Source organism: Perca flavescens, chromosome 17 (assembly GCF_004354835.1).
Source record: "Perca flavescens isolate YP-PL-M2 chromosome 17, PFLA_1.0, whole genome shotgun sequence".
Taxonomy (NCBI): domain Eukaryota; kingdom Metazoa; phylum Chordata; class Actinopteri; order Perciformes; family Percidae; genus Perca; species Perca flavescens.
In genome coordinates this window covers 12,882,650-12,954,738 of record NC_041347.1, presented here as the reverse complement: position 1 = coordinate 12,954,738, position 72,089 = coordinate 12,882,650, and the positions used below count along the sequence as shown (strand labels likewise).

The 72,089-nt window shown below is 41.6% G+C and overlaps 2 protein-coding genes and 1 long non-coding RNA gene across 5 annotated transcripts in view; 1 reads left to right on the top strand and 2 right to left on the bottom strand.

The window, feature by feature from the left end:
* The window catches only part of ism1 (isthmin 1), an 11,645-nt gene extending 3,151 nt beyond the window's left edge, over positions 1–8,494 (bottom strand). The window contains exons 1-3 of one of the 2 annotated variants that reach the window (XM_028603649.1): positions 7,589–8,494; positions 1,365–1,583; positions 199–466 (exon numbers count right to left, since the gene is read on the bottom strand). In XM_028603649.1, the coding sequence (XP_028459450.1) occupies positions 199–466; positions 1,365–1,583; positions 7,589–7,726 (625 nt within the window). In that variant the 5' untranslated portion in view covers positions 7,727–8,494. The remainder of the gene's footprint in view (positions 1–198; positions 467–1,364; positions 1,584–7,588) is intronic. The other variant, XM_028603650.1, reaches the window with a different exon arrangement.
* Positions 8,495–11,944: 3,450 nt separating this feature from the next.
* Positions 11,945–35,930, bottom strand: sptlc3 (serine palmitoyltransferase, long chain base subunit 3). 2 transcript variants are annotated; one of them, XM_028603754.1, is made up of 12 exons: positions 35,638–35,930; positions 32,992–33,183; positions 31,548–31,702; positions 30,451–30,599; positions 25,745–25,869; positions 23,394–23,487; positions 21,212–21,317; positions 19,264–19,483; positions 16,744–16,870; positions 14,773–14,908; positions 12,787–12,916; positions 11,945–12,661 (listed from the first exon to the last, which is right to left on the bottom strand). In XM_028603754.1, exons 1-12 carry the CDS (start codon positions 35,731–35,733, stop codon positions 12,548–12,550), a joined length of 1,644 nt encoding a protein of 547 aa, XP_028459555.1. In that variant the 5' UTR covers positions 35,734–35,930; the 3' UTR covers positions 11,945–12,547. The 2 variants fall into 2 exon arrangements, with proteins under 2 accessions (XP_028459555.1, XP_028459556.1); XM_028603755.1 differs by lacking the exon at positions 35,638–35,930 and adding an exon at positions 34,421–34,830.
* On the top strand, positions 34,010–65,887 carry LOC114572237 (uncharacterized). Its single transcript, XR_003694744.1, has 5 exons — positions 34,010–34,744; positions 36,595–36,734; positions 45,460–45,616; positions 58,798–58,959; positions 65,799–65,887. It is a non-coding gene; the product is annotated as an uncharacterized LOC114572237 (long non-coding RNA).
* Positions 65,888–72,089: the final 6,202 nt, after the last annotated feature.

Genomic DNA, 72,089 nt, shown 5'->3' with positions numbered 1-72,089 from the left:
GCCTGGGATGAGTGCACTTATTATGGTGACAGCTTAAATCAGCAAAATCTGCAAATTACAGATTCCACATCAGGCCATGGCCATCTGTGGAAACCCTGGAGACCAGTGCTCAAAAGAGACCATGGACCCGGCTAAATATTCTGCCATGTGCATTTGTGCACTCATTTCCTTGCAAACACACCCTCTTGTCATTCTCACCATATTCGGTTTGAGCTTTGCTTCCTCCCCCGGTGCCTCCTCTTCTGTCCCAGTCTGCCGGCGGCCTGAGGAAGTTGCTGTCCTTGCTGTTGCTCCCGTAGGTGCGATCGTGCTCCTCGGTCTGATGAGTGGTGGAAGACGAGGAAGGTGAAGAAGATTGAGGCCACCAGTTTCTCCAGTTAGGAGAAGCCCAGCTGGGTTTGCTCTCCTTACGGAGGCCTTTTTCGTGCTCGTGACCCTCTAGTCCATCCACCACTTCAATAGTCACCTGTATCAAAGAACAGAAGTCAATGTAAAGTCAGTATTCAACATGAATTCATCAAAGAAGTAAATACTTGTATTTCAATCATTTTGGGGTAGAATGAGTAGATTGGGTGCCGTGAGGTGACAATTTCTGATAGTCCCGTGCACAATATTACCCCCTCCCCCTTTCTGTCCTAACACATGTGCCTCCCAGATGAGGGGGGACCACCACCCCTGCCCCACAGTCACCCTCCCACCTCTTGGGCTCTCTCCACCTAAACACAAAGTTCAAAGGGCTACTCAGCCTCCTCCAGACCATGAAAGCCAGATGAATCCCAAGATCAAAGACACCCCCCCTCCTCCTCCTCCTCCTCCTCCTCCTCCTCCTCCTCCTCCTCCTCCTCCTCCTCCTCCCTGTTCTCCCACAGCCTCACGCCCTTGCTCAATTGGTTGCTCCGCTCTCTTCCCACATCTTGAGATGTTAATACACTTTGTTCGTGCTAGGATTTAGCAGTGATGCTCTCAGAAATGGAAAGACCCCCTCGCCGGATTAGACAGGAGAATGATTTAAACATGGCAGCGGTTACTTGGCCATCTGCACCACTAAGGGACACATTAACATAAGCTGCTGTCTGTCTTCCTGCACATGGGTTAGTAGGAGTGTGAGGCATTGCTGGTTGGTGTCTGCCATTCAGATGTCATGATGATGGACGCGAGACCTCAGTGTCTATCTAAAGCCTGACCACGAGTCAGGAAGTGTGAAAGGGGACAGGGGGAAAAAAAAAAAAGGTGTAGTGATGTGCACCAAACTATTCTCCTCCTTCCTGTTTGCTCTTCCTGTCCTATGTGGTTGAGTAGCCATGTCTTACAAGAGAGTGAAAGCATCAAAGCACACTGGCAGGTGCACAGACACACATGGTCACCTGTATGTTGGGATTCTGTCCATTGATATCGGCTTTGGAGAGGTCGGGGAAGTTGTGCAGATCGAGGAGGAAAGCCCCAGGGCCGTCCCTGTGTGCGTTGCTGCCTTGTGCCCAGGGGAGGGTGGCAGGCCGGTGGGCCAACCGGTGTTCTGGACCAGACCTCCGGTCTTCAGGAGCCAGTTGGGCAGAGGAGCTGCTTTTTGCATTTATATTGTTCTGCTGAGGAGAGAACATAATATTGATTTATTATTGTTTATGCATTAACAACATAAGGTTATTAAAATATTTTTTTTTTAGGAAATTCTTGCCTGTCAGGGCCCTGTCACTTCTGTCACTTCATCTACAAAGTCTGCACACTCAGCAACATTAGATTGATGTTGACAAAGGTTCATGTGGCCATGACGTCTGTCATAAATCCTGTGGCCCAGAAAGAAGGAGCCCCTGAAACAGTGGGGGAAACACTGAGTGCTATACGTCTGTCTACTTCCCCCAAAATATAATGTGTCTAGAGCCTGCATACAGAGCCAATGCTACAGCTACAGACTGTATATTTTCCATTTTTAACTGACAGAGTATGCTGCTGCTTTACAGTATTTATATGATGTGGACATTTTTAGCATGTTCTGGTTCTGGCTGGGAGAAAAGAGCATGTAAGACTGATGGGTTTCCTGTACTGGGACTATACTGAAAGCCAGAAAGAAAACATTGCAAAATAGTTACAGAAAAAACATTTGGTCTCCTGACAGGGGGGTTGTAAAGTCATCCCAAAACGACAGTTGAGGACATATGTCTTCTGTCAGGTATGCACAGAAGGAACAATTATTTCTCAATTGGACAGACAGCCATAAGTAGTCTGCAATCATCCGTTCTGGACTGGCACAAAATAAGATCAAAGAAAACCATCAATCATGTTCCTTGTTTTCTTTTTTCATGTCCCATTTTTTTCCTCCCTAGTGCTTTTGTGGCCAGGCGGAGGCCTGAGAATATGGCAGCAGTGCTGTATTGTTGCGGTGGGCAGTCAGAGACAAAGTGTCAGTTCAGCCACATTGTGGTGGGCATAAAAGCCCCCAGTGGAGCTGTTTGTGTCCAGCCAAGGTGCACTCTGGGACAATAAATAAATGGAGCTGCACAGCAAGGGAGAAAGGATTATAAATGTACATGTAACTTGAATTCAACCGCAGAGGGGGACAGCGGCTGCACAGAAAGATATTCTATTTAGCGTTACTTCACTTGATGGAGAGATTCTAGATTCACAGATGGAGTTAATAGGATGATATGCAGTTCAAAGAATTAAAAAGCGTTCACATCACATACTTAATGTGAGCTACTGCCATAATTACAATGATTATACTATTGCCCATAATTTTGAGGAGGAAGAGTAGATGGTTGTGCATTTTGCCTGTAGCCACCAATTAAAAAGAGATAAGATGACGAGTTTTTATGAGAATTTATGTTCGAAATCATAAAATCTGAAGAAAATGATTCTGAACAAGCAGATTTAAATTAAAGCCACAAATGTCTTGTATCATAACCAAACAATTATGGCTGAGCGCTCAGTACAGAAAAAAGGTCATTTCAACAACATAGTTTGTGCATCTGCTATCAACCCTTTTATGTGAACATCACATGACCCTCTTTGGTTCTATCACAAGTACTTGGGCTTTGAGATGCCCACGTGATAACCCTGTCTTTCAAGTTCCCAGGCTTCAGAAGTCACTGGCTGTAATTGAGCTCCACTCAGGGAGCAGGCCCAACACAGCACTTACAGGTTCAATCCCAATGTAAAAACATACACACAACCGTAAATAAAGTAACGTGTGGTTGATCTCCTCTAGAGGGGGGGGGTCATATTTTTATGGTTAATGCATGCAACTGCAGACCACACAAGTTGCTCTTCAGTCCAGACATTACTGTTTCATAATACTAATACTGCAAACAGTTATTTCCCTGCCGCTGAAAACAAGGCAATTCCCTTTGTTTTCCCATCATAAGACCGTGAGATGCTTTCATTCACAAACGCCAAACAGCATTTAAGGAAATCCATCCAAAAATGCTCTGGCTACCTACTAACACAGAGAAATAACTGTCATTAAATTATAACTCTATTAAAAGAAAGCAGATGCCACCACAAATGGTTCACAATACACAAACTGTTGGGTTGTAAAAACCCAGTCACAGTGTTTGCAGGCAGATTGATCCATTATCCAGTCTAATCCTGGCTGAATCTTCTGTTGTGTCATATTATGGCGTATTACACATGGCAGGCGGATTATCTAATCAAACTTTAAAAGCATTCGGATTAATCCCAGGGCAACACTCAGTATGGGAGGCCATTGAGCGGACGCCTGCTTGTAGTTTGTCAGTTTATACGAAAATATTATTACTATTTTTGTTTAGGCCATAAATTATTTTGCAGATAGTACAGTATTAAGAATGCTCCATATGGGAGAATTACTAATTGGTGTGCTGCAAGTTTGAATGAAACTATTGTTAATAATGTGCTACCAAACTACTACTATAACCACCTAAGATGACCACCCAGTTTCATGTTTAAGTTTTTTTTTTTTAATAAACTGTTTGAATCACATGTCACTGGACTCTGATAGGGAAATATATTTTATGATGTGCTACATTGACAACAGGTTGGTTCATTGTACATGTCTGTTTACCATAGACAGATTTGTAGTATGCTGTAGGGCATGTGTTATCTGTCAGCTGTAAAAAGCCACAACATTTACAAACTGTGACCAAACTAGGCAAGGTAATGTCTATAGACATGCATGAAGGTGTACAAAAACAGACAATGCAATCACCAGCTGTCATTGCGTAATATGCCGTATTGCTTTTCCACCTTTATTTATACAGAAGCTACATCAGAAACACTTAAATATGAGAGCTGCTCAGTATTGAACAGTCAAACCTAGATGCTACTGGAATGTGAACACAGGGTTGACATACAGTTTATTGTCTCGTTCGTTGGTGCCAACAGGACAGATGCTGATTTTCTCAAAATAAATATCAGCCTTAAAGCTATAGTGCGTAGTTTCTGTCGCCCTCATGAGGAATTCTAAGTAATGACAACAACGCTGTTGTTGCATCAACATGATACAAGCCAACCGTAATTTCACACCGCCCCCACCCCTCCTCCACGCAGTTGCTAGTAGCCAAGGAAGACACAGAGGATTAAAAAAACATGATGGACTCTTCAGAAGAGGTAATTATCTTCACCTGAGTTTCTGTGTGCAAAAGTCGCTGAAACGACAACAATTTCTAAACACAGCCATGCTGAGAAATACAGAGAGAGTTTTGTGGAGCTGATAGTCTTAACTATCTTTGTATTAACTCATTTGGCAATGGCTTGAATGTAACGGACGTTCATTAATATTAAAAAAAAAGTTACACTCTAAAGCTTTAACTACAATGCCATTGATTAAAGCCTTGAGCTGAATTGGAAAAGTGTGAGATTGTATTGAAAACAGTCCATCATTTGGACAGAAGCGGAGAAATCTAAAGTGCTTTTCCCCATAAGCTCTGAGATTTCACTAAATCTATATTTCCATCTGGGAGTTCAGCAGTGTGAAGGACAAACCATGAAATTGTATATACGCCCTAATAGATTTTTTTCAGTCTCAATCCGTATTTTAGCAGAATGACTGAGGGGAATTAGTAGAGTTGAAAATAATGGAAAGACTGCCCAACACGGAAATTAGTCATCTGAAAGGAATGGCAGTTGTGTATCAGTTGTGTGTAAAGTCGGTAAATTCCTGATAATGTCGACATAAACACCTCTCTTGGTCTTTTCCAAGTGATTCTCAGTGGAGCTTTTTAACAAACATAATGAGAAAAACATGCTGTTTTCTCATGTTTCTCTAATACAGCCCATGCAGGGTGTAACAGGGCACACAGGACTAACTCATTTAAATGTTAAAAAATCAGCAGTGTTGCCCTTTGGTGGCGGGAAGCTTTACAGTCCCTATCACTCATCTGAGATCTTCCTTAATGAGGAACATGCTTTAATTTGGAGATCAAAAGTGACACCACCATTCCTCAGTTCATCTGGGGCCTCCCAGGATGTCACCCCCCACTCTCAAAAGCTATGAATGAACATTTGCACACACAAGCCACCCCCCCCCCCTCCCCTCCTCACAGTTATCTCCTCTTCTTTTCCCGCTTCCCCCTTTTTCACTTTGTGAGGGCTGCTTAAAGGGGCATGACTCAATTTTCAATTGGGAGCAACTCAGGGGTCCTTCCCCCAGGGAGGCTGGCAGGAAATGAAGGCAGTGCACATTGTGCCAGATGCTTTTCAGCACTACACTTATGTAGGTGGAAGAGGAACTATCCTTCCCCTGTCACATGCCTCATACTGGGCATACGTATGTATTTATTTACAGGATCAAACTGAGTTGCTATTAAGGAGTGAACTGTTTAGGGTTTACTTCTTAAAAAAATTAACATACGGTAATAAGCTCAAGGGTAGAAAACAAAGGGTTGAAAAAAAATTCATGATTTAGTACAGTATTTGTAGCTGTGTGTTCTTAGCTGACAAATACTGTTTTTTAATTATAAAATCAGACACCAGAGTCTTTACACCACCACAGTGGATGAATCTGCCTTCCTGAGTCGGTGACGATAAAGTGCCTTGGACCAAAGCGTTTTCTCTCTCCACTACAGGTGCACGGAGCCACATCCTGTCATTTGTGTTCCTGTGAATGGCATTTTAAATATGACACCTTGGAATCACAATACACCCCCTGGGCCGTGACAAGCCCGGCTGAAAGATGACATCACCGTCTTCAGTGGCGGACCAGTGAAGCATATCCGCACATAGTCGGAGCTTTCATGGGCAAATGAAAAACAACACATTCAGCGCTTTTCTCTACATGAGTGGCAATGTTGGGCTCTTTCATCACAAGCCAGAATCTCTATGTAAATGTGAACTAGTGACAAAAGGGATGTTGGAGTTGGAATGGGTGGCATGTGTTTAGTTTTTTTGCTGCATGTCCTCAGGAGAAACTCCCTCCTGGTCCTCATCCTGTTCGTTCAATCCAACATTTGGCTTTGTGACAAATATTTGATAAATTCCTGGAATATTTCTTCGGCTTTGCATGCCCTAATATCCAACCGAACACAGGCTTGCTCTTGCATATACACAGGCAGGTCTACAGTGATAGTGGAGATAAGAGAAATTACCCTCACCATCCTCTTGTTGAAGTAAAAATTATTTCCATTCATTTCCCCCAAAGCCCTTATAAAGAATTTATGAAGGGACACCATTCCAGTGGGCATAAATATCCATCATATTTCAGCGGCATGCTAAATATACATCAAAAAGCAGCTGAAGGATGCTTAACACTCTCTAAAAAAGCCTGTTGATACCAGACCTGTCTTAACCCTTGAGTCATTACTTGAGGCGCTCCTGGAGTCAGTGTGCTTTATGCCGATGTTAAAATGGCCAGTTAAACTGTAGAACCTGTCTTAAGTGGTGTCATGTTGACAAATGTCTCCCTCTTGAAATGTTGTTGAGGTATGTTCTAAACTGGACCACAACCCAAAAAGGTGTCATTAAAAACTGTATTTTGACCAGACATCAATGTCAAACGATTTCCAAAACTTCTATTATTTTATACGTTTATATTATTCAATTTCTTGTCTTTTCCACAACAAACAACACAACATTCATGTCTGATCTTGGTGTCTATGTGGCCTTGCCTACACATGTGAGTAGGATCAAATAAAGCTAGACTTGATCTGGAGCAGTCTGATGCCAGACTCTTCTCCCAACATTGGGGGGGGGGTCCTTCATGGGTTCAGCTCTGACCCTCTGCCTCATCAACTGAAAGCTTGGATGACAGTGATGAGCCCATGGTGACAGAGAAGTGCCTGCAGCTAGCATTTAACCCCCAACAATAGGGTGGTGCGTCTGGTGCAGGGGGCTGATCTCTGACCCTGCCTCATCTTCCATCCCTCTGCTGGCTCCCTGTCATTCCCGGGGGACACCCTGGGGAGACCCCATCCCGGTGTATGTCAACAACCGCCAAAGACTCACAGAGTTCCTGGGGAATATAGGCTTTATTTTGCCTGGGCCATTGGCTCAAATCAGCATTTTATCAAACCCATCTGTGACCAAATAAGATTAGATATCACCTTGCGCATCAAATTTCCCCCAAGAAATCCCTTTCTCCCTTCTGGAAAGCAACTCCCTACTAATAGATTTCCTAACTCACCTCTGTAAGTGCTCTGTCCTGATCCAGGCTCAGAGTTCCATTGCCCTGGGGCAGCGGGCTGCTCCGTAGTACCGTGATGTGCAAGGTAAGGAGAAGGAGTCCCAGGAGCAGCAGCAGTTCCGCCGCCAGTCGCACCATCCTTTTGACGCGGCCGCTCTTGGGATCCTGCGGTGTGGCCGGAGCTCCGACTCCGCCTCCTCCCGGTGCAGAGCCTCCAACCTCCGGATCCGCCGGGGACGAGGAGCCGCAACACCACTTCGGAGCCACTTCGGGAATCAGAATTGCAAAAATGAAGGGAAAAGGATCGGAGTCGAATAATTTGGAAAAACAAGTGTTGTGAATTGATTTGGATCCAGTGGGGTTTTCGTTGTAAACTGTGTGCTAAATAACGATTGATCCTCTTTTACTGATTGTTCATATCTCCAGATTTTTGAGCAAAGTATGATATGAGTTAATGCGCGGATCTGCCAATTACTACAGTGTATTCAATACTGCAGGACTGATCCAGCGCGCAGCATTAACACTTTCCCCTGTTGTTGCGCCCTCGTCAAATCTCCAAGCTCAGGAAACTTGCAGCCCAGTTGCCCCTTGGTGTCATTCTCAGCCTCACACTTCACTTTTCCTCATTTCCACTTGAGCCCTTTTACGCATTTCTTGTTTTGTCCACATTCTGCACCACCCAACGTTATTCGACGAGATTACCTTTGGAGAAAAGAGTACAGGTAGTTAAAAAATAGATCTTCCTAGAGTTCACGGTGGAGTTCGGTCTTCTTCAAAAACAGTTTTCATCCTTTAGCTATAAAAAAAAAAATGAATACATGGACCGGCGTGCGTCTCTAACGAGTCCTGTTGCAAGAAAACAAGTGAAACCATATCAAACTACGGCTTTAACCAAAACTCACGCTGTTCTTGATGTGCGCTCTTGAGGTGGTTTTATACTATACGCCCATGTGCAGGCTCCCTCCCCCTGGTTAACTCTTTCGTCCCTCCCAACCCTCCCCAAACTGGTGTCCGGCCGGTTGCAGATCACATACATTCTGATGATACAAGTCCTGTATAGTCACAGGGCCAAAATGCAATCGTTAAAACTACAAATTCTTATATTAATAATATTATGGCATATTTCATAAAGTTTCCCAATTCCAATAGACATTCAATCACAGATATGTATGCTGATCAAGTCATCTCAACACAGTTTAATATTGGAAGTAATATGCCACTATACAGCACAATAAAGGACTCCCTTAAAACAACCTCAAGTAACCTTGGTGGTCCCCGGAGGCGCACTGGGCACACGGACGCGTCGTAGCGCAGAGGAAGACACCCGGCCGGAGGCTCTTTACAGGAGGTCTGCCTCTCCTGTTGACATGTGCGCAGCAGCAGCCTTGTCTCGGTCTTTGATTAAAACGCTCCTACGGAAGGTGCTGTAACACTTCACTTCAGCGAGACAAATGGTGCGTAATGTGATTAGCCCTCGTGAGACTTTTTATTGTCCGCTTCAAAGGCCAGGTCGCTGTGTCAAATTATGCACCAAGCGGGGATGCTGCTGCTTCAGCATGGGTGACAGTTCACTGAGCCCCGAGGCATGGAGAAGAGCGCGCATCTTATAGCGTTTGTCACCTTTGAAGTCGATACATTCAGTTTGGCCACAAGTGGAACAATAATGTTACTGACTATGACAAACAATATGTCATTGGTGTCTTAACAGCTCGCATAAAACCATATAAACACATCTTGGTTATTTGGTTGTGCGCATGCATAATCCTTGGTGGCCAAATGGCGCGTAAAGCATAGCTCCGGCAGGACATGACAGTGGAACAGAAGCAGAGCCAAAGCATCAAATTAGACTACTATAGCCTATTTACATTTGAAATAAATAAACTTTAAAATGATTTTTTTTCCTGCATCACTTTCTATATCAGCCGACCAGTGTTCCAAATGTGTTGAATACAAGCCAAAGAAAACCCACAAAGGGTCTTCAGTCATTTCATTTTACAGCTATGGGTGTCATGAGTCCTGGGAGTAATGAGATGTTTGGTAAACTCAGGCCCTGACCTTAACTTCAATGTGCCCATCTGATGCACATGTGTGCCAAAAAGCAGGGTGAGTAAATCTGGTCTGAGTGACAGCTTACTTATTATTCTAAAGAATGCCAGTAGAGTAATTGGCAGCATATAATGATGAGCAGGATGGAGTAATTCACCTTTGATGAACAATATAACCAATATCATATTTCATTCAGTCATTTATACCCCTTCATCCTGATCAAAGCTTCCCAAATGATCTCACAAATATCTGATAAGATCATATGCCTCAATTAAAATACGCAAGATAATGCTCCTCTTCTGTGCTTAAATACATCACACTGGCCTACTTCGTTATGCTCTCTGTTAACAAGTGGTTCCCAGTATACTACAGTCTTCAGTTAAAGTCTTACTTACTCCACGCACAGCCTAACTGTCTAAACCATGTAAATCTGTTCTTTGTCTGCTTCACTTCAAAAATCCCTCTCCAGAATTGAAAAATCTCTTGTCTAAATGGAAAACAGAGAGCCGAGAGAATGGCTTGCCTGCTTTGGACACAGTGGTGGACATCAAAGGCGTAGCAGAGGATCCCCCTTCAGAATAGCAGCTACATGCCATTCCAATAAGTGCAGTGTATTTGGATCTGCAGTTCAAAAGGGGCTGGTGCAGGCAGGCAGGCAGGTCTCTGGGGCCTTGCCACCAGTAGTCAGGCTGCACAGATGTTTTGAATGCCAGCACACACCATTCGCCACTTCTGCTGAAACTGAGGGCAGTTATAAGTGACTGGAGGGAAGTTTGGCAAGACACGTGCTTCCCACCTTGAGTCAAAGTTTATTACCATACTTTGTCACTTTGCTACATAGGCCAGTTTGAAATCGATTGATGAAAACTGTATCTTTTATGATTTCCTTTCCTAAAAAATTATAGTTATAAAGTTAGACACAGACACACACACAGGGTTAGAAAAGGCTTTCTAAAGCAAAACGCAGTTAATAAAAGCCAACAGTATGATAATCTTCTAGAAAAATGTAATTTCATTCTCAAATATGAGATTTGTAGAACAAGCATTCTTCCTGCTGTGCATCTATACAAAAATGTTGCAAGTTTGAGTTTGCCTTCCCGCATAATCACAGTGGAGCTTAGTATTTGAGCACTCTCTGTCTGTGACGCACTGAGTTATGTCTGAGAATGAATTCAAGCTTTCAAGTTTCTCTTTACCCACATCTGTCTTCTGCTGTAAACCCGCAATGAATTTCAGAATGTTCACATTTAGACTAAAGGTGAAAGTAAACACAAATTAATAACAGACACCCCGAGGACATCAATGCAACATTTGAGGCCACCTTTTCCCTTCTCCTCCAGATCTTTATGGAACAGTACATTGGTATGACATCACATATTAACAAAACTGTTTTCTATTGTTTCTGGCTATAAGAGCCAGATGTGAATATTCACTTACAGAACAAAATCATCAAGTATGGAGCATAGATTGCAATTTTTTTTTCTCTTTTAACTTTTAAAACAATTTGCAGTACATCCAGCACGTGTTTTCCCTAGGATTGCTTATTTCATTTTAATTCCATCTTGTAAAATGTCAACACTATGTTGTTTATGGGGAGAAAAAAAAAAAAAAAAAAACACACGTCCCGAGGGCAAACAAGTGTCGACTAGACCCAATCTGACACATTGTGAAAACACATTTATCATATATCTATAATCCTTCCTGTGTTAATCAAATGATTACCCCATACAACGAGAATTTAGAGTTCAGCGCTAATTGCTAGGTAAGATTTGTGTTGGCTCAGGTGCTGCATACTCTGCATGCTTACCTTCACAACGGTTACGCAGGCTGTGTGTGAAAGAGAACAGCAGGTCTTTAAAACATCAACAATTAAGCCGTTAAGACTTGGTGAATATGAGCAGTCTCGCCACAAAACCTGCCATAACACCTTTTAATGTTCTGCACAGAGGTTGTTGAGATTTAACTCAGTAGTTAAGTAATTGCGGCATGATCTGTTATTTACAGGAAGGTTATCATTTACTGTGGAGATGAAAGTGGTGTTAGACTGAGGAAAGTTTTATTAAAAACTGTTCACAATGGAACTCAACCAAAGGCATCTTCCTCATCTTTTGCCTAATATGTTCAGCCTTGAGTAGTGTAAATAAACGTGTGTCAGTAAAATTAACACAGTTCCAAAGAGAAGGTGTGGCACTTTAAGAAGCCTGTCATCTGGATAATTAATCTACCTTTCTATTCCAAAAACGCTTTCAAGAAGTTTTCATGTGCAGTTTTTTTTGTTTTATTGAAAAATAAAAATAAAAAACAACCTCAACATTTTAGCAATGCAGCAGTACACCATGGGGAACAACTTCAAAGTACAAAAGCATTTTTTCATTACTTTGGTCACTTCATGTTCAGGAAATAAATGGGACTCCTTACATCAACTTCTTAGAGTGTGTGCATCATACACTAATAATAACTACAACCAGCATTTGTAATGAATGGTGGCTGATATTAAATTATGAGAAGCAAAAACCTCCTCCATAAAACATTTTCAATGTCCAATACATACACATGAGTAAATAGAATACCTAGGTAAAAAAAGGCCTCTCAACAACTGAGCTAACAGTAGGCCTATGTGATTCAAGATATTTTACTGTATGCCGTACTTGAGTTTCAGACCAATCCAGCATCGTTTGTGCAATAATTTAATGTGTTTTCGCATATGAATGTATTCAGAAGTAAAGCATTTAAATTGTTCATATAGAGTCTTGTTAAGATGTACAGGTAATCGCAATGTTTTACAAACGTATAAAAAGCAGCTGCTAAACACTTGGCCCCCTCTTCTTGCTTTAAGTTGTGCGTTTGTGTCTGCTGTGGCATGGACACTAGACTTCATTTTGACACTGTGAGATGAAGGTGTCGAGGGTCACATCAACTGACCAGCTCAAAATCTGTCTCATCATGGAGGTTTGGACAAGAGGAGTATTTCAGTTGTGAGAACTTCAGACAGAGATGGTCTCCCACCTCGTTCATATGGTGCAGCACCTGAGGACAAAGGAAAAGTCCCAGAACATGTATGTATATGTTTGATTTAGGTGAAAAATACCCTTTAAAGCCTCAGAAAGGAATTCCATGTGGGTAAATATGTGTGTGCGTGTGTGTGCGTGTACCTGATTTAGCATGGCTCTAGTGTGTGCTGCAGACAGACAGAAGCGAGCTCGGGCCTCTGTAATCGGCGTTGCTGGAAAGCCGACTACCACTACACCAATTTTCCTCTCCAGCATTTCCCGAGCGAAAGCCCTGGTCAGCAACCCAAAAAGAACAACAACTATCAGTTTTTATATATTCTAGTACACCGATGACTGCAGAAAAAAAAAGTACATCACACCTAAAGTGATTGTTTACAAGGTGTAAGTAAGAAAATACAATTTCTGCATTCATCATTTTCTGAACATCAAGTTTCACTTAACCAATGCTAAACATATAGCACAACAACTTTTTTCACATTTCTCACATTTTTAAGGTTTAAAGTGTGCAGTGACCCCACAAGCCACCTCAGAATGAAGGAGCATTTGCCGCTTTGCCTCCTCACATTCAAAGTCATGAGGAATGTTGCTCCCTCTAGGCCCTCCAAATCCTCAACTATGTAGTTGGGATGTGTGGTATCGATAAATTAAAAAGAACACATACTTAACAATTTTGAAGGGCTAGGACTTTTACTTTAATAAGTCCAACAGTGAATACCTCTTTATTTTGCAGCAAAGTGGACAGTTTGGAGAATTCAAACCTTAAAATGTGCTCTGAAAATGGTTATGTGAATCTGACACCGCAAACTTTGACAGTCCTGTATATTTTCGACAATCGTTGATGTGGATGCAGTGCTTTGTACAAATGCTAGAGCAGAACCTCAATCAAACACCAGCATCTTTAGGATGTACTTTATGTCATTAGGACAATGGCAATCCAAAAACAATATCAAATAAATGGCCAGAAGTAAATTTGATATATAGTAGAGTAGCTACAGATACATTACTTATAACAATGCCTAAGAAATGCAATTCTTGATCTTGAAAAGAAATAAAATAAAAAAGCACAAAAAACATTGTTATTGTTTTAAAGTTTCAAAAATATTATTTAAAAAAGGACACAAATGTATTTATTTTATCAATCATCATTTAATTTTTTTTAAAGATTATTTTTTGGGGCTTTTTTCCCCCTTTATTTCAGAGTGACAGTGGACAGACAGGAAAGGTGGGGGATGACACGCAGCAAAGGGCCGCAGGTCGGATTTGAACCTGGGCCGCTGCAGACGTCTCAGCTCTTACTGGGTGAGCTAGAGGTCGCCCCTTCCCAATCATCATTAAAGGACAAATCCGGCGCAAAAGGAACCTAGGGGGTAATAACACGTGTAGCGAGTTTGAACGTTCTCTTGGATTTGTTTTCATGCTAATTGAATATGTCCAGTTTTAGTGCAAACCGCTAATTACCTTATAACGCTAGTCGGGGCACTGGTAATGTACTACACGTAAACCGAAGCATTAACAACTTTGTAAGTGTACAGACAGTGTATTAAAAAGATAGATTATAAAGACAGTACCATTCACGTATACTGGCGGGCGCCATCTTGGGAAAATAGTCACGATCTGTCCAACGACGAACATGAGCACGAAAACATATCCCAGAGAACGGTCGACTCGGTACCCATGTGTTATTAACCCCTAGGATCATTTTGCGCCGGATGTGTCCATGAAAACAGAGCAATGTAAAAATCAGAAGCTACTGATTATAGCAGTTACTGGGTGGGATTGGCCTTTTCATGGATATTAATGGTGACTGACATTGAAAGACACTTTATACCCAATTGATTATACCAGAGTGGCTCAAACTATCCTGGGTTAGACCTAATTGATACCTGATGTCGCCTCTTACGTGGTAACAGAAACCCAGTCTACACAGACACAGTCTACACTGCTGCTTCATGGAAACTCTGTAGTGTGTGAAATATGGCAGCCATCCAATCCTTTAGAGAAGATACACACTGAGCTGACCTGAACATGCTTGTGACCACAAGGGATAGTGAAGTTGATATTTATTGTTGGAAAAATAAGTCTATACAAAACAAATAAGTGTTTTTGTGAGAGTTCAAGTGTACTTACACCACTTTGCCCGGCATGTAGAGCAGGATTGGAACCACAGGTGAGTCATCATTCCCGTAGATGATGAAGCCCATCTCCTTCAGTCTGGCCCTGAAGTATCTGGTGTTCTCTGCCAGTTTGTGGATCCGTCTAATGCCTACAATTAAAACAAGGACACCACCGGATGCACATGAGTAAAACAACAACTCTTGCTTTTTTTATGCATATTTCTCCTGTCCCATGCAGGGAGGGACATCACCTGTCAGTAGTAGCTAATGTAGTGGGTTCTCTTTCCAAGTCCTGCACCTCCAGCTGGGCCATTGCAGGCTCCATTATGAACTTGCTCATGATTACAACTCTGCTGCGGCAGCAGATGGTTCAGTTTTGTCTGTCTGACGGCATGGTATACGCACTCGCACGTTGCCAAAACGAGGGTTTGTAAATTGGATACGATGGATTTCGCACAAAATAAATGACTGTGGACTGCCACTGGAGCGTAGCCATGACTGAAACGGAATACAAATAATGCTTAAGTATCACATGTATTTCAGATAAATGTATTAGAAAACAAATCAAAGACAGCAGAGGTGGCGTGCCCTGCTAACCCCCTGTGTTTCCGAGTGATGAGAGTCACTGGGGAGCCTGGTGCTCCGAGGCTGAAGCAGAGTTTTGGCATGGCTCAGCCTTGGAACATAGCTCTGTTTCCCGCTGATTACCTGGGAACAGATTGGCAGTTCGTTTATGGGGATGTAAGCGAGAACACTTTAAATCCCCTTATCACAGCAGAGAAAGAGAGAAGGAGGAAAAAACAACATTCAGGCATCTGCCAAAAAGCACAGGCCTCATTTTGTAAATTGTTCCTCTCTGCTAAGATAGAGGGCATAGAGGTCAAAAACCTACTGCCAGACTCCGAAATCATAGGAGTAGGTGAGAATGTGTGGATGTTGCTGTCTGTCAGAGTTTCCCTGTTTCGGAGCTGCTGCCACCAGCTCGCTTTAAAGTGTGAAATTCAACATCGAAGAGAAAGATGAGGGGGCAGAGGAGGACTGAGAGAAGGAAGGAATAAGAACCTACCAGGCATTTAAAGCAAAGAATATATGACGTTTCCTGTCACAGTGGGCTTTTCTAGTGCTGTGATAGATTTTGGAACTGATGTTTTGAAAGACTGCGCTGTTTGCTGCGTTACCTGACAGGTCAAGACTCATTTTTTCCACAACAGCCATTTTGCTGGGCTACGTCAGATGCAAAGCGCGCCTGGTTCAGGGCCAGATGAGAAAGTTACTCATCTCCGCATGAAACTGCAATACACCTCAACCACGACACACCCGGTTTTAGTCCTTGGAGTGATTAACCCACTACAGCACCCTACCACAGACATGTTGTGTACTTTTCCCCTACGGTGAACACTTTAAGTCCTGTAGATTTGGGTATAACTATCTAGCATTTACTTACCACCACCACAACATGTGCTAACTCCCACTTATACTCCTTCTATTACAACTACAACTACAATAAGTCAAGAAGAACTGCTGTGGAAGTATTGCAACTGGTCTGGTAATGACTACTTCCCTGCCCGAGTGTCTGATGCTATTAAAGCAGAAACTTTTCAGAGGTACAGTGTTCCTCACAACACACACATGAAAATCATTTCCTCCACGTTAGGGTCACGTGTGCTCTGGGACTGCACGCCCCCCTCCCCTTCCTACCACTGCAGACCCCTGTAATTGTTACCACATTTTCTGACCAAGCAGCTGTTTGTCTTTTCCTGCAGGTCTGGATTTACTCCTAATGTTAACGTTGGTACCGTCCTCTGGATTTGGTTTGCTATTGTTTCCATAAAGAAAAGGATATTAAAAGGTGTACAAATCTTTACAAGCCAGACATAATATTTGTCTGTGTAAAGAACATCAGGTTTGACGAGCATGTGGCTAATAAGACTGAAATTGGGGGTGACGTTCACTGGAGGGAGCCGCAATGAGCTCAGACACTCACCCTCTGTGCTCCCGTCTTTTCCCATGATGCACTTCATGGCACGTATGATCTGCTCAGTGACCGGAGGGGACATGGCCGTGGCGTATACTGAACTGTGAGAATGACTGCGCAGGTAGTCCACCAGCTCCTGCAACACAGGACACAGTGTCACACAGACCATCAGCAGAGATACCATACAGTTTGTTTATAATACATTTTTGTTAGAAAATCTGATTGTATATGTATTTACAGATATTCATTTCAGATATTCTATAAAACACAAGTGTGGCCCTGCACTTTTATTAAAGCACCACTAGAGCATGCTCATGTATAGTCAACACCTGAGAATCAATTAAAATACCTCAAGTCATGTCTCGGTCATTATGACTATCTCGGCATGGACTGTAAAGTAGCTCTGGACCCTTTCCTGCTCTCCGCTGTGAGGTAGCCAGCGCATCTGAGAAAGAACCGATGCTGAAATGAGCCAGAATGAGGAATGCCATGCTCATTATTCCTAAATGTCAGCAGGAGATTCATTCTGCTAGTGGTTGTCAAGAGAAGAGCAGGATTTCAGGAAACTAATTTGGTCATGGGTCCCAAGAGCACTTGTGTGTAAGTGGTCTGAGGTTGGGAGCCGGGCCTGGAGCTGTGATGGGCTGCTGCTCAGTGGCCAGTGGGTGCGGGGTGATGACACGTTGCCGGAGATGCTGTCTGGCCACCATTTCCACTCACCGCCATCTGTCCCCATTGGGAGGCGGCTGTGGCGCATGCACGCGCGCACACACACAAACACACACAACATGCTCAAACGTAGGATGAGAACCCTGAAACAACCTGACATCTGTTTTCATTCAAGGCAGGGGCTTTTCACCGCTTTAGGGCCCCCGCAGGATTTTGGTGCAACCAAGATAAACCAGTTAAGAGAACATGTCCGAAATCCATCTCATTTCTGCAGCGTGGAGTGACAGCTCAGAGTGTTTCCTCAGCCACAAGGTGGCCACAGTACTGATGTGGGGATACATGTCCACAATGCCACAGGGTAGGAGTGGTGCCAGAGACGCACACACTCGCACACACTCGCACACACTCGCACACACTCGCACACACTCGCACACACTCCTTTAACGGATGTATTTAATAACCTAACATACAATCCAGGTTTTGAGTAAAGGGTTAATGAATAAAGCCTCGTATGTATGTATGTAAGGTTAAAGTGAATTAGAAGGAGCTTGGAGGGTATTTATTGGGGGTATTTATTTTTGGTACTCTCATAAAATAGCTATTAGCATGACTGTTTTCCAGAACACGTCTGCAGTCTTTTGTCGGTCAACCCGAATCCACTTAATGTAGGATTTGAGGGATTTCACAAACAACAAATGCGTCAAATCTAAAAAGGATTTCTCTCTCTTTTCCTGCCTGTTTCTTTCAGGAGTTTACTACAGCCAGCTGTCAAACCAGGCAGAGTGTGCTTACTTCAAACATGATCATGCTTGTTAAAAGTCATCCTGTTAAATCTGGAGCGCAGTTCCGACGCCTGCCACAAGAAGGGGCTGGCACTCGGCCAGCTTTACCTTCTTATTATGGCAGAGAAGGGCTGAGCCAACATAAAGGCAACGGCAGGAAGGGTCCCTCTCTGAATACCTAATTCAAGCAACATGGTCGTTTCCTCTGTTGCTTTCTAATCAACTGCCCCAAAAGCAGTGTGGTTATGTACTAAAGTGTACTTTTTAATGGAGTAAAAAAGAATTACAAAGGCCCAGAGTCACAGCCTGGGGAACATTTGTTGGACACATGAGAGCTACGAGAAAGGGGGGTGGGGTGTGATGGAGTGTGTATGATTGAGTCCCACACGTCTTTCAAAAAAAAAAAAAAAAAAACAGATCTGGGTAAAATAATATTAGAAAACATTGTGTATGATGTGTTTTAACCTGCTTTGGAGCCAAATGGGTTAATGTTGTTACTGTACACAGATAATGGTTGCCAGGTTGTTAAAAACAATGTCAGGAAAGTATCCGAACGTCAGCTCAGTTATTTGGTTTTCTAAGAATGGCAACTTACTTAAGGCTATTGGAACTGGGATGAACCTCACCTACGCACATATATTCTGAAATGTAACTTGATCCTGTTTGGGTCCAGGAGGATTATTTTTAATAGAAAATAGCAACCGGACTAGTTTCTGCCTGACTGGAGAATCAGCAGGTCTACTGTGGTGTTTACAGGTGTGCTATGGAATAGTGATAAGGAAATCACTGAAAACAGTGATGATAAATATAGAACTATTCTCTTTTTTTTCTCCTTCAATTTCAGTTTTTTGTTATGGTCTTTATTTTTTAAATAATGTTTCTCTTTCGGGAATAAATTTGTGGAAGAAAATGAAGAATAGAATGAAATTCTGTGAACAAAACTTCTTCTTAGGTATGAAAATAATTTTTTTGTAAAAAGAAAATGACATTCATAATGACTGTGATAAAAGTATATAAATATTGACAACAAATGATGAAATGAAAGCAGGGGAAGCTGAAACAGAAAACCCACAGTTACCTTTTTCCCTGCGATATAGCCTCCAGCAGCTCCAAAGCTCTTGGTGAAGGTGCCCATCATCACATCCACATCGGACGGGTTCACATTAAACAGCTCGGTCACACCCCTCCCTGTTGGTCCCACTGCTCCGATACTGTGGGCCTCGTCCAGGTACAGATACGCTTTATACTTCTTCTTCAGAGCGACGATCTCAGGAAGTCGCACCAACGAGCCCTCCATGCTAATGACATGAGAATCACATCGGTTACAAAAACACACATATGATCAATTATAAACAAAACTCTTAAAAAAGGTGCCCTGCCACACATATTTCATTACTTTTTGAAAGATATGAGATTTGTGCCAGTTCTCATTCATATTCAACGAACTAAGCTGCTTGACTCCGATTGGCTAACTGGTAGCCAATGAGAGCCTGACTATCAGCATCCTTTGCACAGCGCAACTGGGCGAGCTCCTGAATAGTAATGAGCTCAGGCAACACCACGTCAGACTGACCAGCTTTTGTAAATGGCCCGATTTCTCCGCTTATTTCTTTTCAGTGGCTAGAGCTGACAGAGGAGATAGCAGTTCATTTTCACATTCACGACATAACAAACACATATGGACCTAACATATTTCAAAAATGCAAGTAAAAACGGTGTTATGTGGCAGGGCACCTTTAAAGTGATTAGGTTTTTAAAGGGAAAGAATCTGACCCCAACCTCACCTTATCGCCTACAGAGCATCTGTACATCTGTAAATGCATATTACATCATTTGACATGCTCCAATCTTCTAAGAATCTTTCTGCTGGCCTCTTTCACTTTGCTCCCACCTCTCTCCCATATCTTCTTCCCCTCGGATGCAAGCCTTTTAAGGCTACACACAGACAGCATAAGTGGGTATATGGCTGGTAAAAAAAAAATAGAGCAATCCCAGACCTGCTATCCTTGCTATGGCTGAGAACGTGTGCAGCCCAAATGACACAAGACAGGGCTTCACCAGGGCCGATGTGGACATCAAAGGCAGGGCTAGGATATAGCTAAGCATGCTTACTCTTTATCTGAGCCTTTTGATGTTACAGGGAGGCGATAGATGGAGCGTTAGTTCTTTCAGTGGCATTCCGAAAGGCGCCATTATTTTAATGTCTGAGCCTGACATGAGACATTATTGTCAGATAAAGCCAGTCTGATTACATGCAATTAAGTTGTTTCTTAAATTATCAGGATTGTTATGGAACTAATAGTTATATTGATACCAACTGATGGCCATGTTCAAAATGTTCCTCTTTCAAAAGAGGATTGTCATAAAAGTAAACTTCACAGCTGACTGAGTAATGCGTTGTGTAAATGTGTTGAGGAAAAAGTAACATCTTGACTAAAAGCATAACGAGTATGTTGTGTTTTTGTTCAGAAGGGCTGCAATGTAGGGTGCAATTGAGGGTAAAAAGAGGAAAGAAAGGAGAAAATAAAATGGCCATGATAAACAGTTGGAGCTGGGGGTGTAGCCAAGTCAATCTCTGTGGCTCCATTTGGCCTTGATTTTGAGCTAATGGGCAGATGGAGAGGGTCACTAAGATTCAGGATAGCTTACTGCCGGGACAGACACACACACCACCTTTCTCTTCTCTCTAGTAATGAATCGGTACCCAACCGTAGACACAGACACACACACAGACCTACACAGACACACACACACACACACACACAGACAGACACACTATTATTCAAGGGTAGAGAAGGAAGCAATTGGAAAAGAGACCATTTCAGGGACTGCTAAACACAGGCTGAAAGCTCTCCTCAGGTTACAATTTAAGACTCCTACCTAAGTCTGGCTGTGCAAAACTTTGCTAAAGACCCCCTGGAAGCTTATACTTACAAGGACTGATACAACAGCTCAACTGACCCAAAATATGCATCTGTGAGAGAGCGACTACACTAATGTGTGTGAGGGCTATAATAAAGGCTGACCTATAGATGCCTTCCACCATGATGAGGATCTTCTTCCAGGGCCTGTGGGTCCGTGGCTGCCCTGAGGAAATTGCCTCTCTTAGCATCTTCTCCAGACTGTGCATGTCTGACACAGACACACAGACACAGATTTAATTTAAATCCAAAGGGGGGAAAAACAAATAAATAACACATAATAATGTTGGCAAGTGTAGTTTAGGCTTGTACTAAGAAATTGCATACATAAATCACGTGGCTTGACATCATAGCTTGGAAATAACTACAACTAAAAGCAAACAGTAAGTAGAATAATAATTTCCACAGGGCATGGCAGTTCACAGAGTACACATGGAACTACTTTATCTGCCAGAAACACCTTCCACAAACTACACACAGGAAGTGTGCAGTCTGATGTGAATGAACACCTGCAATGTATGTATCAGGGAGGATTAGTAACTGAGCTAAATATGGGTTTTACCAAAGGTCTTTTCATTGCAGTCTGCAGGGTTGCTAACAATTAGGATGGGAATTTTGGCTCCAGCTAAATAACTTCCCAGTGGCATTTAGAGTTTATAACAGGTAATGTTTACACTATTAATGATCATTTGCTGCAAACCAGCAGATGGCAGTATTGAATAGTTGTGGTTTATAAAGCAGCATTATTCAAAGTATGACCACAATCCAACCATTTCCACCGGAGCAGCAAGTACACCTGTCATAGCTAATTATTTGACATACGTAGATGATCGATATCGCTCCCTCGGCACAAAAACAGCTTTACTGAAGAGGCAACAGATGCTCTTCTGATAAAAAAAGAAATCACGCCCTGAAGCTAAACAAAACAGAGTACAACTCAAGTTACAAATAAGAACATTGAGGAAACCAGACAGGCAGCGAATAAGATTCCACAGTAACTTGCTGTGTGCTCAGACAAGAATGAGGAAAAGATTATTTCACAGTTAAGCACTGATTTGAGATAAGTCACGGTCTGATAGGAGATACAAGAAACGTGCATACAGTTGTGGATATCCACAAAATGTCGTCTTATCTTTGCACTGACCATCGGGGTGCCCAAATGCAACTAGCTTAATACACAAACCACAACCTTCCATTAAATACATGTAATTATTTAAAATAAGAATGCCAACCTTCAAAATGAGGGTCTTTCACCTTTAACTTTTTGAAGTATTTTAAACACACAAAGCCTCACAATGCCAGACTGGACAAACCAGTTCATCTGCTCTCTGGTAGAAAATTACATCATTCCATGTTACATACACCACTCAAACATTTAAAATACCCTCAACAGGGGATCTCAGACATTTTGGAGAGAGATTGCACCAATACATATTATTGTTCATGTGGCTGAGTTGATTGGTACAACCCTCTTAGTAAATGTTGGCCTTGTACTAATAAAAGAGTGTCTGGTGGTGGAGGCATAAAGGCAGGGAGGGGTCAGCTACCAAGGTGCCTGAGGGCTCTTTGCCTTTAGACAGGCCTCTGGGATCTGCTTGGAGGACCCATAACTGAGTCTGCTTGTACCTGTCAGGACACATTTGCTGCCAGAGGACTGTCTCATTTGTCCAGTCTGTTGAAAGAAGCAGTGGATGTTTCTACTGCAAGCACGGTGAATGTTGTATCATGCATCCGTCATAATCTCCCCCTTATCATCTATTGACAATATTTAATTTGACAATATAATAGAAAGCATTTAGTTTAAGTTCAATGACATTTTCATAAAAATAAACTTCATATAACAAACTGTTTTGCTGCTCTGCTGCATGGATAAAACACAGTTGTGACTGTAAACCGAACCCATTTAATTAAAGCTTTTACATTTGCTGCTCTAAACACTGAATGTTAAGTAGGTCTTTCCTAAGGCAAATCCTGTACCGCACAAGAAAGTCATGTTTTTCTCACAGCAGGAACAGTGTTGAATGAATAGAAGAGATAAAAACTAGATAAGGTGGTAGCTGCACAAACAGAAATTCAAACTTCATCAACACATAATCTATTGCAAAATACATTATAGTGCTATCAACAATGGTTGTTTGCCAGGAGCAATGAATGTTAAGCACCAAAGATGTTGGCAAACTGAAACAACACAGATTTCATAACTTACAGTAAATAATGCTGTGCATTGCGTTGTTTTAAGGCAGAAGCACTATGACTTATGTTCAAGCAAAAGAGTTACTGGACTTACTGTTGTGTTTGAACACCCGGATTAAAGCCCCTGACAGTCTGGCCCCTAAGATGAGAGATGTGTGATTGAGCTCATCACTCAGTATCAAACAACCCTGGAAATGAGCAGAGAGAAAATAGTTTATTTAAAATTTCCTGAAGAAAGCTTTTAAATTCCTGTGTAATCGCTGAATCACATGTTCCTGCATCTTTAAAATCAAAAATGTCTTATGAACTCCACAATATTCCTGTTTATACATTACAGTGTTTCCTTCAGGATTTTTTTTTTTTTAGCAGTGGGGGCAGGTCACTTAGAACGGACCCACCGCGGTGATGTTTTTGGTGAAGCTGTTCGTTTAATAGTCAACTCGGAAGAAAGCAGAAGTTTCGACGATAAACTACATCAACACAACAGTATGTGGAGTTAATGTGCCCTGCCATACAAAACCTTTACTTGCATTCTTTTAAATATGTTAGGTCCATATGTGTTTGTGTTATGTTGTGAATGTGAAAATGAACTGCTACCTCCTTTGTCAGCTCTAGCCACTGAACAGAAATAAGCAGAGAAATCAGGCCAATTACAAAAGCTGGTCAGTCTGACATCATATTGCCTGAGCTCATTACTATTCATTGGCTTGCCCAGTTGGGCTGGGTAAAGGATTCTGACAACCAGGCTCCCATTGGCTAGCTGTTAGCCAATCAGATTCCAACAGCTTAGCTTGTTGAATATTAACGAGAAGTGGCAGAAACCGAGCTGAGTATTTCTGTAGGCTTTCTATACCTATATCTATAACTTCAGACATTACCACAAAGTAATGAAATATGTGTGGCAGGGCACCTTTAAACTTGACGGGCCCAATAACCTCTGAATAGTTCTACTTGTTGTTAAATTGCAATGTGCATTATGTCGGCAGGATAATTTAAAAGGCAACCGCGACTACATTTTTTGTACAGCCCTATTTCTGATACTGTGGTGGCAGAAATTTTGCCATGGTGGGCCGCCACTACAAAAATCAACATAGAGGAAACACTGCATTACACTGATTATTTGGTAGTAATCTTTGATTATTTATAATAGGATGACATTTGCATAGACTGTGTATGATGTCGTTTCAGATTTAGTGGTCTATACGTAGTGAGAGGGCCAATTAGATTCTCCCTTGGTACAGAAGAAATTAATTAGCTTGCAAACACTATCATCAGTATAACTGTATACAGATGATAATCATAGCAGTGTGTGCTACCCACCCATACAATTCTATAATTTTTCTGAGAGTTTTTCTATGTATTTCAACATATGTTTTGTTGCTTTGTACGGTGTCCTTGTAGAAGGTGCTGTGTAGTTGTTGCTCTAAAAGGATCCACCAGGCCAATTACATGTCAGCCCACTCGTCTTGCTCAATCCTAATCCTCTATGTCTAGGTCCTGTGTATGATGAAAATAGCTGTATGCACTCCACACGCAGTAATTTCTTTCATGTCTGATGAAGTTTCGACCACCAGACATCACAATTTTCATAATGGAGAATATGGTACTTCATATTCCATAAAAATCAGCATGCAAATTAATTCAGCTGTTCCACAAAATTCTACCCAGAAAATTATCATATTTAACACTGAAGCTCTGAGCATTTGACTGCATTAGTTTGAATACATTCTTGTAGAGGATACGTTGACACTGTCTCAGAGTGATGGATACCCTGGGTTTGGCCTGGGGTCCAGCTGGCCTGGTCCCGAGTCTACCAGCAGCTGTCACTCTAATGTAGCTCTGCCTGCACAGCGAGGCCTGTCCTGACACGGCCTGTCCCTGTAGGATAGAGTTGGCAGTGTGGGTTAACCCCCAGCCCCTGCAGGGTTACTGCGGGGGCTGCAGCCTAAAGGGCTGCTACACCTCTTGAGCTGCATAAACGACCCTGTTCTCATCACTTAAACAGTCAACCTCCCCTTCCTCCTGTCTAGTCCAATCACAGATATTCATGCTGCGTGTTGCCCCTGGTAACCCATGGCTGTGTGTGTGAGCCAGGCTGGTGGGCCAACAGGCCAGAGTATGGGTAATCATACCCTTAAGTTAAGCTCTTAACAAAACATGCCCTTCCTTGTCTATGTGACGGAAAGCAGCTATGCATGCCCAGGGCCTTGTCCTCCTGGCTACTGTAATGTGTAATTATGATTTTAATTAAAGGGGGTGGGTCGGGAGTTGATCACAGCTGAGTTCAGTTGACTGTTATTCATTAATTTAGGCCATATGCGAAAAAGGAACAAAAGCTAGGCTAATTAGATTAATTTCTGCTGCGCTGTGAAAATGACACCCATTTATACTGTAGTAGGACTTCCTGTATGCAGTGTGTGGCATTTAGTGTGTAAAATAACAAACCTTGCCAACAAGTGCTGGAATGTTCATCGAGTTGGTGGCGAAACCCATTCCAAAGGTCATGGAGGACTCTACTCGGAGGAAATTGGCCACAAGTTGCTCCAGCTCTTCATGGATGCCCAGGTTACCTACAAGACAGAAATCACAAAAAGGATAACTCACCCTGACAAATCACTGTACCTTTTGGTTAGTCTTCTAGTTTTTGTCATCCAACCACACAAGCACGCTTTGACAGAGATGAATGCCTCCTGATAAAAAAATAAATAAAAAAATAGAAGCAAGACACCCACATGCAACAGTCTGGACTACCAGCATACACACAGCATCATTAGCCCCTCTCACTCTCACACATTTGAAGAGATTTATAAAGATTCAAGATGTGGTAAATTTGTACCATTTTTCATCCCAGGTACTATTGAGGCAAAGTCTAAAATTGTTCTGCAGCACATTTTGGGACTGAGGCAGTTAATTATAACGGTGGGGGACCAGAATTCATTCAGAACATTGATCAGACTGTAATCGGTCACCCAACATGGTGTTTTCTATTTTCTGTAATAAAAGTGGGATTTTTGGGTGTCTCTGGGGTGCTTTCAGTAGTGCCCTTGTGGTCAGCTGATAAAAACGAATTACGGTTATAATTGTGATCTACAGTGAGAGAGGTAGGCAGTGAAAGGTTCATATATACTGTTTATTTCTGCTGGCTCTGGGGATTGTTGTGTGTGTGTGTGAACATATGGGTTCCATACATTTTAACGCACTCTTTACTTACTATACCATAGTAGTTACTAGAGTTTAAGTTACTCTATAAATATTTGTAACTCATTAGTAATACTAATAACTGTCATTGAGTATGATGGAACCAATAAGAAACCACACCAGTCTTCAAAAATGTATTTTGTGACGCAACACCGTGAACAAGCATCTCAAATAAGAAGCATCATTAAATGCAATTGGAACCGTCTTTAGAGCAAGGTAATCCTTCCAACCACTGTTCATAGAACCACTAACTGTATGTTCTCATTCAGACGTGTACCGACCCTGAGAGACAAGGTGGTACGGAGCTACCTTCCCTCTTCCACACTAACAACCTGGCTAAAAATGACCCATCGGAATTTGAGAGATGCAATCATTGCGATAATGTTATGGAAATCAATCATTTTCAAGATGTGAGCGCATATATCAAAAAAAAAAAAAAAAAAAAAAAGACTCTGCTAATTGGAACACCACACATGTTGTTTATAGACTGGAGTGCCCCTGTGGTTGTTTCTATGTAGGACGATAAAAAAGAAGACTAATAGACCCAGTCGGAGAACATAAAAATGCCATCCGCACAAGGAATGTTGATTATGCTATGACAATACATTATGTGCAAACGGGACATGGCAACCCTAACACACTGAAAGTCATGGTGTTTGAAGCAGTTGAAAAAGGACAGCAGGAGGAGGCCACCGCCTAAAAAGACTACTCCAATGCGAGACTTTTTAGATTGTACAACTGAAAGCAACAAAATAGCCTGGCCTCAAAGATGAGATCAGACTCTTTTTTTCTGTGAAATGTCAAGAATTGTAGTAGTAGTAAATATGTTTGTAGTCATGAACAGAAATATGTGGGCCAGGTTACAGATTGAAGAATTTATAATGTGTGCATAAGAAAAGGATTTGGTCCACCTTGACTTGGTAGCCAACATTATATGCACCTACTTTTGTAACATTAGGTTTACCCCTGCCCTCATCTCCCTCTCTCTCCCCCCTTTACTCCCTCCCCCCTCAGATTTTTTTTGAAGGTGGCTTAATTTTTAATTTTCTGGGACCATATTCGACCCATGCAATGAGCCCTTCATAAGATGTAATAAGCACAATTCGCCTGAAGCATCCAGAGAGCACCTTAAGTAAGACCCAGCAGGGCTTCTACCCCATTGCCACACACACACACACACACACACACACACACACACACACACACACACACACACACACACACACACACACACACACACACACACACACACACACACACACACACACACACACACACACACACACACACACACACACACACACACACACACACACACACACACACACACACACACACACACACACACACACACACACACACACACACACACACACACACGATTGGAAATGGAAAATGAGTATTGAGTGATATGTATAAAACCATAATACAGTGAAGCAGCTCTGTCTTTATGGTGATCCCTGTCAAATTGATTTGTACATTTCCTTGACCACTCGGGCTTACAGGTTCTGCTGGCACGCACAGCATTTATGATCAGACTGCATCGGCATTTGCTCTCTATATAGACCGTGACCTCACAGAGATGCCCGGCCACTTTATTGAAATGCTAACCTCATAAGGCTGCTCGAGGTCTGGACATTCTACAGGTAAGAGAGCGGAGGCCTTATTAGATCTCACTACTCTGCTGACTTGCGTTATCTCTTGAGTCACATGCATCTCATTAAGCAGGGTCCCCTCCCCTGCCCTCTGAATTAACCAAGGTTACCTTTCGGTCATCACAATCCTCAAAGCTTGTTGACAACATAAACAATCTAGCAATTGCCAAGAATAGAAAGCACTATTGTGGAGGGACAACAAAGTCTGTGCTTTCAAATCTCCAAGCTTAAACGGTCACTTTTGTTGTAAACCTGTGAATTACGTTTTTTTTCCTTCAAAAGGCTTTACAACAAGATGAGAAAAACAAGCCTGATTTCTTGGTGATAGAAATGATTAACTCTTTAATCCTTTCTATCACCAACCCCTCTCACTGGAGTCTTAGCAGACGAGTGTAGCATTTATGGCTTAGTTCTAACACATACACAACAGCAATATTACATTAGTATATTTGTGTACACATTATGGTGAAATACTTACTGTATGCTTGGTAGCTGCATTTATGTCTTGGTAATTTGTCATGCATTGAATGCATGACAGCATTATCCAATATACTGTATGTTAATGATTGAAGGAAAAGCGGGAACAGTGAGCTATCCATTAATACAAATCCACAAATGTTTGACTTCTCAGTTTATTAACAGGGTGTGCTTTCAGTGCACTTCCAAATGACTTCAATATAAAAAAAATAAATAAATAAAAAAAAATAAAAAACTCATATTGCACTCTTTGCACTGTGTGTGGGAGAATTATTTCGAGTTTTTTGTAACTTTTGAACTGAACCTGACTGAATGGAACTTGCATAGTGTACAACTAATCTCTAAGATTTGACCCAAAAGCCTAAAATTGAACTGTAGTTTCTAAAATAATTGAAACATAAAAAAAAAAAAAAAAAAAGAACCTTGAATCAAAATCATTTGATCGCAAATCTTTAAGAGGATGTGAGAACCACAGACACAAGCAAAGTGTGCATTAAATCATCATCATTTTTGTTTGGAATAAATGGAGTGCTGGTAAATTCAATAAAAACAAATCCTGTTCATCAGCAATACAAATAGCTGCATGTGAACTAAAACATTGGTGATGGTGTCACTGCTACTATAGAGATACTTGGGTCTTTAAAAATGGATGCTTAATAAGGTCTCATGGGAGAAATTCTTGTTATTCCTTAACCCTCTCAGTGAGCCGGCTGAAACACAGATTACAAACCGAGGGAAAAACAGTCCCATTTTAAAAGAGAAATAAACATATAAATAAATCACATAAATGAATAATAGATGATGCAGGAGGAGTGTGTGTCTGTGTGTGTGTGTGTGTGTGTGTGTGTTGGGGGGCTACTTGCACTCTGCCAAACGAAAGACAAACAACAACTAACGATGACATGGCCTTAAACTCCTCTGGTTCTCTCTGTTCTTGTCAAACTGCTGATATCATGAAACTTTACACAGCCACTCAACACTGCTTTGAGCTTGTATGTCAGCTCACGTTCCGCTAGTCTGCTCTCAGTAGATATACAGCACGGTGGTGTCAGAAGTGCCATAAACTAAACAGCATTGACGGAGAGGCTCGTTCAGTGAGCTCAATATTGTTTCCCATTGGCAGTTTTTGACCAATAAACACACAGCTGATTGCCAATCATCAGATTTCACTGCCTCAACATTGCTATGCCGGAACATGAGATCCTGGCACACACAAGCACTTAAACACCATCAGAAGGCAGGTAAAAGTTCAGAGGATAAAACATCATTCAAAATTAATCTGAAGCTACTGATCCTTGCTGTTCTAACACTTCCATCACATATATTCCTTTTGCATACTGCCAAATGCCCAGGGTGTTTTAGAACACAGTCTCCAACTCCTCCTCAGTGTGGGCCAGTACGTAATGATCTCAGCTTATGCCCAAACGGTACATAATTCAACAAAGGCTAAATAATTCATATTACACTGGAGCCACTGAAAGATAATTAAACATGCGGGCAGTATAACTCATGAGAAAGATAATAAATGATAGTATACGTGATGAGGGAGATGTAATTTTATTTGCTGTTAGATACTCAACCTATATAGTGTCACCAGGGTCTGCCAGAGACTTTTAAAATAGATGCATATGTAAGAAATGTGAAGCAGATTAAGCAAAAGAGACTACACAATATGCTCTTTTAACTTGAGTTAGGAAGTGGACCTTTTTTGCTCAAGATAAAATGAAGCCCCCTGTTGAAAATAGCTGACAAAAGAGGAAAAGAGGACAAGTGCCACACTTTTTTTGTACCCGTATAACTGCACATTGACCACAAACTTACCTATTTCCTGCCGTGTGCTGCCAACCCCAACCCCATACTGGCGTGTTTTGTCTGCCACAGTTTTCAGGAAATCAGCATTGTTCTCAGCAAAACCGAGGTAGTTATAGGAGCCCATGTTGATGGCATTGTGTATTGTCCCCCCAGTTAACCTGCAAGTATGTAAACATTAGGAATCTCTCAGCCTTTATACTTCATTTTCTTCTACACATACTCAGAGAATGATTTACATACTATAAAAGCAATCAAGATTCAATAAAATACAATTGCTAATCATAAGCTTGTTTCTTTGTCAGTGGAGTTCAGTTCATTAGGAGCAATTTTAACAACGTTTATATTAGGTAAACAGCAGTGACTGTGTGTTAGCGGCATTTGTTATCCCTAATTCCTTGGACTTTTTTATAATGCAATATTCACAACTCATTATGCCATCCTATATTATGTAAGTACACATGTAAGTCCACAGAGAAGAGACTGGGAAAAGATGGATGGATTCTTGCAATAAGGCAAGTTCACATGGTCAGTCAAGAGTACTGCCTCACAGTACATCGGCATCAGAGTTTTAAAAGTATTAGCTCAATTTCATCAACTGGCCTACTTCTCATTGCGCATGGAAACCTGCACACACTACAAAACCGTTCCTTGTGTCTCTTTACCCTATCACCACAGAAGACAAGCTGACTGCGCATTTCTACATTTTCCAGTCACATTAAAGCTCTTAAAACACCATCATACATAAACATAATCCATGCCTACCCCCCTTTCCCGATTTATAATGTCATATCCCCTCCCTGACCATTCTGTGCAACACAGACACATCTCAACTGCATCCAAAAATTCAGGGCTGACAAATCCTTGCTGATGACATTTACCCATGTGCTTTAGTTTATATCCCTCCCCATTAGCTCATAGAGCAGGAGCTGGAATTAAACTTGGTTGTATAGTTCTTCACTCCAGAGATGGCTGTGTTCAAAATACTTGCTGGCCTCTCTTAAGCTGGAATTTTTTTTGTAAATTCTTAAATTTAGCAATAAATGTTATTGAGCCTACAGTATGTCTAGTCTGCAGTATGTCTATCCAAGATGACTGGAGTACAGTACCTGAATGTCCAGTTGTAGTCATCAGACACCCTCTCCATCAGGTCAAAGACAGGTCCAGGCAGGCTGCATATGGGACGGTTCCAGTTGTCTCGTACCCTCATGTACAGGTTTCGAGTGTAAAAGTTCTCAAAATCTTGATAAAGTGGTACGAAATCCTGAAAGCAAATATAAACATTTTCAACAACTTCCCGGTAACCCAGTACGAGGAAGTCACAGAGTGGTGGAACAATAGGGGCAGGTGAGTAACTTCTCAAATTCTAAACTAAAAGCTACCAAAACACTACAACAGGACAAACAATCCATGTCCAAACTAAATATTATAAAGATTACCGTTGTTAAAATGGATTATAGCAACTTCTTATTGATAGTTCTTAAAAAAAAACATTCTTTATAGTTTTTTTACGCAGTATTGTACTGCATTAACAAGAAAAACAAATCTTTGCTTTGTTAAACTTGAAGTTATAGAAATTAAAATTAAAGTATTATTTGCTTTAGTTTTGTGACCAGATACATTTCCTTGTCTCTTAAAAAGTATTTTGCCATGTGAGTAGGGGCTCTACCTTTTAGTACATGATTTGTGTTTGATTCTAGATCTCTAGAACCATAGAGGTGTTCATTTTATTGTGTCTAACATTGTACTACATCAAGCAGAGGACTGTTGTAATTATCTTATAAATATCCAAACCACCTTTTTAGATTCTACCTTGTTAAGAGAGTTAGATCTACACTACTATAGCCTTTACAAATACTGTATGTTTTCATACACAATGATCCCCTTTGAGCATTTGTCTTCATTTTCACTTTGCCCTCTGTATGTCTGATCCAAGGAAGCCACCATGACAACAGAGCCCACGTGCAGTTAAGCTCTTCTTCACTTTAGCTTACCTCATACTATAAATGATTGTTGTTAAACTCAGGCAGCAAAAATAAAGAAATTGAAAAAAAGCTACGTTAATATGAGCCACACAAAACAAATCATTAACTACTACCAAATATTACAATAACCGCAATAAAAAAAAAAAATCTATGGGAATACATTGGCTCTTATGTGGCAGTGCTCAGGCGTTATCTTGGTCTAAAGCACAGTTACGAAGAATGAACTTGAATCCTCAGAGATTTAATTAGGTCTGCAACAGATATTCTCTGCGGTGTCCTGTCTCACCCATGGCAACATTATAGTGCAGAGGAACATGAAGGAAGGAGGCAGAGAGAAAGCTTTAGGGCAAAACATTTGAATTAATTTGGGGGAAACAAAATGCATTGACACCTTAGGCATGCATGCTTTTCTATTGCAACTGCCTGGGTGCATGTGTGTGTCTACAGTATGTGTGTACACACATACTGCCATATTACGTGTGTAATTTCCCCACTGGGGATCAATAAACAGTATAAATTATAAATTATTATTATGTCCAGGTTTGTGCTGATTGCATGTTTTACTTACCTTCTGTTCCTCTCTTTCTTGGGCAAGGTGGCACTTCTCTAAGCCCACAGATCTGAGGAAATCTCTGAGGTAGCCAAACAGAGTGACAATGCCAAAGCCCAGGTACGTCATGACAGCCACGTACATCGGGGCTTGTTCAAAAGACTCCTGCCTGGGCTGCCTGGAGGCGACACCAGTCCCTGGGCCATTTTTCTATATAACGAGAGGCCCACATACAGTCTTACATTGCATATACGAAAAGAGAGAACACAGTAATACCGTAAAAGTGGCTTGATTTCAAATAAAGGGTTGTAGTTAAACACACCAACTAACCTAAATAAAAAAAGGAGACAGACAGTGGCCCACTTACAGAAGTTACTAACACTTTTAAACACTGAAGAAAACCAGAAGACTACCCAACATTACACCATAAATATTGTCACTTTGCATTATAACATTATAAGAGCAGAAAATAAATGTACACTATTTTGTAAACACACTGATTTTGTGTTTATAAAGCAGCATAGCTGATACCTCTGTAACTGATGGAGTGCAAATTTGGGCTCAAAATGTAGGCTACTTTTTCTGAATTAATAAAGTCAAAACATGTAGAGGGTTGCAAGTGTTTGGGAAGCAAAACATGGCATAAGCTAGATGTTAAAATGGAAACTTATTACCATTAAGTTACAGAGATTTCACTGTCAAGTTAATTTTTACACGGACCACAATCAGTTTTTGGCGGATGATCACTTTTTGGCACGAGTTTGTTTGTTGTTCCTGTGGGTTTCCTCCCACCAGAAAGATGTGCATGCTGGGTAAAGTAGCTACCTAAAGAGCTAAGATTCCTGGCTGTTATTATAATTTCAGCCAGCTGTTGAAAGGATGAAACTTGCACAAGAAACCATAGCTGGTAGCCTGGAAGTGACATTTTGTCTTGAATGACTTTAATGACAAATATGAACTTGGATATCGAATTAAATTCTTTGTGCAAGGGACGGAATATATGTACGGTTTAATGCCCCGCTTACAGGTCAACATTGATCTAATTTTTCATCAGTTTTGCAATCAAAGTTTTTTCAAAGAATTACGGTTTCACTGGTAACACCGCTCCAGTAAATAGTAAATAGGACGGGCCTTCGATAGACCTGACACCGGGAGATATTTCCGCTCCGAGCCAGACGTTAGCCAGCTAACATAATGCTAGTAAGAGTTAAAGTCAGTTACGTGCACGGTTGATCAGTAAATAGAATTTGGCAGTATGTTGAACAAGACAAGCTAACGTTATCTATCCAGCCATGTCATTGTCCCCAGATCAATATCAAGAAGACGCCATGAGTAACGTTACTGTCGGCTGCAGCCTGAAGTAACTTTAGCAAGTTGAACAGAGAACGGGATGTGCGATGATAGCTAGCTAAATGTGAAACAAATTCAAGGGGGCATGGCAACTTACTTCTTGCAGCTTTTGTGTTAGCGCCATCGTGTGGTGTTCAGAGAGGCACTGAATGATTAGCTAGCTACACTCCGTGTTGTAAATAAAATATTCAGATTATTATGTTATTTTTTTCCTTTTAGTGTAGCGCATTAATTTGGAACGGTAAACAGTCCAGTTTCACCTGAACTAGCTACTTAGCTAGCTAACGCTACGTTAGTGTGTGGACACCCTGCAACCGATTAGAACCAAGTATTCACCCAGACCCTGCTATAACATTTAATTTAACCATGTGTAAGCTACAGAATATTCTTAAGAGGATTGTGGATATATCTCTAAGCAGCGGTAAGTGTTGTGAAACGTATGTTAACTGCTAGAGTTTTGAAAAAGTCATCAGTTAATGCTAACGTTAGTTAGCTTTCACAAAAACTGATGCTATGATGCTAGCGGTCATAGCAGCCTTTAGCCATCACAAAAAAACAGTTATAAGTAAAAAAAAAAAAAAAAAAAAAAAAAGTGCAAACAAGTAGTCTTATACAAGCTACATGTTTAATCATAGCTAATTAGTAATATGGAAATTGCATGATATAGTAACTTAATATACAGAAAAACAGAATAGCCCCAACAAGGGGACTAAACTTGCAAAGACAAACCACCTGCATCTAACTCAACAACTGTATGAATGTGCGTGAAGTTACAAACAAAAATATGCAAACTGAAGCGCACAGACACACCTTCCTCACCTAAGTTACCCAACCTGAAACCATTAAAAAGGAAAGGACTTCAGGGCGGGGTCGACTATATAGTTCGTTCGTATATTGGCGTTTGTTTACGTGGTTTTTCGTTGGAACTAACCAGTCCCTTGTAAAAAAAAAATAAAAAGAACGACAGCAGGCAAATAACATAGTTTTAAAATGTAACAGTAACTTCAGTAAGATGGAGATGAAAAACACAGTGGCATGCTGTCATGGTCTTTTAAGTGCATATTTCCGGCGTATTAATGTATTTTGTTCTTTTTTTGCGTTTTAGCATTATGTAATTGGTGATCAGCCTCTATGGGTTACAAAGTTTGCCTACGTCACAGAGGGCATTTCAGGTAGCGAGCCCCAATAAACAGCATTTGCTCAGATTCAAGACTAGCTAAAGAAATTGTAATAGCTACCTGACTCCATGTAGGAAACGTAAAGCAGATGAATGAAATAATTTGGTGGACACATTCAGCCGCTTGACATACGTACCTTGTTGTGATAGCCGTTTCTCTTGATATCTTCGCATTTCAGTCCATTCTGGTTCAAATATAGTTTTAACTTGCCGTTAGCCGTAGTCCTTGCCATAATCCTTAAAGCACAGCAACGACTGTCTGCTCTGTTTGACTGTCAGGTAATATCACCGGTGTGCCCTTTACTGAACTTACCAAGGTGACTTCCTCCTTTTGTTGCTTCGGTTCAGCCTCCTATGAATTGTTGGTGTGTTCGAACATCGCTTGTGTTTTTTAAGGGTTCTCCAAAAGTCACACTTCAGTTATTGCTGTGTTTCGATATCCTGTAAACTTGTCGACTCTCTCTTCTCCTTTTATGCAGAAATGAAACGTGCGAAACTTACTATCTAGTTTGAGTTTCAAAATATTTGGATTGTGATTTTTTTATTTTTATATATACGTTTTTCCCACAGTTTGTTATGTTAAGTTATATTTACCTTTCCATAAATCGAAAGAAACTTGGCACATTTTACCTAATTACTGTATTAAAAAGTTTTGAGTGCTATATTTGAGTATCTCCATTTAATGTAATGCTACTAAAAAATAATACATTTTGGAGAAAATTGCACTCTTTACCACATTTCTTAGAAAGCTTGTTAATTCTCAGATTTAAGTTTTTGTACACACAAAACAGACTCTAAAAACAGGACTTTTACATGCAAAATGAGTATATATACTAAGATAGCTGTTCTTTAACTGGTTTAAAAGTTTGTATTGTTATTTGTTCACCTAATTTTTGGTCAGGCAACAAAATAATACATGGGTCGGAGAGTGTAGAAAAGTTATTGCACTTTTTTTTGCAGCCCTATCTTATCATTAAGAATGTTAAGTCCGGTGGTGATACAGTAGCAGGACACACCAGATTTCATCATCAGCATTGTGTGCAGGGTTTGATGCTCACAGTAATATGATCACACAGTAATACTAATCCTTACAGTTCAACAGATTCAGCTACATCTGGAGCTGAAAGGGTGTCACAATCTGGTTCAAGCACTCCTCAGGACAGGAAGACCGATCTTACTACTGTGGGGGCTTGAACTCATGCTCACTGTGCTGGACTGCTGTCCCAAGTGTACAGTAAGTAATAAGAACATTTCATCGACTACATGCAGCCAATAGATTATGTTTTAGGTTACAGCTTTAAGCAGTAATGTGCAACACTCCAGCCCAGCCTAATTGATACATTTTTACACTCCCTACTGCTGGCATTATTTTTGCAGAGTGCAGAGACGTTTATAGCAAGTGGTAAGGTGTTGTACAATTTGCAGTCATTGCAGTCTTTCTGGTTGATGATTAATTAACTGAAGTGTCATAAATCAGACCAACTATATATCTTATGTCAAATCAAAATAGCGCTGTAAACTTACTTCTGTATGCAGGCTGTTAACAATTTCTTGTCCGTCTGCATTGTTGAGATTTTCCCCTCAGGGCAAGCACAAAGAGATTGTCTGTCAGTTAAAGGTCAACGCCTACTCAGTGGTCTTGTGGTGCACTTAGTTTGTGGGTAAACAGTAAATCGGAAATATGCACAGTATTGTGACAGTGAAGTGTAATGAGGTTTTTTTTTCCTTTACTTATTGACATTGACCTGTTGCTGTTTTGGAGAGCTTGTCTTTCGGTGGGCGTGCACAAGCAGAATATGAGAAGCGGACAGTCCAAGTAATAATGTTAAAAGTGGTGAGGTGACACACCAGGCAGACAGCCAAGAACTAGTGGTGGTGGTGGTATTAGCAACTTTATAAGATAGCTAGCTTACTAGGGGGCTCAGTTCTAATTCTAGCACCAACCACGGTGCCAAAGAAGAAAGGAAACAAGGTCTACAGTCTTTAAATTAGTGTAGGACATTATTTCATCAGTTTATTTTGTAATGTGTATGTATGTAACTCTTTTAAAAGACATGTTTAGGTTGAAATAAATATACCTAAACAAGTAGTCATGTATCTTGTGTTACATATGCCCTCTTATGGCCATAATGTGCAAAAATAAATATTCCAGTTGTTCTAACCTAATTTCTTTAGAAGGAACATTCAGACGTAATTTTTGGCCAGTCTTAATAGCCCTATGTGTATTGGATTGATCAGATAAGGCCTTTAACTTGAGCCATTTGCTTGCTTTCCTCATTTTCATTTTCATACTATTGCACTAACTTGCTTAAGCCAAATAGCCAATCGGAGGGAATCCTCTCGCTGACGTCTCAGATACATGTTGAACCGGCCGAAAAGAAGCCGATGAGGTATGATGAGAAGAGATGGTATGTGACACACCGCAGATACTTAGGGCAACCGACGCCAACCATCTCCTTGACGTGTCAGCACCTTAAGGTGAACTTGGAGTTTGGAATGCAAGTGCATGTCAGAACATCATGATGTGAGATTAGAAAATCTGATGAAAGATGATAGTATCTGCTGTACACTCTCTATGCACCTTCTGTTGGACTATTCGGTTGACAGGGAGCACATTTAATTGAAGAACTGCCATTTGGGACATTTTACAGCCTGTCTAATAATTACCAACTCCATGTTACTTTTAAAAACATCTTTTTACACTATAGGTACGAGACTCTGTGCTTCACAACCATTTACCATTTGACAGACATCAGGTCCTCCTTTCCCAACCAATCACAATTTTCTGTCTCTGTGACATGTGTCTAGAGTTCTTAAGTCTTCATTTGAATTGCAGAGCTGGTAGAATCTGGCCTTCTTGGAATGCATTGTGTGATGTTTTGGCTGAAAACACTCAGGCCCTGTGGGAGGACGTGTGTCATCTGCCATCACTTCAGAGCTACCCTGACTTCACACTAACTGATGAGGGTTGGTGTTGTCTAATAACTCTAGACCCTTTTCAGAGAGGGAGGGGGGACCACAGGGTGACACTTGCATGAGGGTAAACTAGGAAAGCTCACAGAAGAGTGCTGGGACATTGTGGATATTTATATTGCAGTTTGAGTGAAGCAGAGAGAAAAGTACATATCGTGAATCCGGAGTTGTCTGCTTGCATTCAACTGTTACAGAGAGAATGATTGAATGGAGGGTAGCATTCCGCGGTCTTAGTAAATTAAAGGTATCTGCAGCTCTCACCTCCTCTTAGCTCAGCTTGGAGTCTTGAATGGAGCTGTCACAGTGGCTGGTGCCTCCCTGCCTTCACTACAGGATTGCTTTCTACCAGTGGGACCAGATGTAACCTACATCTGTCATGCTTCATTCATTATGTCAGTCGGCATGGCACTGTTCATTTTGGCTTCACAAATATTTTTTTTTTGTTTTGTTAATTCTTGTATTTAGTTTGCACATTTAGGTTATAATTTGAAGTTTCCCAGCATTTAACTTTTAGTCGTACCAAAGTACGACTAATATTCTTGCTGTTTAACATGCTGGCGATGTGACTTTAACTAAAGTTGATCAGACTTTAAGGGGGATCACAAAATTAGGCTCATCTCCACAGGGAAATTCTTCATTTTTACACTTCAGCAAGCATCTTTCATGTTTTTCAGCGTGACTGAAGATTGGACTTCATTTCTTTGATTCCTGTTTGGTATTGATTGATGTTTTAATTTCCTAACAGGATTGATCCTTGTGTGTCTCACCCTGACTTCTCTTCTCTGCATTTAGGATTATTATTAGATGCAGTTTCCCTTTTTAAGATGTGATGGGGAAAATTATTTTGAAGCCTCCATGAAAGAGATTTCCCACCTAGAATACAGATGAATGGTAAAACGGTGTATAAAGGGAATAAGCTGCCCATCACGCCCAGTGGGATGTCTCCATCTAAATTGCTTTCATGTGAATGTCATGTAAAATGGGCTTTCCTTAAATACATGATCAATACTAATCCATTTGATCTGCTTGCATGTTTCTTATAGACTTATATTCACAATTTTGATAGCTTGACTAACTATTTACTTTTCTTATGAATGGATGTGCCTCATTATTTCTGTGTTTGGATGTTAATTAAATTAAAAACAAGGTTATGTGTGTTCATAAAATACTTTGTAGAGTCCAGAATGCTCACACAAATCAAAGGGTTTGGATGAGTAGCCTACAGGAGACATGGGTTGTCCCTCCACCTAGTGGCAGTGCAGGGGACAGCACCTCAGCCTCCAATTACATATAGTACACTGTCCTATTGCCACTTCCTACACCACTATAATGAAATATTTAATTATAAGCAAATACGTTTGCTAAAGCAGATGGACAGGTCTTTGTCATACGTATGTAATACCATCCAGTATTTAAGTATTTATGGATGAACTCATGTCATGCTGTGCTGTTGGAAGCCAGTTGTAATGCAGAGCTATATTTAAACTTCCCCTGGGGTGCCATTAAATCATGTAATTTCTTCGTCAGGCCTGGCTGACCTCATTTTAATATCCACATCAGACAGCATTAAGAGAAAAACATTAAAAAGAGGAATATTGAATTTTGTATCTACCGTGCTATCTTACATTTGCATTTTATATTTAATCCGTTTGCTGACATTCTTATCAAGTGAGACTTACAAGCAGAATAAGCTGAAATTCCTTACATCCGCATGTTGGAATGGCAGGGGAATGATATTATGTGCTGTGACACTTGTTTTTGTGTGTCAGCTGTCAGGAGGGAGAGTTGAAAGTGGGTCCACCTAAAGTTCTGCAAAGCGTGCAATCCATTTGGACCACCAAAAAATGACAATATCATAAAGGGTTGATGCATAAAATGGCTGCATTGTTGTTTTTTGCTTTGCCAGGGATAAGAATGCATAATGGGTTTTTCACACAGCTAAATAGGATATACAACTTTGTTTCGCTGTATTATTTTTGGAAAAAAAGGGGACAGACTGAGATATCACATTGTCTAAACCTTATAGACTGTAACATTCAATTTGGCTTTAGTTTTATTAGCAGACAAAATGAGTTTGTGTTTGACAGCATGGGCTATTAATGCTGTTGACTGTACAAATGTCTTCAATTAGTCCTGTATGCCAGTAGAAACCCTGGTCTGTTATCTCCTGCAGCTGCAGTACTACTAACCTTGAGTGGGTGTTCACATCTACAGGGGATGCAAGATTCCCCTGTTTTCTTCAAAAGCAAGCGGGAGAGTGGGGAAAAGACAGGCTCAGAGACAGATATTTATAGAGAGAGTGGGAGAAAGTGAGATTGTGGCTTGAAAGGTTAAAGTAAGAGGGTGCAGCAGAATGACAGAGACGGAGAATGACAGAGTTGTCAGGTGAAACAGGGAGATGGTAAAAAATAAAGATGAAGCAAGAAGACTTAGAAATGGATGATGCTGCAGACATCACCAGAGGCTATGTGGACCCTGCTGTTAATGTCTGTGTCTCTGTAGGTCAGGTTGGCACTTTATTGTCTGTGCTGACCCTAATTAAGTCCTGCAGATATTGTAAATGACTCACTGAAGGGCTAGAGGAAATGTCTTCTTAGGGCATGTCCTGCATTTATGCATGTCCATTATTTCCCCCGTGTCATCCACTCCTCGGCCTATAAACATTACTGTGCTGATCCTAACACATTGTCCATACTATGAGCGAATTTTAAATATGTATATGCTGCAGAAATAATATAGGTACTTGAGTTTATTAGCATAGTCAGTTGAAGTTAAAAATTGACTTTGCTGAAGTGTTATTAACGTTGAATAGCTCATACATAAGTCAGAATGTGCACTCAAAGTCATAATATTCCTGTCTGGGTAGAATTATTTCACTAAGGAGACAGCTAAAACAGTAAATCACCTCCTCTAAAGTCAAACATGCCCAAATCTGTAGTCCTTTTTCTGCTCTGACAACTGAGGCAACCATTTGTTCCAGGCACCCAGGAATCTATTGGCCTTACGACATCAAATCTCTGCAAGGCTCCAGACTCCCGGCGAGCCTCCCACCCAGCTGTAATTACGGTTTCCTATCTGCCGGGATTGTCCCGTCCAGGGCTACTGAGACTCGGCACTAAATCTCCTTGATGTCGGCAGTCAGCCTTCCAGATAGGTAGCTGGGCAGCTGGGAAAAAGGCTGGGCCTCATGGAAGCCAGCTCCTCTCCAGGGTGGTTGATGTATGGACCGTCATGGGCTGATTTTAACGGATTGGTCTCTCCTGCCACACTCGGCCATTCTGAAGTCATTGTCACACTGGGCAAACGTGTCTGGGAGGATAGATGGGAGGTTGGCGTGTTCAGGATAGGGTGGAGAAAATGTTGTCTTGTGAAGACACGGCTGATGAGGTGGCGCAGACAGACATTCTCCTGCTGTTAAAGGAAGGAGTTTTGTGGGAGCTGGGCTGTCAAGAAAAGGAATAAATGAGGATATGTGAGGGAGGTGTTCAGCGTTGTACTTGTACACCGCATGTGTTTTGTGAGTGCAGGTACCGTACATAATTAGTTTGATCAATGATTTTTTTGCAAGGAAGACATGGTTAATACAGCAACAAAACGTAGTTTCAGACAATCTGGGGAAAGTAAGAAATAGGAACAAAACAGTTTAGAGAGCTTAGAGCATCAACAATGTCCATGATTACAGGGTATGTGGATGTTTCATTTCCCATTTGTTTCCAGTTGTTTAAAAAATAAGTCTGCAGACAATTTGTTTTTGATGTAGAAGGCTGATTAACTGAGAGCGCCATTGAATTTTAGTGGTATACGTTACCATTAATTGTTACAAGGATGTTTGGGGCTTCGTGCTTCCTTTATGTTGAAAAGGTCTTTTTAAAAGACATGAATTAGACTGAGATGTAAAACATTTGCAGGCTGAGAGGGGCTGGTGATCGAAGTTGCTGATTGTCTCAGGGCCTTTAGTTTGAAGTATCGATTTGTTTTTGTGTTGTTGTCCAAAAGTAGATGGAACACTTTTCAAATCAATGCATGGCTTTTGAAACTAAGATGAAATAATCAGACTTTCTCAGTGGAACATGTTGGAGGATGGCTATTCATTTTGCAACACACTACTATTTTGATTCAACAAAAGTAGATTTAAACATGAAAATAAAGTGACACTGTACACACAATATGCAAAGAAAAGTGGACTGGTTGTGCTTTGGGCTGGTCTGCCATGCAATCAAATTTGCATTAGTACGAAAAATGAAAAAGAACTAAAAAGAGCAAGACCGATAGCTGAAGGGGCTTTTTTTTTTAAAGCCTGCTTAGTTGAGCACAGTTATTATGAGAGTATCAATCCACATTACAACACACTGCTGTTCCACTCATTTACAACACACAGTCCTCAAATGGGAATATCACAGTTACTGTATTTAAAAGTCCCGTTCAATATTTGTTATTCTTCGAGCGTTGGGGAGGAATGTTAATAAGCCTTATAAGCCATGCAGAGCTGTGACTCCCTGTTACTTCACTGCAGGTTTTATCCTGGTTTGTGTGAGGCAACACATGGTGAGAGCTTGACACTCATGCCTCTTATTTTCCTTAAACTGGTCGTAAATGCAACCCTATTGCAAACTGGGGGTGCAAGCTTGCAGACAATTTTTTAAATATGGAGAGGGGGTTGAAGCTAGATGAAGGTAATTTCAGTAGGATGAAGACCGTATCAGCAGGTGAAGCTCCTCAATAAAAGCTAATCACATCAGCTCCTCTCATTTCCTTCAAAAGCAGCAGATATTCCTTTAGACCTATATTTAGATGGTTTGTGGTTTGACAGACATGCAATTAAAGACCTCTGTGTTTTTTGAGGCTTCTGCTTGACACCAGATCCTTCTCAGTTGTAACTGAGAGTGGGTCTGGGCAAGGTTCATTCACAGCTCATTTCCAAAGGGGCGTCACCAATGGACGCCACTCAAATGCCTCTGGGCGCAATTGGATAGTCCTTCAACCAATCAGACCAACGATCCGGGTGACGTAGCGGTGACGGCGGCATCAACGGGTCGCAGCGCTTCGGTGGCCGTCATGTTGAATGTAAATAAAAAACTGCTTGCCGTCGCTGCGCTATCGTCATCGTGTAAAGCCCGCCTCAACGGTTGTGATTGGTGCCTCGATTTGGAAAAATTGGAAATGGGCTTGAATGGGCTCTTGGCCAGACTGATTTGCAGAGCAAATCTCAAATTTCCAAGAAGTTAGTCAGGGTTTTCCCAGGCTAGCTTATCTATGGACTTTACAGTGTTTACAATTCACTTTACTCTAAGTACTCTCACTTTGGAAGAGTCCCAGAGAAGAACGGGTCAATACAGGAAACTCTCAGAGCAAAGAAGGAAGTTAATGGGTTCACTTTAACCCCATGAAAGAGAGATCAATAAAACAAATGGGTGCATTTAACACAGTATTCCTCAAATGTCTGACATGTTCTTTAAAGACACATAGTAGTGATTGGGCTGGTTGCTGTTAATGTATGAAGTAAGTCTACTAGTTTGAATTGGTTAAATATATTTTCTGTACAATTTCAACTACACCATGAAAAAAAACATAGGATAAGATGCAAACTTTATTGATCCCACACCAGGGAAAATTCACTTGTTACAGCAGCTCAAGAGTCAAAATGCAAAGGAAAAAGGAGATGAGTGATTTAATAAAAGTAATATGCACTATATAACCTTTTACTTACTGTATACTGATCACATTCACCTCCTTCTGATCACATGAGTCCCCACAGTCCATGTCTCAGCTGCAGTGAAACCAACTCCCACTCCCCCCATTAAGTGATATTTTTCGAAAACCACGCCTTTGATTTGGTGCTAAAAGCTGAAGTGCTAAAACCTCACATTTTTATTGAGTAACGCTCTGCTTGTGCTCAGACCTGGGAAATTGCATTCCTGCAGTGTGTCCGCTCATGTTACCATCACCGCGGGTATCCAGTCGACTGCCACACACATATCTTGTGGTTGAAGCTGTGAAATATTGTGTACGAATACTTCTGGTACTATTTTCATGCCACTAACAGAGGTTTTCTCAGTCTGTCCGGGAGAGCAGGAAACCATAGAAATGAAATCCCTATTTAGAACCACACTCACCTATCCATTGGTAAGGGAAGATTGATTTAATTCTGCAAAGATATGTGTAAACAACATGATGAATGTTGAAAAGTGCTGGTTGGACTTGCTGTTCTGAGTCTCAGTCTGCAGTTGAAAAAGGGGAAATGGACATTGAGAATGATGGCAGCTGGCTGTGACACCGGTGGCAACAGGCCTGTGAGCCTGGAGGCAAGGGGGGAGGGTTGCGTGCAGGCAGCGAGAGGGGAAAATGGAGAGGTGAGTGACTGATGGGCATGTGTCAACCCTCCTCCTACAGTAAATGTTGAGAGGGAACAAGGGTGGCTCGCTAATTGGGGCGAGATGTAAAAGTCACTGTCACTCATCATCATCTTCACTAATATGTTTGTAGGCAAAAGCCAGCTGAGGGTTAGTTAGAGTTGGGGCAGAATGAAGGATGCGTTTCCACTCAAAACCTCTTTTTTGGGCATAGCTCTTATACTAATTCAATTCAATTTTATTTATAGTATCAAATCATAACAAGAGTTATCTCGAGACACTTTACAGATAGAGTAGGTCTAGACCACACTATAATTTACAAAGCCCCAACAATTCCAACAGTTAATAATCTAATAAGATTGGTACCACACTGTGCTGCTGAACACCTAGCTTCTGCTTTAATTATTGAACATATGTACATTTAATTTGCAAGGTAATTTCCGAAAGCAACCCTGTGAGACCAAGCCTTGTACTGATATTTTTTCTCTTTTGCACAACCCGTCCAACAGTGAATCCCTCCAGCAATAACGGCAATGTCATGATTTGTCATGATGGTCATAATAGAGTACTGGTCTTAACCTTCTAGCATCTACATCTATCATTTTTCTCTGACCTTGATTTGCTCCCTTCTTTCAGAACCCTTCATGCAATGTCCTGAAGGAAAAAATGGCAAAGAGAAGAAGGGCGCTGTGCAGCCTCTGGAATTGACTGTGAAATTAACGGGATAACTGTTATTCCAGCGCGCTGCACTAACCAGTGTGAAAAACAAATAGTGACAGCGATAACGAAGCAGGTAATGAAATAGTAAATGCTCTTCCTACAGTTGTATGTGTTTATCACTGTCTTTCCTGTTTTGCAGTCTCCCCTGACTAGAACAATGGAATAACAATGTAGCTGTTTCCGTTGATTGTTGTCACACAAATTAAACATTGATTTCAAATACGGTAAAACTAAGTTTCAACAGGTATAATTAAGGTCATTTTACCATATAATTAGATTAAAGGCATACTATGCAGTTCCCATTTTTGTCAAAGTGAAGTGGATTACTTACAACGTTACCGTTGCTGCTTTTTAGGTCTCGCAAACGAGTGAAAGCCTGACCGAGTGGGACTCTTGTCTGGTTCCCCACGCAGTCAGTTTCTCGTTTTCTTTTTCCTCGACTCTTCTGACTGCGCTTTCTTTGTTGTCTTCGTCGACTCTGCCATGATTCACGTCTGAACTGTGTGCTAATGTCTTCCATAGAGGCTGCTTCTTATACGTTGTTGATGTATGTGACGTTGTGACGTAAGGCAAGTCGTGATTCTCGCGAGATTTGGCGGGGCGCCACCTCTCAAACCGGTTTTGCCAGCGGCGCCCCCCCCTGCTTTGCTATCGGGATGATTCGCCCTACTACGAGTTTGTTTACCATCAGAATGACTTCAAAGCGTTTATATATATTTTTTTTGAACATTTATTAAAACAGGATCCTTGACAAGACATCTCACACAACATGGTATCGAAACAGTTTTGACATGCACTTATATACCCAATAATCGACGTGCTATGAACACACAGGAAGCGAGAGTATGCTTTCCTAATTGCAAGACGCCGGTCCCAATTCAACACACTATTCTCGTCAAATACTGTATGACAGGTGGCCATCTCTCTAAATAAATAACCATCCTGAATTGTAGTTTTGTGGTTATACTTTCCATACAATTGACAGCTTTAACTCTTTGGGACAACTGGTCTAGGGTGGGTGGGTGGGGCTTAAGCCAGTTTCTCGTAATCATTTTGTGTGCTACTAACCCCAGAGCTCTAAGCATATACAATTTGTTTTCTCCCAACCCTCTTAAATATGTGTTCCCTAAAATTAGTCTCTGTGGTTCAACTAATATGTTCAACCCCAATATCTCCCCAATTACCCTCATTACCTCCTTCCAGTATATTTGTAATTTAGGGCAGTCCCAGAAGATGTGTGAGAAATCCCCAATTACTCCACACCCTCTCCAGCACAGGGGGCTAGACCTCTTGTCATAGCCATATATAACAAAGGGTGTTTTGAAATACCGCATTCTCAACTTCCAGGCAAATTCCCTCCAATTTGGACTATTTAGGCATTTATGCCAAGACACCCAAGACCTTTCCCAATCATCCTCCGGAATAATGGTATCGGCCTCCAGTTCCCATTTATTTTTCACATCTAATGTATTATCTGCCAAATCCAAACGATTTCTGTTGTATAGACTAGAAATGATTTTACTTGTATGCTTTTGATCCTCCACCGCTTCGATCCAAAACTGTTCAAAATTAGACATTGAATTTTTAATTTTGTCCCATTCTTTATGTGTCGTCAAATAATGCCGTATTTGAAAATACCTAAACAATTTGTTAGGCGCAATTCCATATTGGGTTTGAAGTTCGAAGCGTTTATATTAAGATACAAATCTTGCATAGTGTGCCTTTAATATGCTACAAACATTCCCAGACTCTTTTTTTTTTTAATGGCTGTTTAATACTAGTACTTGGCAGTGTCTCTAATTCCTGCTCCTAAATCTAACGATCCGAACAAAATTGACCAGTTATACGATCTAATTTGAGTGGCTTTTAAAACCTGCTAAGATCGCATTTCCATAACTCTCTAACTGGGAAAACAACAGCAATTATGGGATTGGTATTTGCATGTAGTGACACCCCTGAGCTGCAGTCATGCAGCAGGTGGGTAATTGGCCCTGAGCTGTACAGTGGGCACTGTGTGGGACTGTCCTTGTCTCGTGATGGGGACACCGGCTGCTCCACAGGGTGGACTTATCAGCCTGCTGCCCTCTGAGCCAGATGCAGCATTTCATTATTAACCAAGTGAGACGGCCGGGGTCAGAGAGAGACGCCGCAGTTCTGTACTGTAACTAGCTCGGCTCGAGCTGCGATCATACATGTGCAGTGAATGTGTCTCTCCTCTCTAGTCTTGTTTGCTCTCAGTTCATCAGATGTACAGTATGTAGATTATTTGCATGCAGACAGTGTTGAGAGAGACAGAGAGTTTTATTGCTGAGAACGAAACTGGACTCCAGAGGCCTCCCTGGTGTTAATTGAGGTGTTATGTGATTTGTTTAGCTGGCCCTTCAAGCAGCCCTTCCCAGTCCATTGAATCAGATCCCCTGTGATTACTCTCTAATGGCCTGAGTTACGTCTGTGTGCTTTAAACAACCCACAACTGCAGAAGATAAAATGATAAGGTTAATGCTGCAAAGACACTATGCAAAGTGAATGACTATTTAAACAGTCTTTACTGCACCACTGCAGTGTACTTAAGAGAACTGTCCTTAAAAACAAAGCCTCTTTTCAAGCAGATTCAAAGCCAAAGGGCTGATGCTGGCACAATACCGTTTGTCTCTGGTGCACATCCATATTCTTGTGCTTACATAATTACCTAGCCCACTGAGTCTGGCAGGTGAGGTAGTGTGAGCAAAAGAGGCAACCAACAAAGAGCTATAGTTATAGGAGAAGTAGACACAGAGACCTTTCCTTGTAGGTCATGCACTGTAAAAGTCCTCTCTTTCAGTTCATTAAATGCATGTAGCTGTCATTCATCATCATATGCTGAACATAATTGTGCACTTCAGCAATGTGACTTGGAGGAGTCTGGTGATATCAGTAGTACTTCATCGCTATGTAATGTGCCCTTTTTGGCGCTCAAAGCACCAAAGAATTAAATGAGAAAAAGTCGACATGCATGCTTCTTTTTAAATACAATGACATGGTGATTTATAGTAATCCACAGACCACATTGTGATCTTTTTATTGATAACTTATTTTTTTACCAAATCACGTCTGCAAGCTGTTTAGTCCTGAGTAGAAGAAAGAACGCAATCATTGTGTCATTACATTTGAAGAGACACGTTGATATTGAAATTTACAAATCCATAATTTTGGATCTTTGATTGCCGCAAAACACTGAGTCATTTTAAAATCGAGTGAGCTATGGTTAATAGTATCTCCAAAACCCCAGCAAATAAAAAAAGATCACACTCTTCCTAAGAGAAAAAATAAATTCTGTTGTGTTTTGGATGAACTGCCCCTTTTTTTTTTTATATGTTCCAATCAGTGACTTCATCATTCAAAGACAAAGGTGTTGGATGGAGTTATACTGGCTTGTACAGTATGTTGCTGTGTCACATCATTTGCTTCAATGCCATATTCAGTAGGGACAACATGCAACAATGGGAGTTTTTTTCTATTTATGAAAGGAACGGGCTACCAGATGCAGGTCTGTGGGGAACGTATTTATTTATTATAGAGAGGTGTGTTGATGCGCGGAGCTATACCCGACTGAACCGATCATTCTTGAGTGACCTTTCTGCATTGGTGCCACTGCACTGCAGTTCATGAATGTTTAATGGGAAGGCTGGCTGTTTTGGGCCTGCCAAGCTGGGTTTGCTGTCTGACAGAAACATGCTAACTCAAAGGCAGAATAGAGGTTAAAAACAGTGAGTGCTACAAACAAAGGACGCCAGACACAACCTCTGACAACTAAACACCCCTCACACCCAAAGGAAGCAGGTGAGTATCAGCCACTAACAGGCACCGTGACTCATTATATATTAATTAATGCTATTAGATATCACTCAAGAACACTAGATAAATGGCTAGAATGACAAATAACAAGCACTGGCAGTGTGAACGAGCATGGGGGAGGACTAAGTAGAGAATGAGAGAAGGACTTTTTAAAGAGAACAGGAACAACAGGACGCACTGCTGGCGAGGTGTTGTTGCAACAATGTCTTCTTTACAGTCTGGCCCACAACGTTCATCCCTAACACCTTTTCTGTCTCCTTGTTTTTCTTACCTACCACCATATACTCTATAGTCACCAAACAACTCGAAATAAGGACAAAAGAAGGCAATAGCAACAAGCAGTGTGCAGAAAGAAATGCTTATTTTAAAAGAAGATGGGAAAGATAATTGGGTTTTTGAGAGTGAACTGAGAGTGTTCATGAAATAGTGAGAAAATGTGTGGAGGAGAGGTGCTGGTTTGGCAGGCAGACAGTAATGCAGATGATAATTACCTAATTTATATTAAAAAAACAAAAACATATTCCTGAAACAAAACCTCCATCGGTTTGTTGATGCCATGTTTGACTATAAAGGCACAAACAACATCAAATCAAATCAAAGTCTTGTACTCTCTGTTTGCAGGATGAACACAATCAGCTTTTCATACTGTATCTGTCTGACAGCATCCCACTCTTCTGGTTTTATTGACGAGACAGCACAAAGGGAGTACTAGTCAACTGTGTCATGAAGTGGGAGCGTGAGAGAGACTAGGCTACCTTCAAAACCATCTAAGTGTAGGGAAACTTTTACTCCGGTGAAGTCTTACAGTTTACTTCCAGGGTGGCATGACAGGATAAAACATTCAATGCTGAGCTGAAATCTGAGGGAGAGAACAAGCAGATGAGTCCGCTGCATCAACAGAGCGGACGGCATATGAATATGATTTTAGAACTCCTACATATTCCGTAAGTCCAACTTAGTTTGACAACTTTAGCATAATATATGTCTAAAGAAGGGGAAACAATAAAAAAAGAGATTTGAAAGGTCAGATGCAACTTCACTCAGTTGTACTTGATGATGTACTGTGTTGTGCACGTGATGAGACGTGGCAGAAATTGTTTCTATTTATTATTTGCACCTTTCAATTTTGCAAAACACCTTCAATGACGCCTGACTGCACCTTGAGGCGTCTCTTTAAATATCCGTTGGTTTCTTAGTGGAGAGAAGCACTGAAGAGGGAAATAAATGCTAGAGCCCTTTCTGTCTGGGCTGGGGCTGTGATGCAGAAAGCAGGTCTCATTGATAATGCATCAGGAGGAAAAAAAAAATCCATCAGGACCACATCCATTTAATGCATGAAGCAGACATTTATGCATGAAAGTGCTCGTGGCCTCTTGCTCCAAACCTGTGGCCAGGCTAAGAAGGGGCTCTCCTCTCCGGGTTGTCACTGAGTACAGTAGCTCAGGTCTCAGGGACACAAGGGCTCCCCTAGACATCACTCCTGCCCAGTTCCAGACAAAAGGATGAAACATTCATGAGGTGTCTTTTGCGACAATGGCAGATTTAGGATTGTTTGGTTACGATGGCCTTCCCACCTCTTCTTCTACACTCCCCCCCCGCACACACATCATATCTGTTGGCCCCCTTGATGGAGCTTTCAGGTGAAAACATAAACCTAGTGTGGAGTGATTGCTGAATGTGCTCCTGCTGAGGAAGGACTGGCATTTCTCTCTCTTTGTTGTGCCTCTGACCTTTTGAAAATATCACATATTAAATCTTTAATTATTTATGAAGGCTAGTTGTGGTGATGGGAGAAGAGAGGGGGGTGTTGCCGTGCACGTGATGGTGCATCTTACCACAAGAGAAAAGATCGACGTTGTGGTTGACCTAGCTCTAATCCGACCAGTACACATTCATGCATGAGCCCAGACGCCCGGTGTGTTATTTGACATTTATCAAATGCTTTGTGAAATTTGTGCATTCAGTGTGTATTCTGTCCTTTTTAGATATTCTGATGTAGATTTTAAATTCTTAATGGAACATTGGACTCTTCCCAACATGTGTATCGCACTGTTTAGTGAACTTCAAAACAGCAACCCTCAGATGCTCCTAACTCCTCACGTCACCTACCCTCCTGCGGTAAACATTCATTTAAAATAATCAAATAATCATGACGCGAGAGATAATACACAAACAAACAACAGAGAAAATAACTATATAAAAATGTATTTCCCAGGAGAATGGTTCAACCAGTGTTTGATATGCAAATTCTCTTTTTCATCAGAACCCCCAGTAAATGTCAGGAGGGGACACTGGGGAGGGGCTGAACATCTCAATTAAAGAGCGCTAACATGCATCATTCCAAACAACCCATGAAATGAAAGGCATCATTTAGATTGATCTACAGCATCAGTGTGAGTAAATCAGTGCTGTGGCCTAATAATGCAACACTCCAGGGTACGTCTGAAAATTGCAGATAGGAATTCAGAACCATATCTGTATAATGATGTTCCAGCTGATGAAGTTGGTGATCAGTATTTGGGAAAAGGCCACTGTCGCTGTTAAATGCTAAAATGTTTCTGTGAGAGAAGAATGAGTGTACGACTGTACCTCTCTAATGGCTGAATAGTGCTTACAGTTTGTTTTCTTTGGCAATGAAATGATTTGCCTGCACTCCTGAATAACCTTCTCCGGTGTTCATGCCAGTTAAGCACTTTCATGGAGTTTGGAAATGTGCTTCTTGGCAAACTTGGCTTGTACTGTATTAGTGAGAAGACGCTTAAAGTTGGCTCTTGGCTAATTCTAGTATTTTAGTATTTAGTTTTCCAAACATAAGAAGCTTCCGGTTTGCTTGTCTATTTACTCAGAATATCCATAACAGCTTGTGCTGAAAATAATCTTCTACAGTAATTACCTAAATTCTGATTAAGTTTGGACTTTTTTGAGACATCAGGTCATTTCTTGGTTAAAAGATTAAAAAGAAAAAATCAGTACTTACAGCACTTATTAACTTTCCTTATCCAAAACCTTTATTTTCAAAGTTATCTCACAAGCTTTAAGTTTTATAAAAGGTTTCTATTTTGATCAGGTACAGTCAAGAATAATGTGGCTTGCAACCCTAACGGACAGTTCATTTTACTCATTACTCTTATATCTAAAAATTACTCACTTGGAAGTCGGGAGGCATTCTTTAAAAATTACTCAAGTGAACATGAAAGTACTGGCTTTCAGTAACAGTTCTAGACCATTTCAAACGGAGGGGGCCAGGCTCGGGCCACATGCAATTTTAGGGTTACCAAATATATTAAGCACAAGTGTTACATACCACCAACCCTATAGGTTTAGTTCTACAAAACACTAATGATACACATATAACAATAAACACAAGAATACTCATTCACTGTGTTCTACATCACTGCACATGAATTATATATATATATATATATATAATATATATATAAATTTTTTTTAATCGCATGCCGCCATTTATTAATTTATTTTACACTTCACTCGGCCTGCTTCTGCAGGCTGCAGGCATGATGGAGAAAGACAGCAGCAGCACAATTCTGAATGGCGCTTTTTATTTTCCAAAACTCAAAGTCGAAAGCCATATGCACATTGTGTAAAGCGGAATTAAAATATCAAGAAGCACGTCAAGCTTGAGCTACCACCTACGAGCTAAGCATAGTACAGTTAACGTGACTCAGGTTGATGCTAGCAGGCTCAGGCAAAGCACTTTTTTGGAGAGTGCTACTTGCCGACCAAATTCCAAAAAATTACTACAACTCTTGCAAAGTGGGTGGCAACTAACTACAGACCTGTCAGCATCGTAGAAGACTCGGGTCTTAAAAACGTACTACGGTTGGCATGTTCTGACCCGTCTTATACATATTGCCGTCGAGGGGGACAGACATTTTCACACATACACAGCCTGTACGACACGGAGAAAGCAGCCAAACTGGAACTGCTGCAAAGTGCTGTCTCATTAACCGGTGATCACTGTACGTCAGTGAGTAATCAAAATGATTTAGGAGTTACTGCACACTATATTGACTCTGGTTGGACTTAACACTCGTTTGCCTTAACGGTTTGACATACAGAAGCACGACACTATGCTGAAACATTGCAGAGACATGGGGCATTGCAAATAAAGTTACAAAATCCAAATCTTAAAATTCAAGTTCATAAAGTAACTTTCTTTGCATTCATTTGATTTCCAATCAAGATACACTGGTAATAATTGCTTTCCATTGTTAATATGTACTTAAAAACAGTTCTGAAATGTAACTACTGATGACTGTCATTAATCAGAATGTGGATTTATTTGCCCAGAATGAGAAATGTACTTGGCTTTATCTTGGTGGCATCACTGTGGGAACATGGCAATAGCTCACAAATGTAAAATGTATTGTGTAGCAGCAACAGGACCACACATACAGTATATCTCAAGAGGACAGTGCTAGTTATACAGCCGAGACCATACAGTAAATAAATGTATCCAGTTTGTTCAGAAAGGCAGCATGCCACAGGGAAGAGTTCAGTACAATGTAATGCGTTTTATGAATGCAGGAGAATATGTCTCATATCTAGATTTACAGGTTCAGATTATTGCTGATTTTATTAAATAGGAAGCCTGCAGTATATGACAGTAGTATCAATGGTTATATTAACAACCCCCACTGAGAATGACCTAATTAGCTGGCCATGGAGGGGGTGAGATTTTAGAGACCACGAGGCGTTTTACCACGGATGTCACCTCTGCTTGCCCACGTGGAAAGAACAGTTTGAGGTGTTAAGAAATATTTAGAAAGCAGAAAGTAACCTTAAATATTTTTGCATTTACCTGTTTTTGCCGCTATGTAGAATATGGTGACAGAACTGCTGACATTTTGATCAGATTTTTCCTAGGTCAGAATTTTCTGTCACACAGGCACTACGTTATGGGCACGACGCTGTGGGTATGGCCACCAGTCGTGCTCAGACTGTAATCTGGGACAGTTTTGGCTTGTTACACTGCTAAACATATTCTCCAGCATGTAACGCAAATGTGAATGCAAACGCAAGATGTTGAAGATTAAAAGAATTACTTGGAATTAAAAAAAAAAAGAAAAAAAAAAGACTGAATTAAAAGGCTTCAGATGACCCAGTTTCCAGGCATCCATCCAGTGGCTTAGTTGGAGGCTTCTGAATGTAGTATTTGTGGATTGTGTGTGTGTGTGTGTGTGTGTGTGTGTGTGTGTGCGCGTGTGTATGTGCGTGCGTGCGTGCACACATACATGCAAATGCTTTTTTTTTGGTGTTTTTTATGTTCTTACTTATATGCAGCTTTTTTCCCCGCTTGTGTCGGCTGGTACACATCCTTAGATCTCATCAAAAAACAGTGACCTAGATATAATTAACCCCCTCTAACCGGCAGAAAATTGTATTTAAAAGTAGCACAGCACCCATCAGTCTGCTCTGCATGTCAGCACTGAGCTGCTCCCCATGTTAAACCCGGGTTCCTAATAGAGGGAGATATCGTGGACTCCCTGCAGCATGTCAAGCTGGCGGCAGCACACACGGCTCAGAGAAATGTAGTAGACAGGTGATGGAATGAATAAGCTTGTCTCAAGGCAGTCTTTTGGCTGACAGGTTCTTCTCATGAAACACATACATTTGAGAAAATAAGAGCTTCTGATATTGTTGAAATGAGTATCACTTACTGAATATCAGAGGAGCAATTAATGCCCTGAACCATGGCTTTTGCTTGTGTGGCAGTATGACAAAGAGATGCTTGAGAGGTATTGAAATTTCATTTATTCTTGCTCAGATAGCCAATTGTAAGACATTATGATGTGTAATTTTCCGTTGGCTAAACAGCTCCCCTCATCTCCTTAGAGCTGAATGAGCACACGCATCACACGCCGCCTTTAAGCATCTTCACTAACGCGTAAGATCCTGATTACACTTTGCCTTTAATCTAATTATCACTTAATTTGACTTTTCATTTGTTCATGCATATCAATGTGGGAATACAGTACATGTTCAAACCACTTTCTTCAAAGTGGCAGGGTGACTTATGGATGCTGTAGTTATTATGAGCCAACATTAGGCCGCGTGTATTCTATCTGATCAGATCAGTCATTTTCACTGTTCAATTTTTTCACTTTCTCTTGAGATTGATTTCCTCTGAAGACCTCTTAGAAGATCAAGATCCTCTTAGTAGCTCATGTATGTATCTGATTGCATAAATTATGAGTTACATCAACTGTTGCTCACATGCTCACAGTATGTCATGAAGTAGCCGCGGATATTCAAGGATAGAAATGAGGATTGATGTGATTGCAGGCAGATAATTAATGCTACTTTGAAAAGGAAATGATCAACTCCACCAATGAGTAGTCATACTTAAAAAAGTTAAATGAACTGGATTTCAAGCAGCACTCTTAGTCGCTATAAAATAAATTCTCACTTAGTCTTACACAACAAGGTTAAAATGAATACGGCCTGGGGGGCTGATTGGTTCAATTTCCCATCTTAATAGCTGGTGGAAAAGTACAACTTTTTTACAAGTACACTATTATAATCAGGTCATCTAACATGCTTCATTTCAACAACATCAAAGTTGGGACTTTTTTTTATAATATTGGCATCCATGCTGTACCTTTATCCTGTATTTCTTAAGAACAACTTTAACAAAGGCACAAAGTAACAGATTTGTCTTTTTTTTTCAGATTCTGCACAAAATAATAATTCTTACCAGGCTTATGTCTTACAAAACAGCAATGTTCTGCAAAGAGCCTTTTTCCCGTTTGCTTTCTTGCTGCACAAAATACGGCAGTGCTGATGCATGGTTTCCTCACCCTCCCTCTGGGAGGTGTGAACCAAGGAAAGGGAACGGTAGAGACAGGAGAAAGAGGAGGCGGAGAACACAGAATGCAGTAAACTTCAATAAGCACAATGCCCTCATCTTCTTGTTCTGGAGATCACAGTTTCCAGTTTTTGTCAAAGAAACGAAGAATTGGTATTCAATACCCCTGATATTTTGAATAGTATGCCTAATAACCTAATTAGATGAAGGTGTTGTCATGCAGTGGTTAGAGCCGGATCTTCACACAAACTCATTAAATCTGCTGAATTTGTTTGATCAATCAAAGCAAACCCATTCATAGGTTGTGATGTAAGCAGACAAACTGTGCCTCAAGGGATATTTTATGATATATTTAAAAGATAAACATCAGACCCCCTGAGTCTGTTGGTCTTTGCGGAGAGTAGAAAGAATGCATCCTAGAATTAAATAAGTGAATATATTTATCATAAAATATCTTTGCTCAGTCTTCATCAGAATGGCAGCGCTGCTGAGAATCCTACTGGCATACAGTCCTACCCTGGGGCTTGGGGATTACATGTGCTGCGTACACGTTAAAGCCTCTAAACCCTCGCCTCCGCAGAGCTGATCTGACTGCACAATCACCCCCCTCACTCTCAGCTCCACTCCATCGGCCATGAGGCCTCAGTTCTCCCAGGATGCTCGCTGCTTACTTCCAGATCAGCAGAGCTCTGCAGTGCCCGCGAAGGTCGGACCATAAGTAAATTTGTCAGCTTGCCTCTGTGTTCACTGGATCACCTGGGAGTTGACCCTCTAGCTCACCATCCGTTCATGGAGTTGGACATTCTAACTGGGAGTGAGGATTTTTCAGGATGAATGCATCTATTTTTACATATCACTTTATTTTTAGAAGAAAAACAGGTCAAAAGAACAGTTTGAGTTATTGTTTTGCGCATTGCACTTGAACTCCCATTCACTAAGACTGGCACACGTAGCACAAGCACACAAGTCTGCATAAAACCACACACACACACACGTACACACACACACACACACACACACACGTACACACACACACACAAACACAAACACCAACACACAACACATCTACAATTTCAAGGGGTGAAACAACGGCCTAGAGGCAAGGAATACTGTGCAGGGCAGAGCATATTCAATTAGCCCCTGGCAGTTCTTCCCCCTTACCTATCATGATTGCATCACATTTCAATATTGCACAGAGGTGTGCCGCCAACGCACTGCTGACACATCAAAGGGCTGCGGCAAATCCACACTCCTCCTTGGAGCCTCACAGCTATGTCACAGCTGTTCTGGGGTAGGCCATGCAGGCACAGGGAGAGGCCAGGCATGACTAATGACCTTAGCAGACATATTAAAAAATGGATTCTCTATTTCCCACTTCGATGAGTTAAGTTATCAGGCCAGCCTGTGGCTAGAGCTGGATGGTTTCCTGGTCCAGCATGGCATGGTGAAGTCAGAGGGTTAAGGAGAAAGATGATCTGGATCAGGAAATGTGTATGACAGGGTAGATGCGATGAATTCATTTTTAAGTGTAGCACTTTTTCCAGATTACTTTTATTTATGCCTATAGTAAGTTTTCTGATAAAGCTAACTTAACCATGCCCAGGACAGGCCTGGTGCACTGCAAGTAGTGCATCCATTCTGTAATGACAGTCATATCCTCAGTTTGTATAATAAATGGGTGCAAGGGCGTAAGTCCAAGACCAAGAAATAAATAATGACATCCCCTCAGTCTTCCATCCCTCTCCGGGCTGGTGTAGAGGCGATAGGGGTGGTAGTGGTTCACTGAGATCTTCATCAAGATATAGTCTAGATAGAAATATATTTGCAGAAGCAGCATTAACAGCGAGTTAAAGTTAAAACAGTTTGCTCATTTTTTGCTGCTGCCGCTGGGTTTGCCTCCTTACCTCTGCACTGTCTCTTCCCCTCTCCTTTCGCCTTAACTCAAATGAGTTAAGGCTCTAAATTGAATTCCATCTCCATGTATTTCTTCCAGAGGGCTCGCTAATTAAGACTTTAATTATGGCTGGGAGCAAAACCGAGGCAACAAAACCTCCTCATGTTTAAAACATGATCACCATATTTCTCTTTCCCCCTCTGCTTCCTTCTCTGCAAGTGTGTTTTCTGAAAGTTTTGAGGTGAACGGAAGGTAAGACATACACTAAGATGGTAATCAGAAAGGACTATAATAGAAATTCTCAAGAGTGAGCATACAATACATGCATGATCAAAGAGAGTCACGAGGTTGGACCGTAGAAAAGATATTCAACGCTGGTTGATGTTATTACAACTATACGCCTGTTTGCTTAGAGTAAGAACTTTCAGTGCCTAAATCCCTCAAAATAAAATTAATATTTGATGATTATAGCAATTGGGGAAAAAAAGAACAGCTTAATTAGCGTCCTGTGTTGTACATTTTTTACTTCCACTCTCTGGGAACACTGCTCAGTGTGATATTCTACAATAATGACAGTGCCTCTCTTTTGGGGCTTCACACAAGGGCTGCCTGGAGGATCGTTGCCGTGCCTGGGGGCTCTCTACTAGGCCTGTCCTGTTCACATACTGCACCTTTTCTCCCTCTCTTCATTGCGCAGACCCTCTCATCTTGTCTCTGTGGGCCAACCCTCCAGCAGCTACTGTATTTGTCACAAAGCAGATGTTTCAGAGAACCATGACCTCGAGTGTGGTTGCTGGGGAATGGGAGCTTGGCGCCAGTTGTGATTGGAAACCTGCAGAGCAGCAAGGGCATGGTCAAGGTGAGTAATACTAGCTCCTCTCAGGTCCTAAGTGTCATGGTTTTGGGGTTTGAGTTCTGTTGGTTTTGAGGTTCTGTTCTTGTTTCCTGTTTATGTTGTGTATTTGTTCTGTTTTCTGTTGCAACCCGTGTTTCCTCCCTTGTCTCGCCTAGCTGTAGTCCCTGTCTTGTTTTGCCTTGTGTCTGTATGTTCTGTTTCCTGATTTATTTTGACGGTCTGGTTTTCTGTCTTGTCTTGTCTGATATACTTCCGGTGTTTTTCCCTCCTCTGTGATTGCCCTAATGTGGTTCACCTGTTTCCCAGCCCTAGTGTCACCTGTTGCTTGTTTTCTCTTTACCCTCTGTATTTAGTCTTTGTGTTCCCCTTGTCCAGTATCAGATCATTTTGTGTGTGCCTGTCGTGTCTCCCAGTGTTTGCTCGTGTCTGGTTTTTTGCTCCCTGGATTTCTTTTGTTCTGTAGTCGCTGGTTTGTTTTCTTTTCTTGTTTTTTGGATTCCCTGCTTTTGTTTTCTATACTCTGGATTGGTTTTTTGCCTGCTGCTTTCAGGACTCCCTTTGTTGTTTGCACTTTGATTTTTATGGACTAATAAACCTTCCACCTCTACGTTCTCCTGCCTGCCTCTGCATTTTGGGTCCACCATTCCCTACTCCTCCCTGCTGAACCTAACATCATGATTTGACCATTCGGACCCAGCAGAGGTACTTCCTTTTTCCCGGTGGGTTCTCAGTTTTTTTTTTTTTTTTTCTACTGGTTGCTGCTCTAGGCCTATCTGGATTATGGATCCTGCATGCCCTTTTTCTGATGAATTTTGTGATCTACATTTTGACCTGATGGAGCTGAAAGCAATGTGGAAAGAGACAGGCAGTGATTGCCAGAAAGCGGCGATTCTGTCTTTAGCTCGTAAAATGGAGTCCGACAGGCCCTGGCTTAAGGACTCAATTCCCGACTGGGTTAAAAGGTTCATTTCTACTCCGACTCATCCACCTGCTAGCAGTTTAACTACAGGTTTCATGTCCGTCACCCAGTCTACTCCTAGTCCTGTCTGTTCTGTTCGGTCACCAGGAGGCGAGCCAGAGACATTTTTGACTGTTTTTCAATATTTGGCTAAGTGTGCGTCCAAGCCAGCTACATCCGCCAACACTCCTCTTCTCACTCCCGGCCTAACCCAGTGCCAGCAAATGCCCACCAGCCTGTCTGTCAGCTCAGCAGCTGCCGGTTCTGCAGATACCACCTACTACGAGCAATCCTTTGAGGGAACTCGCCTAGCCCTATTCCCTTGGAACCGTGGAGGCCGGAGACAGGGAAGACGACAACATGGCTCCTGACGCCATGCCCTGCATCACCCTCTCTCCGGCCCAGAGTCCTCCCTGTCCAGCGGCGCCAATCCCGTGCTGTCCAGCGAGCCTATGCCTGAGCTGACCAGTGTGCCTGAGCTGACCAGTGTGCCAGAGCTGACGTGCAGCTCTCCTGACCCTGGGCGTACATGCAGCTCTCCTTACCCTGGGTTGATGTTCAGCGGCCTTCCTGAGCCCAGACTAGCTAGCAACCACCCTGATTCCCCGCTAGCTAGCAGCTCCCCTGAGTCTAGGCTAGCTAGCAACTCCCCTAAGTCTAGGCTAGCTAGCAACTCCCCTGAGTCTAGGCTACTTAGCAGCTTCTGTGAACCCCAGCTAGCTAGCAACCTCCCAGATCCCAGGCTAGCTAGCAGCCTCCCTAATCCCCGGCTGGCTAGCAGCCCCCCTGATTCCCCACTAGCTGGCGGTCCCTCTGTATCCAGCCTAGCTAGCGGCCCCCGGACTCCGGGCTAGTTAGCGGCCTCCCTGATTCCCTGCTAGCCGGCAGCCTCGCTAGTGTTCCTAGTGCCTCCGAGCTCTCTAGTGCCCCCGAGCTCTCTAGCGTCCCCGAGCTGGCTATCAGCCGTCCAGGATCCCGGCTGGCTAGCAATCTCACAGATATCTGGCCGGCTAGCAGCCCTCCAGAACCTCGGCCGACTAGCAGCCTCTCTGTACCCCGGCTGGCTAGCAGCATCCCTGGTTCCCGGCTGGCTAGCAGCCTCACAGATACCTGGCTGGCTAGCAGCCCTCCAGAACCTCGGCCGGCTAGCAGCGTCTTAGATCCCCAGCTGGCTAGCGGCCTCTCAGATTCCTGGCTGGCTAGCAGCCTTCCAGAACCTCGGCCAGATAGCGGCCTCTTGGTACCCAGGTTCGCCGCTGACGTGCAGCCGCCCGGATTCGCCGCTGACGTGCAGCTGCACAGACCCGCCGCTGACGTGCAGCCGCCCAGAGCCGCCGCTGATGTGCAGCCGCCCAGAGTCTTCCAGTCGTCCAGAGTCTGCGTCGCCCAACCTCCCAGTGTCCGCGTCGCCCGACCTCCCAGACCTCCCAGAACCTCCCAGGGTTCTGTCGGCGGTCCGGTCGACCTCTGCTCCAGCTACCTTGTTGTTGGACACTGGTCCCGCTGACTCTTTGCCTGGTTCCAACCCTGCTGACTCTTTGCCTGGTTCCAACCCCGCTGACTCTTTGCCTGGTTCTGTTGGTTTTGAGGTTCTGTTCTTGTTTTCTGTTTATGTTGTGTATTTGTTCTGTTTTCTGTTGTTACCCGTGTTTCCTCCCTTGTCTCGCCTAGCTGTAGTCCCTGTCTTGTTTTGCCTTGTGTCTGTATGTTCTGTTTCCTGTTTTATTTTGACGGTCTGGTTTTCTGTCTTGTCTTGTCTGATTTACTTCCGATTTTCAGGGACGGTAATTAATGTCTCCTCTCAACTATCCCACACACACTTGTTATGGGATAAGTTGTTAGGTGTACAAAATGGCATCAAATGTGGCTCCAGAAATCTGATAAAGGTTGATGGATTAAAAAAAAAAAAAAAAAAGCAGATGCAGCCTTATGGCTGTAGCATATGTGGTTAAACTTGAACCTAAACTAGTTATACCTTATCTGTACTACAGATGTCTGCATCCATTCAAGCAACAATACTTGGCTTCTATTTGGGGGCCAGGTAGCAATAATAAGCAACATGTGCGCAGGAATCAGACTTAAAATGTCCAGGTTGTGGAGAGGGAACATCGAACACATTGACTGAAATATCTTTTGGACCTGAAAATATCTTCCAAATGGAAATGGTGGTCTTTTGGTTGGATATGTGTACATTAGTGAAAAAACAACATAAAAGCATGGTGTTGGCCCGCCATGAGCTGTCAAAAAGGCTTACAGTGGTGTGAAAAAGTGTTTGCCCCCTTCCTCATTTCCTGTTCCTTTGCATGTTTGTCACACTTAAGTGTTTCGGAACATCAAACCAATTTAAACAATAGTCAAGGACAACACAAGTAAACACAAAATGCAATTTGTAAATGAAGGTGTTTATCATTAAAGGAGAAAAAAAATCCAAACCATCATGGCCCTGTGTGAAAAAAGTGATTGCCCCTAAACCTAATAACTGGTTGGGCCACCCTTAGCAAACAACTGCAACCAAGCGTTTGCGATAACGTGCAATGAGGCTTTTACAGCGTCCTGGAGGAATTTTGGCCCACTCATCTTTGCAGAATTGTCCTAATTCAGTTACATTAGAGGGTTTTCGAATGAAAAGGTCATACCACAACATCTCAATAGGATTCAGGTCAGGACTTTGGCTAGGCCACTCCAAAGTCTTCATTTTGTTTTTCTTCAGCCATTCGGTGGTGGACTTGCTGGTGTGTTTAGGATCATTGTCCTGCTGCAGAACCCAAGTTCGTTTCAGCTTGAGTACACGAACAGATGGTCGGACATTCTCCTTCAGGATCTCTTGGTAGACAGCAGAATTCATAGTTCCTTTTATCACGGCAAGTCTTCCAGGTCCTGAAGCAGCAAAACAGCCCCAGACCATCACACTGCCACCACCATATTTTTACAGTTGGTATAATGTTCTTTTTATGAAATGCAGTGTTCCTTCTCGCCAGATATACTTGGACACACACCTTCCAAAGAGTTCCACTTTTTGTCTCATCGGTCCACAGAATGTTGTCCCAAAAGTCTTGGGGATCATCAAGATGTGTTCTGGAGAAATTGAGGCGAGCTTTGATGTTCTTTTTGCTCAGCAGTGGTTTTCTCCTTGGAACTCTGCCATGCAGGCCATTTTTTGCCCAGTCTTTTCCTGATGGTGGAGGCATGAGCGCTGACCTTAACTGAGGCAAGTGAGGCCTGCAGTTCTTTGGACGTTGTTGTGGGGTCTTTTGTGACCTCTTGGATGAGTCGTCGCTGCGCTCTTGGGGTAATTTTGGGCGGCCGGCCACTCCTGGGAAGGTTCACCACTGTTCCATGTCTTCGCCATTTGTGGATAATGGCTCTCACTGTGGTTCGCTGGATTCCCAAAGCTTTGGAAATGGCTTTATAACCCTTTCCAGACTGATAGATCTCAATTACTTTCTTTCTCAATTGTTCCTGAATTTCTTTGGGTCTCGGCATGATGTGTAGCTTTTAAGGATCTTCTGGTGGACCTTACTGTGTCAAGCAGCTCCTATTTAAGTGATGCCTTGATTGTGAACAGGTGTGGCAATAATCAGGCCTGGGTGTGGCTAGAGAAATTGAACTCAGGTGTGGACAACCACAGTTATAGTATGTTTTAACAAGGGGGCAATCACTTTTTCACACAGGGCCATGATGGTTTGGATTTTTTTCCTTTAATAATAAACACCTTCATTTACAAATTGCATTTTGTGTTTACTTGTGTTGTCCTTGACTTTTTGTTTAAATTGGTTTGATGTTCAAACACTTAAGTGTGACACACATGCAAAGGAACAGGAAATGAGGAAGGGGGCAAACACTTTTTCACACCACTGTATATGCTCCTTGGCATAGATGCTACAAGTTTCTTGAACTTGAATGGATGAACACCATTCTTGCAAAAGATATTCCCTTATTTGGTGTTTTGATGATGGGCGAGAGCTCCAAAACCTAAATGTTTATTAAACCATTCAAATCACTTTATTTGACTCCACTGAAATTTCTCCCATGTAGCGGTGAAATTGTATTTTGCATTCAAACGAATAGTGCTCTCTAGCGCCTCGCTTTTTAAAATGAGCCGTTATGTACCAAGAAGCTATGACAACATGTCTTCCAATTTTCGCTTTTTTGGCGATGAGGATTCCTTCTCCTGTGGCTCGGCATAAGTATAATCCTCCATTATGAACTAAAGTGCAGTGCAGGTTTTCAAATTTGCCGGGGCAGTGACAAGCGCCTCTCACTGATCTCCTTCTCCGTTTCAGCTGGTTTCAGTCACATGAAACTGGCTCTGAACAAAAACGCGTTGTGGATTAGCTAGACAGGTAGGCTAGTGCTTTCTGTCCCTCTCAGTGATTAGAGTTTTTCAAAATGTAAAGGACATGAAAGCCTCCTTGGACTTGACGGTCCAATGTAAATACAGATAACATAACAAATTATAGAGTGTGGTCTAGACCTACTCTATCTGTAAAGTGTCTTGAGATAACTCTTGTTATGAATTGATACTATAAATAAAATGTGCACTGTGCACCTTTTAATTTGTGTTAAAATAGCTAATAGATAACTGTATTGTGACCACTGCTGAGGCTGTAAAACTGTATTTTATCAACCGATTGTTCATATCACGTTTTCTACCACTGTGTTTACAAGAAAGCACATGCACACCATGTTCGCAGGACGACGTGATGCACATTTCTGCCAGCTGTGGAGGGTGTTAACAGTTGGTGGCAGTAATGTGCTATAAAAGTAGCATTACAGCAATAAAAGAGAAGAAGACCGCAAGCCAACGTAAACAGCGCAGGGCTTAGAGCTTTCGAAAACAAAGGCTTTGCTTTATGAGGTAGGAAATGCATTCACGCAATGCATTTTTGTGAAAAACTTTAAACGTGAACAAAACGATGGCTGTTTATAATTAAAACTCCACATGCTGCTTTCAAAATGTCTCTCTCTCTCTCTCTCTCTCTCTCTCTCTCTCTTTCTCTCTCTGACTGACACTCACTCACTCACTCACTCACAGACTGTGCCGCCTCACACCTTGCAGGTCACCTGTTATTACGGTCCATTGTTATGTTTCCACAGCCACAAGTGAAATGATTTCCCAGTGGCCTGTTGTATAGAACTTTGCTTAAATTGGAGAGGGGAAGAAAGAGACAGGAAAGATATGGGGACGTGTTGTGGGCCAAGTAACCGTACAGCACATAATTAGGCATGTCTCATGTTAGGCATCGTCGTCTTTGTGTCAAAGATCTTGTTTGTTTACAGTGAAACCATGTTCATTCTCAACTCAAACTAAACACTGTACCTTTTTCCAAACGACTGAGTCAGTTTGTAAGTTAATAGAGCAAAAACAATGACTGAGTTTAAGAACTGTGAGAACAAAATATATTCCAAATACTGTATATCCAGTCGATTAAAGCAAAACTCTCTTACTCTCTTCATAAGCAAATTACTGCCACCTCTGTGGCCAAAGCATCGTCATCGGCATTCTCAAAGAGGCAAAAGGGAATGTGGTATGACAAATCCCTCATGATATGATATACATACTGTAATTCATTAAAGGATGCATTTGCTGAATAATATTCTAACTTCCATGATGAAGAAAATAATGAAGAGCACTCATCCCTTTCTCCTCGAATTACTGCACACGCACAGACTGTGGTTGTATAATTAAAATGTTCTGAAATCAGTAATTAATAGAAAGGTTAGCATGCACATAATTCCGTGATTTAATCTATTAAGCCTTGGATTTTAGAGTCAAATCACTCTGCCGTGAAACCACTTTGGATTTTAATTTGTCCTTTCACAAGCTGTTGTTAGCGTTTACATCTACCCTTATCCCTCACTTTGTATATCTCACTTTGGTTAGGGTTTTAATGAAGATTTTGAGGCTGGAGCTGATGACGAGTCTATTTCCCTGGACTTGATTCAGCTGTTTCTCCATCTGGCGTTTGAGCACCTGGGGTAAGCCTTCCTCTACAAACCCTCCCTATGTAAACCGATTTTCCATTTTTGTACTCTTTGTTTTTCTTCCGTCTTCTTCTGCTACTCCGCTATCCTCCTGTGGGACTTTCCACCAAAACTGAAAACATTAACATATTAAAAAATAAAACAATAAAAATGAGCTTACTGGTGAAAATTGGAACACAAATCTTGCATTCAGGAAGGTCTGAATCACACGATATCTCAAAACCTAATGCATCAACATTACAATTGCATTTTCAAAAGTACTCTAAAGGTCTATTAAACTTCAACTTTTGATTTTCCCAACATGAATATGAGCACGGAGCGCTGTTTCGGTGACTGAAATTTGAACTTGCAAAGTGAACAGCCGACAGGCCAGATTTGATAACGCAGTGTAGCACAGAGCTCCTCAGCTCTAATGAACACTACAGATGTGTCAAGCAGGGAGAGGAGGGGTATGCCAACAGCAATGTAAACAGCAGCCAATTACCTGCCTGGATGACAATTCTTTACTCTTGCTTAGTGCATGCACGTGAAGAGGCCAGCGCATCTGCTGCGATACACACACCAATATCAACCACGGAGCTGCCATTAGACACACACTGCATCTCAAGCACGTCTTCTTCTTTCAGATTGTATAATTCAGTTGGCTTTGGGACATGTATAAATATGATCCATATTGTTTTAACATAGTATGTCATGTACATTTATTGATATACTTTAGAATTGTACACGTGAGATCATGGAAGTATCATGAAATGCTATGAGAACAACATATTCTGTAAGAGTGATGGTGATTTATTGTGCTTTTAAATCAAATTAGACATGAGCATGGTCCACGGATGCAGATACAAACCTAAAACGAGAATTCAGTGACTAAAAGTATGAGAATCAGACATGTAGTGGGTAGTTGCATTATAATGGATATGTTTAAGTTTTGACCAACGTTGCACCAGTTTGTCATTTTGTTTCTGTTCTTACAGCTCAGAAATTTTTGCTCACTCTGGCATTAAAATTGTTCTCGTGGCATTATTGTCAAGCAAGACAGGTGAAATAAGTCGAGAGAGAGAGAGGAAGAGAGACTTGCAATCTGGATGTCTCCTGATCTCAGCCTCAGGCAAGATTGGCCAGTGTGAAGGGATGCTTATTCCCTCCAAATTCTGCAAACATCTGTTTTAATGTATTCACACCTTTTGGAGAAGATTTCTCTTCTTAAACATACCCAGGAAAAGTCAGCTCTTGTGCACGAAGTCATGCTCTTAATAAGTCAGATTTTCCAAGCCCCATTTTTGTCATCCTCTAGCAATTTTTCCCTACTCAAGTCTTTGATGAAGTCATTTCTTGAGAAAGGAAAGGAAAATGATGTCCACTCACTGATGAGAAAAAAGCTAACGTTTAATGAATTAGGGAACCCGATGATAACTTGTTTAATGAGCTAATCAATTCTAAATTCGACTTTTTGATGCCACTGCAGTGCAATACTTTCTGTTCAGAGGAAAGACAAAAGTCAGCCTCAGTCCCACAGCTAAAGTTGCATTATAATGTTAGATACGGGGCATCCATATACATCTTACCCTGAGGTGCTTCCCTTTATCTCTGTTTTTCCTCCCAAAATAGCTCCCTATATGTGAACATATGGAACGAATAAAACTGAATAAACATTAGATGTTGATCACATGAGATGAAGAAGCACACTTGAACAAATGCAAGCTGTTTGCACTGTATGCCTGTTTACCAGTCTGTCTGCATATAGTCATCTAGCTAATGCATTTAAAAGTGCTTGAAGGGCAGCATAGCTTTCATTTGGTGTGGTCGGACAGTAATGCATGGTGACAGGTCTTGACTGAAGGTAGCTCATTATACTGCACTATATATATATAAAAAATCAATATTAGTGATGCCTGGTTTCCCACCAAAAGGGATACTGTACAATGGCAGTCTGCTCACTTTCACCTCCACAGTCAAATATGTTTAGAAAATAGAGAATTTGGCTATTTTTATTTAGAGATATTGCTGATGCACGCTCCTGAATTGAGTAAATAAGAACATCCTTATCAGAGTGGACAGGGTGTTTGCAGGGATTCGGCTCTTTGAATTCAGCAAGCTGTAAAAGTGGCACTCCTTCCCGCGAGCAGAGGAGGAGCTAGTAAGGGTGCTGTTGAGAGATATACTGTGAGACAGCTACAATATCACTGACAGAAGGAACATGCCTCTCTGGAGTCCATAATCATATTTCACTGTGGAATGTGGCGATTCTGATATGATGTAAGTCTGTTTTTCGCTTCTAGGCAGAACACGGGCACCATTGTTTCAAAGCGGTCATACTTTATGATGCAGAAAGCATAAATCTCATTGCCTTTAAGTGCTATAATGCTGACAAACAAGTCGACAGTGCCTTTGCTGTGTGTGAAGCGCAACTCGCCCTGAAGTGGCCCGACTTTATTCTGCCTGGACAAAAGCCAGCGCCCATCAAGGGCTCCCAGGGGTTTAAATTAGTTACACCCATGTCTCTCTGTGGCCTCTGAAGCCCCTTCAGTTCTACTGCATAGGGTTACACCATGTCTCTAGTGGCAGGGCTTACTTAAAGCCCAACCCACATACTGTACCAAGACGTGAGCTATCTTTGAAAATAACCTTGAGAAAGTAGGGCTGGAGGGGAGGGTTTTGGTACACTTGATTTGTCGCCTCTATAATAAGACTACATGATTTGGCCTCTCCTGAGAGCCTCTCACAGAGCAGACGATGTTGAATGCTGCCCTGTAGAACTAATAGAAGACCAACAATGCATTTAATGGTTTGGCTTAATGTGGTGAAGTTATGTAATCTCTGTGTTACACAAAAATAAAAAAATGTGTGGGTGACAATGAAATAGTACATAACCAAGCACCTTATTAACCAGATAAATATGGCATAGCTTTATGTTATACAACGTTTAAACTGTGCCTCAGAGGAGGAGGAATGTTTTCAAGAGAGGCTCTTAATAGGCCTACAGGGGAGTTTTTGTATATGGGTAGGTCACTGCTCAGTGTCCTAGCTGCCTTATAAAGCCAGGAAGGAAACTAATTCTCTGATATTGTGTGTGTGTGTGTGTGTGTGTGTGTGTGTGTGTGTGTGTGTGTGTGTGTGTGTGTGTGCGCGTGTGCGCGCGCACACTATGTTAGATAGTTGAATGTGTGTCCATATATGATACATACTCATCTCTATGACTACTAATGCCCCTACAACACCCCTCTATACGCACTTTCTTCTGTCTATCAGTGCTGACCTGTGGCCAAAACAACTGTCATCTCTGAGACGCCTGCCATGAAATATTCACTATACCATGAGTCATGTTCAGACTGCAGGGAGAGCTGTTCTTGACTATCCTGTTCCCAGATCAGACCTGGCTAAAAGGAGTCGCTGTTCACTTTGATCCTCTGCTGGGCCTCCTGACTAAAAGCTGTCTCTCCACAGCCAAGCTGGTTCTGTATATGCTTCCTTGGTTCTTTCTATCTTACTTTAACATTTGCTAGTTCCTACCTTGCGTTAGATAACCCCTGATTGGAAGAATGAAAGAAAGGATACTGTAGACAAAGAAAACGATGGAAGGCAGAGTAACAGCTTCAAGCACCTTTTACTTTCACCGAAGCAACAGTGTATTAGACCTAATATCTTGTTTTCATACAACTCGTTGCTGTGAAGATTTGCTAAAGAGGTGCCTTAGGAGCTGTCGATGATTAGTGGCGGACTTCGTACAGTATGTGAGAGGCGTTATGTTGGTTCAGGGTCTTGGTTATAACGAGTCCATAAATTACCAGAAACAAAGAATATCATCCCCCTCAGCAGCGGTGATTAATCTTACTTTGGGCTTTTAACTCTGGAGCTGGGTAGCAGCATGTTCCTAAGTCAGGCGGTATTTGCCTGGCCATTTATTCATTAGAGAGCCCTAAAGAGAACATCCGCGGACACCTCAATTTGTGCTGAAAAGAAATAGTCTCTCATGTTTTCCTGCTCATAAAATCCCGAACCAAATGGCACTTGAGTTGTATCACACATTTGACATTCACAGTGGAACCATTGTATAGACAAACACAAGCTGTTTGTGATTGACAATGCAGTTTGATTTTCTTTTTAGTAGTAGACCATATGTGTCACCGATTCTCATATGTCCTTAATACTTACTGCACACACCAGAGCGACAGTTCATTTACCGTTAAAAGGCGTTTGCTCTACATGCAGAGAAAACAAAGTGCACTCTCTCTGTACTCAGTCACAACAACTGCATAATTGGGCTTTACACATCTGCTCTTTTACTCATTATGTCCAAACTATGTCATCATTTCTCAGACAAAAGTGCTATTAAAAGTGTAGATCCACGAGGCTTTCCTCAAAACCAGATGCCAACTGTCAAAGAAGCCAGGCTTTGATTTTGTACTACCTCATATCAATGTGGTCGTTAGTCTGTATGGTCTGTGTAGAGTATGAGTAGGCCACAGTGCGTCCATCCAAACTAAAAGTTTTCAGTGTGTACTTTTAAAACAATGTGAGGAGAAAGTCCTCCAAGGACAAACGGGGCCACCCGGAGGCACAAACTACATTTGTTGTCCAAAATAGTAGAAAAATGAGATCCATTAAGGCTGGAGTCAAGTGTCCTGTGTTTGATGAGAGAACATGCCCTCTGTCTCGTCAGTCCCCATTGGGGAACTGGTTAAGGTCCTCAAGCTGATCAATAGAAGTACAGCGTCTGAGGATTAGCAGCTGTGTGACATAGTACACTTTCTCACTTGGCACCACTAATCTGTTGGCCTGTTATTTCTGCAGTTGTTGAGTGCCATGAAACTGACATTTCTTTTGTAGAAAGTACCAGTATTTTCTATTTTTCAACCTAGATTGTTAGGGAAGAGAAAAGCTTGTTTCTCTAGAAATGACTAGAACTGTTCAGCTGCCTCCAAAGGCAAAACTTTTAAAGAACATTGTGTCCTTGCTTCTTCTTTTTTTACCCACTCGTCCTGTTCTTTACTTGTGATTGAGTGAATAAGTGGCTGATATTGACTTTGGAACAAAAATGTCAATAAAGGCAGAAAGACAATGCTTTGCATACTAGTGACACGCAAAAAACACTCTAGATATGAGAGCAGTGGCTGACTATTGAACCTGGCACTCACCTCACCAGAGAATTGAGATGTTAGTCCAGACCTCCCAATCAATGATTGACACATACCAAGAATTCTCAGCAGGGACTTTGCCCTGCTTCACAAAAAGGACCAAGCAAGGACATCTTGTGGTCTCTTCTCTGAACAGAAACTAAAGATACCACAGGCATTTTAAAGCCCATTAATGATTAAAAAGCAAAAATGCTCCTTTGTCATTGGACATTTACAACTCTACAGTGGCAGTGAGTTTGACTTGGTATTTTTAAACCAATCTCAAACTTGTTTGAGTTCTTTAATAGCACATAATTATGTTAGTGCCCTTATATTTGAATTGCCTTAATGAGTGTAATTTGGAGCAGCCCTCCTAGCTTCAAGAGGCTGCAGTGTTGTTCTTCCGACACCTGCAGCCCTTGGGGGAAACAGGAAGCCCTTTTAAGAAAAAGTCTACTAAAAGAACCAATTAACCAGTCTGACAAGTTCCCAAAGTAATCGCCACTGAAAGAAGATTGGGTAGCACTTAAGGCCAATCAAAGACACAGGCATTTAGAAATGAAAAGACCATTACATTTTAGCCTTTATCATGGCCACTCATGGCCATTGCAGAGTGGATAGGAGAGATATTTACCATTACTGCCAGTGAAGAACCTGTCTGACTCACCAGATGTGGACAGCTGTATAAATCCATTATCCACGCCTATTGTGTTCTGTTACGTGACACCCTCCCATTTCACGTTTTACTGTGTTTCAAATATCAGTATCTGTGAGATGTTTTGAAGATATTCAGGCAATACTTTAAATTTTCTCACTATGTTTTTGTCTTGAATATTTTACATACAGTACATATTCAGTTCATATTTTATTTTACATACAGTACATATTCAGTTAATATTTTATTTATGTATAAAACAACACAACAACATTTCCCTTAGGGATACAAAGGATGTATGATGATAGATCTGGCAATGGAAGACTGAACTGGATGGGAAGCTTGGCAGTAGGTAGGAGCAGAGATGTACAGTAGTAGAACATAGCAGCACTTACAGTTCCCCATCAATTGAGTGGCA

Bases quoted from the DNA above. Each gene is read 5' to 3' on its own strand.
- sptlc3 (XM_028603754.1), bottom strand. From the start codon at position 35,733: ATGGCAAGGACTACGGCTAACGGCAAGTTAAAACTATATTTGAACCAG. The intron at 25,870-30,450 runs GTAAGTTTGTGG...TCTGTCTTGTAG, and splicing joins CAGCACACGGCAGGAAATAG to GTAACCTGGGCATCCATGAA. The intron at 12,662-12,786 runs GTACACGCACAC...CTTTGTCCTCAG, and splicing joins CTAGAGCCATGCTAAATCAG to GTGCTGCACCATATGAACGA.